General features: G+C 33.1%; 4 protein-coding genes and 2 pseudogenes across 7 annotated transcripts; 2 read left to right on the forward strand and 4 right to left on the reverse strand.

Annotated features, from left to right (window-relative positions):
• Nucleotides 1–2,174: 2,174 nt before the first annotated feature.
• On the reverse strand, nucleotides 2,175–3,011 carry LOC146952546 (agamous-like MADS-box protein AGL62 pseudogene; annotated as a pseudogene).
• A 9,375-nt stretch (nucleotides 3,012–12,386) lies between these two features.
• LOC146952547 (G-type lectin S-receptor-like serine/threonine-protein kinase SD2-5 pseudogene) lies at nucleotides 12,387–15,944 on the forward strand (annotated as a pseudogene). The gene has a single exon (XR_015006755.1). The product of XR_015006755.1 is annotated as a G-type lectin S-receptor-like serine/threonine-protein kinase SD2-5 pseudogene (transcript).
• Nucleotides 15,945–17,582: 1,638 nt separating this feature from the next.
• Nucleotides 17,583–24,987, reverse strand: LOC146952548 (Putative N-acetyl-gamma-glutamyl-phosphate reductase). Its single transcript, XM_085703052.1, has 13 exons — nucleotides 24,900–24,987; nucleotides 24,670–24,783; nucleotides 22,613–22,720; nucleotides 22,279–22,365; nucleotides 22,067–22,117; nucleotides 21,888–21,959; nucleotides 20,860–20,979; nucleotides 19,504–19,564; nucleotides 19,321–19,401; nucleotides 18,793–18,872; nucleotides 18,615–18,704; nucleotides 18,210–18,338; nucleotides 17,583–18,120 (listed from the first exon to the last, which is right to left on the reverse strand). The coding sequence occupies exons 1-13, from the start codon at nucleotides 24,954–24,956 to the stop codon at nucleotides 18,013–18,015; spliced, it is 1,158 nt and encodes a 385-aa protein (XP_085559178.1). The 5' UTR covers nucleotides 24,957–24,987; the 3' UTR covers nucleotides 17,583–18,012.
• Nucleotides 24,988–28,700: 3,713 nt separating this feature from the next.
• On the forward strand, nucleotides 28,701–34,492 carry LOC146952549 (protein WVD2-like 5). Of its 3 annotated transcripts, none has more exons than XM_085702864.1 (10): nucleotides 28,701–28,888; nucleotides 29,492–29,538; nucleotides 29,798–30,074; nucleotides 30,156–30,404; nucleotides 30,848–30,888; nucleotides 30,987–31,058; nucleotides 31,188–31,284; nucleotides 31,391–31,462; nucleotides 31,546–31,656; nucleotides 33,652–34,492. In XM_085702864.1, exons 3-10 carry the CDS (start codon nucleotides 29,808–29,810, stop codon nucleotides 34,132–34,134), a joined length of 1,392 nt encoding a protein of 463 aa, XP_085558990.1. In that variant the 5' UTR covers nucleotides 28,701–28,888; nucleotides 29,492–29,538; nucleotides 29,798–29,807; the 3' UTR covers nucleotides 34,135–34,492. The 3 variants fall into 3 exon arrangements, with proteins under 3 accessions (XP_085558990.1, XP_085558998.1, XP_085559006.1); XM_085702872.1 differs by having other exon boundaries at nucleotides 29,803–30,074; XM_085702880.1 differs by lacking the exon at nucleotides 29,492–29,538.
• Nucleotides 34,493–39,972: 5,480 nt separating this feature from the next.
• Nucleotides 39,973–40,799, reverse strand: LOC146952550 (uncharacterized). The gene is made up of 2 exons (XM_085739856.1): nucleotides 40,092–40,799; nucleotides 39,973–39,987 (listed from the first exon to the last, which is right to left on the reverse strand). The coding sequence occupies exons 1-2, from the start codon at nucleotides 40,797–40,799 to the stop codon at nucleotides 39,973–39,975; spliced, it is 723 nt and encodes a 240-aa protein (XP_085595982.1).
• Nucleotides 40,800–51,333: 10,534 nt separating this feature from the next.
• Nucleotides 51,334–54,810, reverse strand: EBF1 (EIN3-binding F box protein 1). The gene is made up of 2 exons (XM_085703076.1): nucleotides 54,544–54,810; nucleotides 51,334–53,952 (listed from the first exon to the last, which is right to left on the reverse strand). The coding sequence occupies exons 1-2, from the start codon at nucleotides 54,566–54,568 to the stop codon at nucleotides 52,046–52,048; spliced, it is 1,932 nt and encodes a 643-aa protein (XP_085559202.1). The 5' UTR covers nucleotides 54,569–54,810; the 3' UTR covers nucleotides 51,334–52,045.
• Between the last annotated feature and the right edge of the window lie 13,788 nt (nucleotides 54,811–68,598).

A 68,598-nucleotide genomic window follows, 5' to 3' on the forward strand; every position in this document is an offset into this window, starting at 1 on the left:
TATAATGTTTGATGGACAAAAGTCTATTTTGATATTCTAAACAACTACAAAAAGTTGTGTTGTAATTTAGAAAGAATAAGAAATTCAATTTTTGTCTTGTTTCTTGTCCCCTAGTTTGTCATATCGCTAGAATAGTTTTACAATCAAACATAATACTATTGAAGTTATCATGTCATATCCCTTATTTTTTTAATCGATCAAATGCATCCATAGATATTTTTTTGAAACATTACGTTTCGATCCTATTGGAATATATGTTTTGATAGGTTCCGTAATAAGAACATAATAGTTATTTCTCATATGTGTGACATTTCTCTTAAAACAAAAAATGATCTTTTTACAACCAAACCATATTCTTCCTTCGAGGAATGTTAGCAACACACAGTTTTCAACACATTTTTTTTTGATTGGTTAAAATTCACATGGTTCCCACCAAATCATGTGGGTCCCATATAAATTTGGTGGGTCACATGTGAATTTTAACCAATCAAAGATAGTGCGTTGAAAAATGTGTGTTAAAATATGTGTTGTTGACATTACTCTACTTCCTTCATCCATTGATTTTCATCAAACAAACATCAAAATTATCGCATTTCTTGTCACATTTATTCTCAAATCCAACAAATAAATGTCAATTTCTTCTCATTTTGTGTTTGTTAAAGTTTAGGACTGTTTAGCATTTGTTTAGAAAAATTAGGGCATTTAGATTTATTTAAGCATTGTGAATATGGATTGTTCGGAACAAACAAAAAATTTAATTGAAGAGGATAAAGATACTCACAATGGTGGTGGGCCGGTGAAGGAGGTGCTCCGATGATGGAACAGGCGGTGGTCGGAATCTAAGGAGGAGGAGAGGGTGTCTATTTAAGACACTCTGACGCTCAAGTTAGTGCATGAGCGATAATAAAAGATGAGGATGGAGGCATGCTTATATAGGCATCGAGAGGCCTTTGTGTAGTAATAGAGATCCATTACATAAGACGTCCATCAATATTGTAAGAGTAATGATATTTTGACATCCATTTGATGACAACTTTGTTGACAACCTTGTTTTTCTCACTTCTTATTGGCCAAAAACAATGGAGAGAGAAAAAGGAAGAGAGAGGATAACAACATCATGTGAGTATGAGAGAGAAAGTTGTCCAAAAGTTGTCAAAAAGTGGTTGTCAAAATATCATTTCTCATATTGTAACTGATAATTGTTATGAGTTTCTAGGAGTCGTAGAGGATCCGAGAAGAAAATTTTGATCATTTGGACCTATGTTGAAGTGGGGACCTAATTGGTGGTGGGTTGGACTCTTTACCAGGCTAGAACATGGATATTTAGTTGTTGTTTGAAAATTCTAAATATGGTATTTAATTTTTTTTTTTAAGAATGTGAATGTTATTTTTGTGCTCTAAGTGTTTGACCAAATGTTTGAATGAAAATTTTATTTAAATTTTTGTTGTTGGTTGTTTTATATATGGTTGAAGATGTTAGTAGATTATGACGTGGTATGAAGGTATTGCATATTTTCGTATGCATATAGCATGAGAAAAATGATCCTCGAAAACGGGGTCGGATTAGGAGAGGTTAAAACTATGGCGAGGCCTTTAATTCACAAGCATAAGAGGTTGATGATGAGATGTAAGCGCCGTCACCACGAGATGTTGAGCTAGTAGAAAGTGATTAGTTAATTTCATGTCATCCCTCTGATATGTTATTGTTGTCAACATTTAGTAAACATGTTGCAGCCTGTATACTGAGAAGTAAGATTAATTTCAAAAGATGTAAATTGTGGCAGGCTAAAAGATGTATCCACATTTATGTCTAACATACCTCGAATAGGATTATCTTCAATGGAAATAAATTGTGAAAAACCAAAAAATATGTAAATTATCTCATAACTTTTAATTGATTTTAACACAAATACTAATTGTTATCCTCTGATCCACTTTTTTTACACTTGATCATGATTTTGAAACGCCCAACTGATGATTGAAAAATGATGAGGGAATGAAACAAATTCATATTGGATTTAAAAAGATTAAATAAAATTTTGAAGCGATATGAAAATATAGATAAATAAGATGCCCTTTATTTAAATAATAAATAATACAACACAATTACAATTTCAACTTCCAACCAGATAACAAAGACAATGAAAGACCCAATAAGACTAAGACTCAGTCCTAACCAAGTCAAATACCTGAAACTAGGTTAAGCTTGTGTGCTTGAAATAATTTAAAACAACACGAAACATAAAAACACAAAAATAATTAACACGGGCATCTTAAGGTCGATCCAAGGGCTCAGATCAAAAGAATCCGGAGGGTCCATATCCACCTCCTCCCCCCATATTGTTGAAACCAAACAAATGAGGTTGCAACATAGGGTTCTGAAAAAATTGTGCTGGAAATATTTGAGTTTGCGGAGGATTTGGTTGATGATCGAGAGGCATGTTAGAGGATGAACCATTTCCAACAAAAAATGGAAAGGTTTGAGTAGGAGCTCCCTGGATTACAAGTCTATTAGCATGATGTGCAACAAGTTTCTTAATCTCCTCCAAAGCCTTTTTGAAAAATTCAAGTTGGGCCATATTCATCCCATCAACGGAACCAGCCCACCAAAATTGAGTCTCGGTTGCCTTGCGCAAGTGGCTCAGCTCTTCAGCGCGTTTCTTCTCATTGTCCAATAGTTGGTTGATCTGAGTCAACTGAATATTGAGCTCGCGCACGTTGGCACTACGGTGAGCCTCAATGAATTGCATGGTACCATTGTTTTGAGGTGGGACTCGAGAGAGATAACGATCTATGACCGTATCAACATTGGGTTGGCCAAATGAAAATACCTTCTCCCCAGGTGAGAAAACAACGAGAGCAACATCTGCACCACAGAGAGTGCAAAGCTCACTGGCTTTCTTGAAGAGCCCACTACGGCGCTTCGAGAAAGTCACTTGCAAGTTGCTCTCGTTGCTCATTTTTTTCATCTCAATCTTTTGGCGACCTCGGCTTTTCCTTCCACTTGACATGGTTGAAGCACAAAAGGAGAGAAAAGAAAAGGGTGGGTGAGCGTGATTGTAAATTTAGACTAAGAAATGGTACATTGGAATTGGGCGTGAATAAGTTATTTTATAGGCAAATTTTGTGAGTATATTTCCGCTCATATTTTGTGAATATATTTTCAAGACGCGATTTTTTTTCAAACGTTGTGACTTTTCATTACAATAAAATATTTACTGGATTGAGAGATTTTCAACAAATCTTTTTCAAGGCTTATATGGAAGATAATTCATTGTTAAAAAAAAATTATTCTTTTTCCAATTATATATATTTGCTTATTCAGCAATTGTTAGATAAATTGTACTGGATAATTCCAAGAATTTGAATTAATTATGTTCATATTATTTTATATATTTTAAAATTAAAAGTCCCCGTGAGATTAGCTCACTTGGTAAGGGATAATGCATATTATATGCAAGGGTCGGGATTCGAACCCCGGACACCCCACTTATTCACCTTAAAGGTGAATTTCTCTAGCCGCTAGGCCACTTGACAAAAAAAAAAAGTCTAGTAAAATTTTAACAATGATGATGTTCAACATAGTTGAAGTATCCATTGTAGTTTGTCGTTTTTTACTTGACGTAAAAATAAAAAAGGCAATATATTAAGTGATGTGATAAATATGATTTGTTGAAAAATTAAAATTATTATTTAAGTTTATAAAATAAAAATGTTTCGCGAGATGGAAAATATTATATAGTTATTATGAATTTTCTAAAATATGAATTCAAATCATTTCATTTTTAATATCAAATCATCGGCCAACTGTAACATACGAATCATGATTATTATTTTTTTGTTATATTTTTTAAAATGGAAAAATTATTATTGATATCATATGAGATTCGAATGACAAAAGGACAAAAAAAATAACCCAAAAAAATACCACTATTAGATTATTGAAGGTAATGCGCGGTAGAAGAGTAAATTTTTCTGAAAACAACAAGATTAAGAATATCACTAGGTAGATAATTAGTTTCAAAGGTTCCTCCAACAATATACTGAGATATGAACAAAATGGTAAGGGGACCTAGTCATATTCATGCTTGGTAGATATTGAACCTTAGTGCTATCATGAATGGATTTTTCAATCAGGTTTTGCATTCCATGATTATTTAATTACGCATATATTTCTTCCTTGGAATAGAATCAAAGCATAAAACAAGTTTAGTGAGTTTTGCACCAACTGTGTTCGTAATTGAAAAGTCGCCTTTTTCATTCTTTGTTCTATTTTCTTGTCGAACCATCTCTAAACTGAAATTAATTAATAGATAGAAGCACTAATTTAATTGAGTATTATACCAGCCTGCATAATTCTTAACTAAAGCCATTATAGTCATTGCTATTATTCCGCCAGTGTGTTTCCACAAAAACCATTACAATTGTTTCATATTAAAATCATTGGCTTTTATATGTGTTTAGTCCTTGCAAATAGCGGTCATTTAAAATTTGGCTCATGAATTCGTTAATCATAGCATTTTGCCACTGCAATTACTAATCACTTAAAATTTGGTCCCTCAGCCCATTTAATGACTGCCACGGCACTGATTTGGTAGGCGGCTTGCTGATTCATCAAAAGTTGGTGTGAAAGGACTAAAATACCCCTGGGCTTTACAGACAAACGCGAAAAGACCATTATACCCATGTGTTCAAAAGAATAGAAAATAGAGAAAAGAAAAGAAAAGACTACAATGGATGTTGTGCAACAATCAGATGCTACCGCCGACGATGATTGTGTTAATTAATTAATAATATCATTTGATTATCCTTTGATTTCCAGAAGGTGTTCCTTGGGTACGTTATCATGGGAAATTCAAAAGTCTCAATTTGAACTTGATTTGGCCTGGAAAAGATCCTTCTTATGGGGTTGATAGTGTTGGCACCATATCTTCTGCTCTTGTTACATATGCTGATTTTCAAGCTTTGAAACCTGATTTGATCATTAATGCTGGCATAGGGGTATCGGACGTGCTGTCTCCCGTATCCCTCGTGTTGCCGGAGGTGGTACCCACCGTGCCGATCAATGTGAATCAGAAATGTTACGCTGTTGTTTCCGCTATAGCTGCTTCTGCTATTCCTTCACTCGTTCTCACTCGTGGTCACCAGATCGAAACGGTTCCTGAGCTTCCTCTTGTTGTTGGTGATTCTGCTGAAGGTGTTGAGAAGACTAAGGAAGCGATTAAGCTTTTGAAATCAATTGGAGCTTACCCTGATGCTGGTGGCTGCTGTGGCGGTGAAAAGAGGGAGAGGGGAGGTGGAAGGAGGTAGAAGACAAGGGCAAAATAGTCCTTTCATCATGTTCTGAATTTATTAAGGGCATTTTTGTCCATTTCAAGTCAAAAATATGAGTCAGCAACCACTGATTCCAATTAACACCGGACACGTCAGCTAATCACTGCCACCTCAGCGAAATATGACTCGAGGGACCAAATTTAGGGCAAAATTCCAGGATTAAGGAATACATGGACCATTTTTTAAATGAGCCCTATTTGCAGGGACTAAACACATATAAAAGCCTAAAATCATTCCATAATTGGTTGCTGCAATTATTTTTTTTTTTTGACAAAAACAAATGATATTCATTTATTCAAATTGATAGAGTACATCGTATAGTGCAAATTCGCTAAAAACAAAAAGGATGAAACTGTGAACAGACTCACAGTATCCATGTTAATAACATAAAACGCGACAAAGTACAAATGCCTACATATATGACTATATTTAAATCTCTGAAATAACAATGTCTCTGAATCTGCAACGTGGATGACGCCAAAGTCATTGATTGAATTTGCACTGGATCAAAGCTGATCTAACAATCTGAACCGATCAAATACCTGAGAGAAACAAGAAAGACAAACAAGGTCACACAAAGACGACAAACAAACTAACGTCGCACGAAGACAACAAAATAAAAAACGAAATAGATGTGAAAATCACTTATTTCAATAAAAGGGAAAGAGGAAAACGAGTTAGAGGGGTGATTTTGGGTCAAAAATTGACCCTAAATCACCCCTTTTGATGGATGAAGGAGAAGAAAACTATGGTTTTGGTGACGGCTCACAAGAGAGAAAGGGAAACGTATTTTTGTGTAATTGAAAACTTGGTTGCTGCAATGTTCATTATAGTTATTTGTAGTTACTTTTCCTTTGTATTTTTCAGTAATTTGATAAACATTTGAAGTGCATTTACAATATGGGAAAAAAGTAATCGATGACGATGCAACTAAATGGTTAATTGAGTTCTTGGGAGTAGAGCCATAGGCTAGAGGCTCATATAACATTCTCTTGGCTTCAAGAAATTTACCATGATAATCTAATCAAGGCAAATCAGTATGAGATTGAGAAAAGGATTAGAGCATGTTTAAGATCGTCACATGAATAAGTATATAAGAGCATATCTGGAATACATGTTCGACTGCATTATATTCACTCATATGAGTTCATACTATGTAGATTTCATGTACCTATAATACTTTCAAGACATCTCTAAAGTGAACGAGTGGTTCTAGGGTGTTGCGGATTTTGCCTTCCTTTACAATTATTTGGTTGATGCGACAAAGTTCAAAATAAAGCAGATGGTTGGTTATTGTACCCTCCTTCAATTTCACCAAGATGAGACACGTGAGAATCACATTCTCTATATTTAATCAGTATAGTTTAAAGGGACTGATTGAGTTATATGTCGCCTTTTTGTTAATTTTTTTCTAAAGGATCTTAAACTTTTGCACCACATTTTTTCTAAAATTCTTAACTTACTCATTTCCGCTTAGAAATATTTTTATTCTCTTTCTTTTCCTTCGTAATTTCACTTTACTTCTCTAATTTAAATGAAATACTCCCTCCGTCTCACAATAATTGTCATTTTACAATTTTTTCTTTTTCTCAAAATAATTGTCACTTTAGAATACCAATGCAGTATTTATTATTTTTTTTTCCATTAATATACCCTTATTTATTGAATTTCATCCAACTTAACTACTCCACTAACTACAATTAATAAGGGTGTTTTAGTAAATGACACTAATTTTACTATCAAAATCAACCCAACTAATCATTTCTTTAATAACCGTGCACAAACCTTAAACGACTATAATTTATAGACGGAGGGAGTATATCCTAAGTAGATTAAGAATTCGATAGCAAAAAATAAGTTTCACAATTTGAGTTTTTCGGAAATTTCTAAACTAGAGATTGAGTTTTTCAGAATTCATTATGAATATCTCAAATTCTGGGGTTTTAAGAATATACTATTATCACCTCAAAAAGAAAAGGAATAACCATATATTATATTATCGTAAAAAAAAAAAAAACGCTATGACTAATATATTAACCATATATATATATATATATATATATATATATATATATATATATATATATATATATATATATAGTCTTTGTTTATTTGCATTATAGTGACTAAAATGAGAGGACTTTCTCTTATGGTGATTCCGTGTACTTCTGACAGTCATCCAACCTCTAAACATGACGTAAGTGTTGCTGCTCAACAATAAAGGCACCTGAGCAACACGTAGTTGAAGGTATTTTTTTGACAAATAGTTGAAGGTTTTAGAAATTCAGTTTTCCAACATTTCATCAACCAATTCAAACATACCTAGTGTGAACAACTTCTATTTCAAAATGTTGACCTGTTTGGTTAGAAACCTTTTTGATGAAGAAGTTTAGCAAGCTGCCACGGATTATGATGGTGTTAAGATCCCTACTGGTCCTAATGGGTTGATTTTGACTTAAAGGAATTATGGGTTGATATTAAACACTCCATATGTATCAAATTATATATAGGAATTTCACATAGTTAATTTTGTATATAAGGGAGTAATTATTAGTTATTTTTCATATTAAGTCAATTTACAATATCAATAAATAATTACTGTTTATTTTCATATTAATTATCTGTTTATTTTCATATTATTTATTAGTTAATTTTAGAGCAAACAAATTTTACTAAAATGACATATAATTTAAAACTTAGGGAGTAATATTTTTTCCACTTTTTTTAACGAGATTCATGCTATGATAGTAAGCTAGTGAAAGACTCAAATTCCACCTTCATAGTTCTGATTCAAGAAATTAATAGTCTTCAAAAAGAATTCCATACAATATCTTTGGTTGGCTGTATGTACGAACTTTTGCAAAGATTTTAGCGGATAGGCTGAAATTGATCAATGTTAAAATCATTTCAGAAACTCAAACTGTTTGTGTAAAGGGATGTCAAATTTTAGATGAAATTTTAATTGCAAACTATATTGTTGATGGATCTAAAATATTGAAGAGATAACTTATTCTCTTCAAAGTCAACTTTGAAAAAGCTTTGATTTGGTTGATTCGGCTTACTTGGAGGATGTTATGTTGACGATGAATTTTCTGGTAAGTGGAAGAAATGGATCATGAAATGCCTTGGTTTGACTTCTGCTTCGATATTAGTTAATGAAAGTAGGGTTAAATAAGTTTTTCATCCCTATAAATATAGCGAATTTTGATTTTATCCCTAAAAAATTAAATTGATTGTTTTCATCCTCACAAAAAAAATTATTTTGTTTTTCGTCCTTAATGACCACTTTATGTTCATATAAATGTCAAAATTATAACTCTTTTATGTTCAAATTGTATTCATGTTGTGTCCGTTTATTATATTCGACATTTATATATTAATATTAAGTTCAAAAAATGTCATAAACACGTCAAAATTATATTCATTAGGGACGAAAATCAAAATAATTTTTTTTGTAAGGATGAAAACATTAAGTTTAATTTTATAGGGACAAAAATCAAAATTCGCTATATTTATAGGGACGAAAAATTTATTTAACCCATGAAAGTATGACGACATAGTTCAATCTTAAAAGAGAGTTGAGACAAGAAGATCATATTTCATTTTAGGGTACAAGTTAAAAATCTAAAAATGGAATTAAATTAGTATAAATTATGTCTTGAAAATATAAGATTTTAAATTTCTAGAATATTGAATGCACAATTTTCAATGTTTTCTTAACTTGTGCTTGAGGGCACAAATTAACATTTCTCTTATTTTTTATAGGATGTCCTTGTCTCATTCTACAATCAAGGGTAAATTCTTTTAAGACTTCTCCATTCCATAGCATTTTTTTTTTTGGCAAATCACAACGGTATATCAAGTCGTCAATCCAAGCTCAAAAGCCAACATCTTTCAAAGTATGCTTGCTAAAATCAGTTTATGTTATCATAAATTTTATCCAAATCAATTTTGATTGTCATCACCCTATATATCAAATTTTTAATTTCTCATATATAAAATGAAAAGTCTCTCATGCACAACAAAATAAATCAAGCATGCTTCTATTTGGGTCTCAACTCTCAATCTTGGATTATAGAACATCTCCTTTACTAACGTACAAAAATCACCACCAACTACATGTCATCGACTCTAAGAAAATATATTTGAAGCCATTGGGTTAGGGAAAATGGATTTACTGGATTGTATTTTGCTCATTATGATCTAAATCTCAAACGTATAACACATTGATTGATTAGTGTGTTATCATTATATTTTGCTTATAAAGAAATCTCCTACGAATTCACGTTATCCCCACGACATCAATTATACATATATAGTATAGGAAAGTGATTAGATGGCCCTACACCCCGACTTCACTCATAATGATATGAGACCAAGTGTCCATCTTGCATTGCATAACAAAACGTTCCACAAATCGCAACACCTAACAAAACGATCTTCCAAATATTATAGTTGTGGATCTACAAAATATATAAATGAACCACCACGAACTTGCATATATTAATTTAAGTTAGCGAGTATGACACGTGTATGATCGATATATATGAGTGAAACGAATGATGTATAACTATAGCTATTAATTTCATGCATGTCATTATTTATTTATTATATAGATATAGATTATATAGATGGGATGACCTTATGAACCTCAATGAATTAAGAGATATGGTTTTTTTTTTTTTTTGAGGGACTTATTAAGAGATATGGTTGTTGTGAGGGTTTATCACCTCAAGAGATACTATAGTACTATTGACAAACATTATTGAAATGGTAGAATTTACTAAGTACTACTCGTATAATTAATATTAATTGTTGGGTGATGAATTTAAGGACATACCTATCCTTCGAAATTATTTGCTGTTGCTGGTCCCTTGTCACATGCATATGTACCAAAGCAAATACACGATGGGTGATCTTTCAATCTTACTAATTGAATGTGAATTTTGGTTGATTATATAATATTTTAGGATCCGTTTCTCACAAATTATGTATATAAAAAAAAAGTTTAATGGTGGTGAGTTGACAGTCCAAAATAATTTTGCACACACGATCAATCAAAACATTTTAAATTGCCACGTAAATTAAAAATATTAATTGATGTGGCGATTCAAAATATTTTGATTGATTGTGCGTGTAAAATTATTTTGAACCATCAACCTACCACCATTAAACTCTAAAAAAACCGATATCAAATCATTTAGAGACCGAAAGAAAAAAGCAATATGTTTGTCTGCCGTAATGAAAATTACCTTTTTATATAAAAAACAGTTATAAAAAAATATTTTTAAGAGAAACAGCTCGATCAAAACAACTTATCATTTTAAACAACTTTTAGATTTTTTTTCTTTGAATGGACATATTTTCCTTAAAATCTCAAACAAATGGATAAAAATCTGTAAATGTGGTTCTTTTGTTTGATCAAAATGTTTTTGATCGGGTGAAGACACATCTATACATTTTTTTATTTTATTTTTTAAATCGGGTATCTTTCGTGTGCAATTGGGAAGACTAATCCCTCGAGCATCGTGGGACTCAAATAGGAAGCAAGCTCTCTCTAAGAGTTTTAACGCTGCTGCATGCTCAAGGCTGAATTCGAATCCAAGACCTTGGTTGTAAAAGTGGTTCTTTTGTTTGATCCAAATGTTTTTGATCGGGTGAAGACACATCTATATGTTTTTTTTTAAATCGGGTATCTTCCGTGTGTAACTGCGAAGACTAATCCCTCGAGCATTGTGGGACCCAAATAGGCAGCAAACTCTCTCTAAGAGTTTTAATGCTGCTGCATGCTCAAGGCTGAATTCGAATCCAAGACATTGGTTAAGTTAGAAGAGACATGTGTTATCTCATATAAGCGATATTGGGTAGATACATCTATGTGTTGACCAAAATACTTTTTACTCTAATCATTAAATGCTTATCAAACCCGTGTTGACCAAAATACTTTTTACTCTAATCATTAAAAGCGATATTGGAGTATGTGTGTATACAAAATCTCTAAAAAACTCTAAAATATATTTTTATAGTTCGTTACGGTAGAAATAATCATATTTAAGACGTATCACAAATATGAATGCCTTATAGTGAAGATTCAAACATTGATTTGTAGTTGCGAAAGTCTATCTAGCCAAACCAAACACTCAAAATGAATTCAAATATATAAATAAATATCCCCTCAGTCCCAAGATATAAAGAAAAATGAATTAAAGAAAGTTGATGTAATTGATCCAATTTTTTTCTTTCTAAATACAACAACTTTCTTTGATCAATATTTGTTTATATTTTGAGACGGAAATAATACTAAAGTAACATGTTGAGATTAAAAAGAGTGTATTAAATTAGATTTGGCACTTAACACTCGTAATACAAATTTTATTTTAAAAGTCATGCATAAATTAAAATTTGTGTTGTTCCTTTTAAATTTCTTAACGTGTGTCATGTAGACCTTAAATACTCCCTCCATCCCTTAATGTAGGCACCCATTGTCTTTTTCACATTTCTTAAGAAATGTTGTCAGTGTAATTAATGTGTCTGTTTTATGTGTTAATATTACCAAATTGTCCTTTGTTTGTATGTGTATTAAATTTGGTTTTTCATATTTCAAGACAAGTTAGTAGTATTAATTAGGGGTATGTTTAGGAAAATAATAATAAATGCACCTAGTAATTTGAACGGGGGTTTACATTTAGGGACAAAAATAAAGTCAAATGGAGGCTTAGATATAAGGACAGATGGAGCAATTGGAAGAAGTCATCAAAGTAAGCCAAACATTCATTGCAAAAATAAAGCCCCAAAGCTCAATGTTTAGAGAAAAGTAAACACGCCAGTAGTGATTTACGTACAAGGTAAGCCAAACATTCATTGCAAGACTAATAAATTTTCAACCACCCATTTGCGGGTGCATTTATGTATGTTTCTTTAGTGCATCATAATCTTAATCAAAGTGGTCTCAATTTTTTGCAATTTTAATTTCAAATTTTAATGAAGAAAAACAAAGCAAAAAAATCTATTGGCTTGCAACTATATGAATCTCACCTCATATCATACTATACACAAACAAATATCCAAGTGCCAGCCTTTTTAAGCTGTACATTCATTCACATCATTCTTCTCTATTATCCTTCTTTTTTTGCAACACTTTGCTTCAAAATTGTTGTGAAAGATTCATACCAACAAAACAACAATATTCATGTGTTTCCTAACACTTCACGTGCACAAACAATCCATTGTTTCATAGTCAAAGAAAACAATAGTACATCTCTTCAAATGTTCTTACCATAATTTTTCTGTTCTTTCTTATATTAGTTTTCCCATATGCATCCACACTTCATCATGTGTGAAACCAAGACTCATTCATCATGTTGAGGTAAACCTTAGTTGGTCAATTCAAGTGTCAACAAAGTTTCTTTTCATTTTTGTGTGTGTTTTTATATTTTCCACTTTCTTTTCTGTCTTTTCTTTTTCTTTCTTCCATATTGCTTTTCCACTATGTAGCCAAGATAACATAATTCAACCCTCTTCTATCATATTCATGAATTCCATTTTTTTGTCTATGCCATATTGTTTTTCCACTATGTGGTCAAGGTAGAAAATCCACCTTAAAAAGTTGTTTTTGTTTTTTTATACAAACTCATGTTAAAACATGTTTATGTCCTATTTCAACCCTCTTCTCTCTTCATGAATTCCATAGTTTTTTGCTTTGCTTCTTTATGATATATAAATACCTCATATAAGAACCAAGTAATTTGACAAAGGGTGATTGATGAGTTTCTAGTCAAACAATTCTTCCTCACATAGAAGTACTAGAATTCGAACCTTGACTGAAACAATTCTCGGTCAGACTTTACTTATCTCCGAACTCTAAGACCGAAAAAAATCCTCAGATAAGAATTGGCTGTTGGAGTAGAACTACAAAACCATGAGAAATCATTGGCCTCTTTTCCATATTGTGAATACCCTATGGTTATGTTTGTGTATCATGCTTTTGTCTGAGGTAGTTTTGGTTTTCGCTGGTATTCAACGGATTGGAAAGATCTCACCAGGATTTGAAGGCTCTCAAATGAATTGGATTGATAGGAATGGAAAATTTCTTGTGTCAAACAAACAAGAATTTGGTTTTGGCTTTGTCACAACTTCAAATGACAACACATTGTTTCTACTTGCAATAGTCCACATGGATAGCACAAAAGTTGTTTGGACTGCAAATAGAGAATTTCCTGTTTCTAATTCTGATAAGTTTCTGTTTGATGAAAAGGGTAATGCTTTTTTACAAAAAGGAAGAAATTTGGTTTGGTCAACAAATACAAGTGGCATGAAAGTTTCTTCAATGGAATTACAAGACAATGGAAATTTAGTTTTGCTTGGAAATGATAGTAATGTGATTTGGCAAAGTTTTGATCATCCAACAGATACATTATTACCAATGCAAAACTTCACGAAAGGAATGAAACTTATCAGTGAACCCGATTCTAACAATTTCACCTATGTCCTTGAAATTGAATCACATTCTGGTAATGTTCTTCTTTCCACAGGTTTACAATCTCCACAGCCTTATTGGTCTATGCAAAAAGATATCCGAAAAATAGCTAATGAAAACGGCGACGATGTAGCTTTTGCAACACTTGATGCAAATTCATGGAAGTTCCATGACAAAAGGAAGTCATTGCTGTGGCAATTTATTTTTTCTGATGCTGCAAATGCAACTTGGATAGCAGTTTTAGGAAGTGATGGCTTCATAACTTTCACCAATCTTAATAATAAAGGCTCAAGTGGTTCATCAACAACAAGAATACCTCAAGATTCTTGTAGTACACCACAACCTTGTGGACCTTATAACATATGCATTGGTGACAAAAAATGCAGTTGCCCTTCTGTTCTTAGCTCCAGTCCTAGTTGTGAACCGGGTTTTGTTTCGCCTTGTAACTCGAAAAGTTCCGTTGAGCTCGTTAAAGGTGATGATGGACTCAATTACTTTGCACTTGGATTTCTTCCACCTTCTTCGAAAACTGATTTGATTGGTTGCAAAAATTCTTGCAGTGAAAACTGCTCATGTCTTGCTATGTTCTTTCAAAGCAGTTCAGGAAACTGTTACCTTTTAGATAGGATTGGGAGCTTTGTGAAAACTGATAATGATTCTGGTTTTGTCTCTTACATTAAAGTCTCAAGAGACGGAAGTGGTGACACAGAAACAGACGCAGCAGAAATGAGAAACAGGAATGTGCAGTCAATAGTTGTTGTGATCATTGTCGTAGGAACATTGTTTGTCATTTCTGGCATGATCTATGTGGGACTAAAATGCTCAAAGAAAAAGGAAAATTTGCCTGAATCTCTGGTCGAGAATTCAGACGGTGATGATGATTTCTTGAAGAGTTTAACTAGTATGCCGATCCGTTTCAGCTACAACGATTTAGAAACTGCGACGAATAACTTCTCGGTGAAGTTAGGTCAAGGTGGTTTCGGTTCGGTATATAAAGGAATTCTAAAAGATGAAACTCAAATAGCTGTGAAGAAATTGGAAGGAATTGGTCAAGGGAAGAAAGAATTTAAGGTTGAAGTTAGCACTATTGGAAGCATTCATCACCATCATTTGGTAAGGCTTAAAGGTTTTTGTGCAGAAGGATCTCATAAACTTCTTGTTTATGAATATATGGAAAATGGTTCTTTGGATAAATGGATATTCAAAAAAAATAAAGAATTATCTTTGGATTGGAACACAAGGTACAAAATTGCACTAGGAACAGCTAAAGGACTAGCTTATTTGCATGAAGATTGTGACTCAAAGATTGTTCATTGTGATATTAAACCAGAAAATGTGCTTTTAGATGATAATTTCGAAGCCAAAGTATCCGATTTCGGTCTTGCGAAGCTCATGAACCGCGAACAAAGCCATGTTTTTACAACAATGAGAGGAACAAGAGGTTATTTAGCACCAGAATGGATCACAAACTATGCTATATCAGAGAAAAGTGATGTTTATAGCTATGGAATGGTGTTGTTAGAGATTATTGGAGGAAGGAAAAACTATGATCCTAAAGAAAATTCGGAGAAATCACATTTTCCTTCTTTTGCGTATAAGATGATGGAACAAGGGAAGGTGGAAGATTTAATTGATCCTGAGGTGAAAATATGTGAAAATGATGTGAGAGTTGAGATTGCTTTGAATGTTGCATTTTTGTGTATACAAGAAGATATGTGTTTGAGGCCTTCTATGAATAAAGTTGTACAAATGCTTGAGGGTCTATGTGAAGTTCCTAAGGTACCAAATGGGTCTCCATTAGGTTCTAAATTTTATTTAAATTTGCTTAGACCAACAAGTGAGAGTGGCACTTCTTCAGAACCAACAGAGGGGAATAGTGATGCATATCTCTCTGCTGTTAGACTTTCAGGGCCAAGATAACGGCAAAACACACATATACTAAGTGTAGAGAAGTGAGAAATTGTAGGTTCGAATTAAATGTCCTTGTCTTTTACCGTCTAAGTTGTACTTACGGGATGCTGTAATTTATTTTCATTAGTAGTATTTTTTTTTTCTCTTCTTTTTGGTGTTGATGAGGAAATTGGTATCAAATTCATGAGTATAGATAGATTCTCTCATTATTTTGAGGGGGAAATGGAAGGCTCTAGTAGTATACTTTAATTGGCGTATAAAAGTGGACGGTGAAGAGAACATAAAGTATATTTTCTTATAGGGGCAATCTTACTTGTGAAATTATAGAGAAGTGTGTAATATACAATTTGTTTGAAACTTGTTAGCAGGAAGAGATGTCAAGAACTTTGAGGCGGCAGCAGCAACATAACAAATAAAGTGGAAGCGAAAGAGGTTGAGTGATGATTGACCGGATTTCTTGAATGTGGAATTGGAATGATCGAAGGCAGCGGCTGTGTAAGGTGATCTGCTGATCTTTCAAGAAGAGTTTCGGCCACAATTTCTAGTGTGAGAGATGAAACCTGAATCGGAGAAAACATCAAAGACAAGGAAGAGCTCCGGAGAAAGAAAGGAAGAAAATCAAACACGGGACAAGAAAGAGGAAAGCGACGCTTGAAATCCTGGCTGAAACTTTTCTAGAACGGTCACTTTCTTCACTTCAATTATGCATTCAAGAAAACTGCCAACCACCACTCGATCTCCCCCACTTCCACTTTGTGTGCAGTTACCGCCTCAAAATTCTTGACATCTTCCCACTAGCGCTAAGCTTTGAACGATGCTCACAGGTTAGTCTTTGACAATCACCACCTCGTCCTCCGATCACACAACCTATATCATCAATATCTAGTAAATCTCTAGTTTTATCCAGCAAAATGTTGTGGGATTGTAAAAAATGTGTCGTGCAGGTAATGTTGTTACAACCTTGTCTCACAAAGGTGATAATGTTTCTTGGAAAGGCATTTTTTCAGAAGCAAATCAAGGGTCGATAGTCTTTCCTTAGAGTTTTTCATTGTGTTTTCTTTATTTTAAACATGGTTTTTGTTGATGCAAATCAACCTTTTGTCTTTGAAAAAAAAGGTTATTTTACTTTAGGCTTTTGACCAGTTTTTATCACAGAAAAACATAGTTTGATCGACAATGAAAGTTAGGTTGGTACGTCAAAGCCTTCTCCTAGTTCAAGCAAGAAACACTGCAGAGTACAAAGTTCTCGAAAATCCAAGCAATGAAAGTCTAAGATTATCCACTAGTAACATCAAGCCTAAGGAGTAAGGATATCTGACCTCGCATTTCTAGACAAATAAGCAATGGACTTGATTCCACATTTTGAAAGCCAACTCTTGATCACAAAATACAACATAAACTCAACACTTAGCTCAAGCAAAACATTCGGTGTAGAACATCTTCACTTGTAAACAAACATGCTTAAACATGATATAAATGTTAGAGTAATGATATTTGTACGCCCGTCACACCCTCTAACACACGCTTTTGACACACCAATGATAATTAGCCATGTCATCAAGTCCAAGGACATCTAATCATCATCCAAGTCATTTAAATAGATTGCAGTTTTTTAAATTTATTGAGTAAATTACATGCTTATGTTTTTAGTTTATTCACTAACTAAATAAATTTTTTGTCTTATTTTCTTTCAATTGTTCAGCTGAACGGATTGATTGTTGGAAGCTACATATTACCCAAAAAAATTGATACCACATTTTGAAAACCAGATCTTTATCACAAAACACAACAAAAACTCAACACTTAGCTTAATACAAATATACACATTATTGGACAGAAACAAGAACATTACAAAAAGATGGAGCAGAAAAATGAAGGGAATTCCTCAACCAAATTTTAGAACCTAATCTCTTGGCTATTCCAGCAAAGTTATCAGCCTCATGGTTCAAAATGTCTCATTACAAAACTACCTTCAAAATCATCAAACTAGTGCATGAGTTCCCATAAGACCAGAATCCCAGGATATACGACAGCAACCTTGTTAATGAAAATCCATGATCCTAAACATTTCCACTAGAACATCCATTATTAAGAAAGGTTACAACGACATTGGAGCTCTAGCATAGACATTGATTTTGCAGCATCATTCGCCACATAAGCCAAATGCCAATAGAATCAACAGAGAAAAGAACTGTAATAAGTTTACACGCAAGAACGGATGCCGTCGAAAAATAGGTTAAAAAGAAACATCTCTGGCTCATTCTTGTTGAACAAGATGACTACATCTAACCCTACGGAAACAGAGGCAGGTATTGAAGGCCCAAATTTTCTGGAAATCCCATAATCAAATTAAGGTTTTGTAAGGCTTGACCTGAAGCTCCCTTCACTAAATTATCAATCTGCAACAATATATCAACATACTTAGAGCCTTTGCAATAATAATATCATAGTATAATTAAGTAATCCAAATATTTCACCTATAACATACCACAGATATAATGATTGCTCTTCCAGGAATTCGGTCAGGAAAAACATTGAATAAACAGTAATTTGATCCTTTAACACTATGAGTTCGAGGAATGGCTCCGTTTTCCAACAGTACAACAAATTCTTCATCCTAAAATCACCAAAACAAGTTCATTTAATAAAGTAATTAATGTTATGCATATTCCACAATCAAATGAAACCAGGCAGGACAAGGCCTTCAAACTCTGAGATCTTAATATGATTATAAAAGGTCAATATTAAATTGTTCGCCTTAATGATGAAGAATAACCATTAATTGTTTGAATGTTGTCTGCATATTTGCAAGCCATACTTTAAATTTTTGTAAACTAGTGCTAACGACATCTAAATGTGATGAGGTAAAAAGTAGTGAAATAAAAGGCTAAACCTCATATGATATTTGCAGTTGATGGCGCAAGTCATCAATTCTTACTCCTGGAGCCATTTCCACATAAATAGTTGATTGCATACCACGGCTCTGAAAAAGGGAAGAGAGAAACATTTGTCAGCTTGCCTGATCAGCAGTACAAGAATACCAAAGATATAACTCTTAGTGCCTCTCTTACCATTGGAATCAGGTGTGGAGTAAAACTAATGGTTACTTTTGAACCTGCAGCATCCGCAAGTCCCTGCTCGATTTCTGGAGCTGTGATCCCCAAAATAGGATAGGTTTACTTATTCGAACAGAGGCATATGTCCCCAGCAACTAAAATCACTAGAATATTAACAGATACAAAGCTTTGAACTATGGGGAAAACAGCTGAAAGATTCAAATTTTCCATGGCCAATGTTAAGTTTGGGCAAGAAGGTTCAACCATTGCGACAAAGGATAGCATAAAACACACACTTTTAAAACACAGAATCCACCTGCAACTGTGACAGCGATGGCGGTCTACCAGTGTCTACAAGATGAAAATTTAGTTGTTGACACCACAATAAATGTTTTTCAAAGAGTTCTATGGGAAAAAGATGTATCACAAAATCACTTAAAAAAAAAAAAAAAAAACTCTTAATCCACTTAGTGATTAGTTAGGCTGGAGTCTGTAAGACTTGAAAAGGCATAAATCCAATTACATCAAGCAAACTAAACTTACCATGGCGATGCCGAGTAACACCATAAGAATTCATACCCTCAGTTACTTCAGTGAACAGTAAATTTTCTTTCGCACTTCGCCCTGCAAGGAAGTAATAGAACAACATTGAAATTATATACTTGTTCTGAGAATGTTGTGATATACTTGCAAAAAAATACAAAAGATGTGCATCCATTTTCTAACCTGCTCCACTAACACCAGATTTAGCATCAACAATAATATTAGTAGTCTGAATAAGATTAGCCTGCAAGACCAAGAAAACTCATTTTCAAAGGGGATATAAAACACTTCAAGCATCATAAATCAATAACTGCATAAAAATCATTTTCGAAATAGGAATCATAAAGCTAAGCCTAGTCTCCTAGATAATGGTTCCACGTGTGAAGTCAACCATTGATTAAACATCTAAGTACTTCAGTCAAGGAAGACAGAATCCAACTTCTACCAATCCACTAGACAGCTGCATTAGTAAAGCAGCAACATCTCGCGATTCATGCCGGCCTTTTAATGCAAACTATTACTCAACTGTCCCCCTTCTGCCATGAACACTCAATTTGTTCATTTCACCAAATAAACGCAAATATGCATGGGCCACATTTGTCAGCAGTTTTTTCACAGTATCAAGGATCACGGCGTAACAATGAGCACAGCTGCGGCTACAACTGCAATTTAAGACATTTCTACATACGGCACACTGAATAATACATAAACTGATCCTTTGAAGTTTGAACCAGGAGAAACCTCATCGAAAATATCAAAAAGATTAGTCCAACGGAATTACACAGCTGGGCTAAATGAGGCAGTTTCAACTTCTGATGCGAATATGCATAGGTTTAGTAGCTGTTAAATGTTATCATTTAGAAAGAAAAAAAAATATTAGGTATTTTTCTGTCTCGTGTTGATTGCGCTTATTTTGTTCAGTTATTCTCTTTTTTTTCTTTCAACATATAGTGAGAAAATAAGAATTATCGTTATTACTGCTTCATTTGTATTTATTTAATCATCAGATTCTCCTTCCCTTAACCAACTGATGCATAAACCCCACACCCCTCCTAGGTAGGGTCTTTATTTTGATAAATAATTACCATGCAATCCACTAAATTGGTACAACATCAGCACAGAAAGACCAAGATACAAAGAGGTGTCAGCTTAAACAAAAACTCTAAAGTGAAGCCGCAATTTAATATCTGATTTCAAAGAATCTGTAGTCCATAATCCATACTCGCCCGAGTATGCTATGAAATGTACATATGCATATAGCTCTTCCTTTTTGCTTGCTACACCATTTTGAGCCATCAACAGGAAATCAGCTTAATGTGAAGGGTACACAAAGCTTAACGCCCTAGACCATAATTTTCAAGCCACAATGCAAATACAAGTAGATAGAACTCACAGACACATGATTATTTTTAGACATCATAATTGTATACTATTTTTTGTAACTAAATCAGCCGCCGAAAAGATTAAAAAGAAAAATATTTTCACTAACATTCACTTATTCTAAATGAGTAGTTTAGAAAGCAAGGCAAGTATGCTAACCTTTATTAGTGGAACAAGAGGAAGTTGAATGGAAGTTGGATAGCAACCAGGATTAGCAACTAGGCGCGCATTCTTTATTTCCTCCCTTAAAACCTCTGTTAATCCATATATAGCTTCTTTCTGTATAATAACTAGATTAATTCAGTATGAGGAATAAAATGGGAAAACGGGATGGCTTGTTTTAAGGAAATTCCATTTGAATTGACTTTTTCGTTAGAGAATTTACAAAAGAAAAAATCAACATTGAGTTTCACAATATTAACAGAAATCAAAGTGAACAAATCAAATTCACGAAGTGATAGCATCTTATTTCATCAAATATATACCATAGAACTTAAAGAGGTTCAGTGGTTTCCTAAGGGCAGGATTGGATTGACTTATTTGAGTTTATCTACTGGCATAAACACTTGTAAGACAAGTCCGTAATTTATTTTCAACTTTTTTCCGTAATTTCTCCGGAATAGTTTATGAAAACAGCATATATAAAATCAGTGTAACTTTATTTTATCTTTTGTTCTGTTAGAGTATATAGAGACTAAGGCATTTACTGTAACTAGTCTTAGATGGTTCAAGTATTGTAGCTTAGCCTCTTGGAGTGTGACATGTGTCACCACTCATATGCTTCCTAGAATGCATCTATAAATACATTGTATCTCTCACATTTATTAAATGAATAACACTTAACTGTTTTCCCTTTCTCTCTCTTAGATCTTTCTCTCTCTCCTATCTCTTTCTCTCTCTTCTAACAGAATTCAGTTTCAAGCTTCATCAATGGCGGTTGCTAATTCTAACCAATTCTAATATGTTCTGTAAATAGTTTATTCATAAGCACCTATATGATAGGTGCATATGCGATGCGATAAGCGTTTTAATTAAGTTGTTTATCCAAGTAGAGCCTAAGTTAGGCTTGATGAAATAAAAAACAAATTAAAATCCTTTAAGTTGACGATGTGTCCTGCTGATGAAGAACACAAAAAGTTGACCTAGATAAATGAGATCCTTTTGTAGTTCAAGAGGACAAGTCCCACCTGCAAATCTGGTGCCCTGTGTGGCTGACCATACCACTCTTCATACTCAGAAACATCTCTTAGACGAAAATCCTACAAAATGCAAATTTACCATTCTGATATGAAGCAAGATTTTGTTTAATCTATAATGAAAACAATCTTTAATAAAAACAAAGAAACAACAGTTATTCAAAACATACTGCTGAAAGATCAACAATCTTCAAGTGCTTCGGAAGGCCTTTAATTATTTCCTGCATGAAAGAGCATAAACTAAGAAATATTTCTATTTAAGCATTAAAGTTAAACTCTCTCTTGCTGCATATCTTATCTTCAGAGAAAGATAAACTAATTCATGTTCTCTGTTGGTCAAAAGATGGAATTAATACGAAACTCAAAAGACATAAGAATGAACCTGCGTAGTTCCATGTGGTAAACAACAGAATACGGCATCCACATCAGAAAAATTTGCATCCTTAATTGCAATCAAATCTGGCAAGTCCTGCAAAGAAGTCCAAATTTGTAATCAATGCAACAAATCATCAACACACCATAATCACGACATGACTATTTCACAAGAAAATTATGATTGAAAATTTGAAACTATCACCAACCTCCATGAACACTATGTAAAAGGTATACAAATTTCAGTCAGAAGAAATTGAACAGATAGAATACCATACGGCCAATAAATAATCCTAGAAATTAAAAAAATATATGTATGTGATCATATATTAAACCAACCATACTTGTGTGCCCAAATGAGGGAATACAGATGAGATTGACTGTCCAGCTTTCCTATCAGCGGTCATCAATGCAACCCCAAATTGTGGATGATTTGCCAAAAGCCGAAGAATCTAAGAAAAATGAATAAAAATCTCTTAACAAAGTTACACCAGATTTAAACTGATATTAAAACAAAAAACAATGAGTTGACACTTGAGTACAAATTACAATACACGGAAAGTGGCATTGCAAAAAGATTAGAATTTAAGGCACATTACAGTTTAGCTTGAGTTGGATAACAAAAGTGTGATTGATAAATATATATTATAATCCCAAAATCACTATGAGCCACAATGTCATCAGAAAATCATTTTTACTTCTTGCATTATTTTCCAGTATTTCAACATACTAATCCAATTACATCTTAAGGTAGCATTTGGCATATGAGTTAGAATGGAAAGACGCAGCATGTGAATCTTGTCCTATAACCAACTACTTTTGCAACTAGGTGGGATTCCATTACATAAATAACATAACAGATAACACCATTGGATAACAAAAGTGTGATTGATAAATATATATTATAATCCCAAAATCACTATGAGCCACAATGTCATCAGAAAATCATTTTTACTTCTTGCATTATTTTCCAGTATTTCAACATACTAATCCAATTACATCTTAAGGTAGCATTTGACATATGAGTTAGAATGGAAAGACGCAGCATGTGAATCTTGTCCTATAACCAACTACTTTTGCAACTAGGTGGGATTCCATTACATAAATAACATAACAGATAACACCATAATAACATATGAGTCTGCACTATGTTTCATGTATTTTGAACACAAAAGACCTAAGATTGGTACATTTTTGTTCTATTGTAAAGGATAAACCAAGGCAAAGACAACGTTCTACTGTGTTCTAACTTCTATGTACCACGAGCAAGTTCATATACTGTCAACATTCATACAAAAATACATCAATGCATAAGCTAAAAAATGACATCATTATCATTAGACAAAAATTTGAAATTACAGAAACTATATCATTCTATGTCCAAAAAATTGAAGACAACTTAACATCAAGGAATTATAGTCGGTCTATATGTTTCTTCATATTTTGATGCTATTGTAGTTTTTTATTTTTTATTTTCAAGTTCAACACTATAAAAAAAGTCTCTCTCAAGTATGTGACAATGATATCAATAGCAGATTGTGGAAAATAGCAAAAAGCCAAAAATACGCTATGTGAAATAGCAAACAGTGTTCCATGGAAATAGCGGTTATAATAAGTCAATTATACACGGAAAAAGCACTGCGTACAAATAAAGAAGGGAATGGAGGCTGAACATTGCCTATATATAGAAAAATTTATGAGTTAGGGTGAATATAGAACTAATCCTCAATGACACTTCAATTTTTTTATTATAAAAATAACTCATGTTTGGCACACATGCAGAAACTTCAGCTTTATTATTTTTAAAAACTCTAAAATTCTCTTTTTTCTACTATTGCCACTATATCAACTAGTAAAAACAAAAATAGTGACCACTATTTCGCCAAATAGAAAAACTAGAATAGCGTCGCAGTTTCCTTAACGGATTCATTAAAATCCACAATCGTTGCTATTTGACAACACTATGTGACCAAACAAACATTAAAAAAAATCATCTCCTATACGGTTGCACATTTGATTCTTCACAAAAATCATGAAGGCTGTGTAGGCCTGACACTTCATGTTAAAGGTGAGTCCAGTCTCCAACAATTGCATGCGACGACACATGCAGTTATATTCAATCACTAGTTTTTTCTTAAATTATTTGTGGTGTATACAACTCTACATGTCAAGATCAATGTCGCGTTTTTTTTTTTTTTTGAATGAAAAATGTTATTAATCAGTTGTTGTGTTAGTTTTTTTTCCTACTTCATCCGGGTTCAAACCCACGACCTCCAACATCTTTTCCCATAGCTCAAACCATTTGAGCCACCCCATCCACCCCAAATTGAACCATGTTCACGAAATTATTACTAGTGTTGATGTGTCAGTGTCGTATTCAGCGACAGTGAAGTGAAATTACCTCAGAACCAGTATAGCCACTAGCTCCAAGAACACCAACACGAACATTGTTTTGTGAGCTTTTGATCGAACAGTTAATAGGCGACAGCTTCCCATTTTGTTGCTTTATCACATCCTGGATACCAACAGCACAAATTTTGGGATTTTAGTAAGGAAGTAAAGATAAGAAGTTTAATAGAACGAAATTAAAATTGTATAAATCCCCAAATCAACAAAACATGAAAAAAAAACCTTGTTGGAAGAGTGAGGTCTGTTAAAGAAAATGGAACGGAATGCTGTGGCGCTCATCTTGATTGATTTTCAGAGTCGACTCTAGAGTGAGAGAAAGACAGACTCCACTGATGTTTAACTGGTCGCTCTTGGATCACTGTATCTATCTCTACTTTACTCGTCTTACATTTTTCAACGAGGCGCTTTCTTTCCTTCTTTTTTTTTTTTTTTTTTTTTTTTTTAACTATTATCATTAATCAATCAATGTTCAATACAAGAAGGATAAGAATAAAAAATACGGTGACTAGCCCAAGAACAGGCCGCCCTAGCTAAAGTATGAGCAACCATGTTCGCTCGTCTCCTAACAAACTTCACCTCGAAGTTGGAATGTAAAGATAACTGATAAATAATACTAGAAACAATAGCATAGAATTCCGAATCACCATAGCCCGGAGACGTAGAGCTTGCACTAGAGTAGATGAATCAGACTCGAAGACAACCCGGTCCCATCTGTTTGCATCCGCAAAAATGAAGGGCCTCGAGTAAGGCTGCTGTCTCCCCCTCCAAAACTGTCATATTTGCACGCTGCCATTTCGTTTGAGCCCGAATAAATTGCCCACGAGAGTCTCTAACACAACAAACAAAAGTTGTAATATGGTTATTTTCATGGAACACGGCATCCACATTGCACTTCAACCACGTCTCGCTCGTTTTCTCCCAAACTGAGTTGTTACCAAGCACATTGTTCTGTCTGTGTTGCACAACCAATGGTGAGGACTGTTTATGAACATCTTGCCATTGTTGCCATGCATCTAGTGATGTCCTCCCAATGCTTGTTGAAGTATAAGGAGTGTCATTCCAAATGACATCATTACGTGCAGCCCAAATTTGCCAAAGAAGTAAAGCCACCCGACCAGCAATGTCTCGGCTTTCTGAACGACATATATAAAAAACAAAATCTGCCAAACTGCTCACAGTACCAACTCGCGATTGCCGCACCATCGAAAGCCCTGCCCAATACCAACTCTCACGCGCCACCGTACAACCCACAAAAGCATGCCAATCATCCTCAACAGCTGTATCACACCAGGGACAGATCACCTCACATTGTACATGTCGTGATTGTAATCGGAGACGCGTCGGAATACACCCCTACAAATCCTCCATAACAAATTACGAGCTTTATGAGGGGAATTCACCTTCCATATTCTATGCCAACCTCCTTCAACATGAAACCGATCAGTATGTAGCAACTCCATCATAGCCAGTTTATAACCAGTCTTAACGGTATACCTCCCATTACGATCCATCATCCACGTTATTCTATCATTCTGAACTTCCGAAAACAGTGGTGTGTCGAGAATAGTTTGCACCATATCATTTGGAAACAAAGATTTAATCTTATCAATGTCCCAAACTCGATCATCGTCAGTTATGAAATCAGACACACTCAAGCTATGCACACTATGACTTTGTGGGGATTGAATCCAGCTGCCTTGAACACCTCGAACCCATGGATCATTCATCACGCTAACCTGCTGACCATTTCCTATTGTCCACCTACAGCCATGTAAAAGTATCTGACGCGAATTCCAAATACTCCGCCAAGCAAAACTCGGGTTATAACCGAGTTTAACACCAAAAAAACGAAGAATGGGGAAAATACCTCGATTTAAAAACTCTAGCAACCAGAGATTCAGGTTTAGACAGAAAACTCCTAAACCCCATTCCACCAAACTCTTTGGAGCATGCCACACGTTCTCATGCCATCCATTTAATCCTTCGATTGTTACTCCTTCCTCCCCACCAAAACGCATTGATCATTTTCTCAATATCATCTATAACTGAATTTGGCATAAGATAAATACTCATTATGTATGAAGGAATAGATTGTAACACAGATTTGATCATAACCTCCTTACCCGCCTTCGATAATGTTCGTCCCCTCTACGCATTTATCCGTTTCCAGATACGATCCTTGATAAAAGAAAAAAATGGACCTCTTATCTCTATCAATCATCGAAGGTAATCCCAAATACTTCCCAGTACCCATCACATGCCGGACACCAATAATGCGTGACAAATCCTCTTGTGCCGCCCCACTCATATTGCGACTAAAGAACACCTCAGACTTTGATAAGTTAATTTCTTGTCCAGATGCTGCCTCATAAGTTTGAAGAATAGCGATTAAACGCCGTGCTTCCACCACATTGGCCCTACAAAATAAGAAACAATCGTCTGCAAACAACAGATGCGGCACAATTGGTGCGCCGCGACAAACTTGTACCCCAAGAATATCACCTCTAATAACTGCCTTATGTATTAGGGTCGAGAGGCTCTCAGCCACCAATATGAATAAATATGGTGATAATGGGTCACCCTGGCGCAACCCTCGTCCGGGTACAATAGGCCCCACCCTATCAAAGTTCATAAGCACCGAATAAGTAACAGAATTAACACAAGAATGTAAAATAGTTTTACATTATCAACCAAAAAATACTAATTTTACATTATCAACCAAAAATTATTAATGCGTTCAATCTGCTAAAAAAAATAAAGGTAGAATATGACAGTTATACATGTACAGTGTTTGATTTGTAAAACTATCTTTAGGATAGGACAAACTAAAGGTAAGAGATATGATAAAAATTGAAATTTTTGTCTTTACTTAATCACAGTATAACTTTTTGTCTCACATACAAATTATTTAAAATACAAAAATAGATTTTTGTCCATAAAAGATCCTATAAGAACAAAAAAAAAAAATCAATATTATGAAAGTTTGTTATGTGACGTTCTCTCTTAAGCAATGCAACTTGTGTTGTTATGACTTGTGATGATCTTTTTAATACATATTGCTTAACAAATCAAACTCACTCTAACATGTTATTTAACTAATTTCAATTTGTAAAAAATAAATTTAATTTCAAAATAAATTTATGATTTTTTTTTAAGTTTAGTCGATATGTTATGTCATTGTAAATTAATTTTACACTATCATCCAATGAAAACCAACAATGTCTCCACATTAGGATAAGATTGTGTACAATACACCAAAAATGTTGGGACCCCTTTCCAAACCCTGCATATTTAGGAGCTTTAGTGCACACAGTTGCCCTTTATTCAATGAAAACCAACAATGTATCCACATCATACCATTAAAGTGGGGTGTGTAATGGATCAATTTGGTGGAATACAGGATTGCTATTGGACGATAGTGTAAAAATACTTTACACTTTCATTGTATCTCCTTTTTTCTCTTTTCTTTATAGTAGAAAATTAAAATTTGATTAGTATAAAAACATAAAAAGTAAATATTAAAAATACATAAATTTTAATAAATTAATTGATATAGTAACACATCATTAAATATACGTATAAAATAATTGTATATTGACAAAATATACAAACCAAACTAAAAATATACTTTCTTCGTTTTAAAATGAGTGTCGTTTTAGGAGTTTACACACATATTAAGAAATGCAATGATTAAAAGAAAGAGAATGGTTATTTTACCAAATATCCTTATCAACTATTGGTTAGTTTTAAAAGTAATACTTTGAAAGTAGTGTGCAGAGTATTAATTGGAGGGTACAATTGAAAAGAAAAAGTTATTATTGCATTGGAAACTGAAAGTGACATTCATATTGAAACAATTTTTTTTGGCTAAAGCGACGCTCATTTTGAAACGGAAGGAGTATATATGTGATTTAGAAAAACACGTGGTTTAAACAAATTTTACACTGTCGTTTCATATTCTATTTTCTCAAAAATAAAAAATTATTATATAGTATTAAAAGATTAAAAAGATAAATGTTTAGCAAGTTCTACAGTTTTCAACCATACGGATCTTGCTGCTGGAGCGTCAGTACTGTTGGATCCTCAGATCGTGATCTTCTTCTTCTTCTATACCCCCCATTTTCCTTCATCGTTCTTCACGCAGATCTCTTTCTTCTCTTCACCATCAATGGTGTTCAATTTCCACCTTTCCATGCCATTTTGACTATTGGGTAAGCACAATTTCACTCACTGTTTGACTAAAAAAAATTCAATAAAAATCTCATTTTTATTTATCTGGGTTTCTTCTCAAATGCTTAGATTCCTTTATTTTCTTGATTTGGTTCTTTTCTGTTAATTTTATGTTGCAAAAATTGAACTTGGGTTCTTATTGGATCAAAGTTTGATGGAAAATGTGTGATTTATGAATCTGAGTATTCTTAATTATCATATATAATCAATAGTAACTCAATGCTGTTAGTGTTTTTTTCTACTTGGTTGGTTGCTATTGCTAATGAAATGCTGAAGAAGTGATTCAATTTTTCTGAATAATAATCATGAGTGTGTTGTTTTGTGCTGTGTACTTTCATTGGTAGAATTTTCAATTTTTCTTTATGCACTAGGAAACCAAGTCCAAGATGTGATTAGTATTAGATTATAAAACAAAATTAGTCTACATCGTCATTATTGGTTTTGTTGATTATTATTTATTAATGTTAAATACTTCGAAAACAAGCCGTTTACTTTGAAAACTTCTGAATTATGATGATAGTGCAATGTTGCTTACAAGCTTATGAATATTTGACTGGTAAATAACTTATCACACAACTTTACAGGTCTATTACTTTGTCATCAATATCCTATCTTTCTTCTTCACAAGAGGGTAAGCTACAATTCCACCAACTTCTGCGTGATGATTTTTTTCTTCTTCTTAAAAGTTGTAATCTTTTGGTAATAAATAAATTGTTCCGAGAATTTGTCGACATACTTTTCAAAGTGGTTGGTTTGAGGGATAAGATGACAAAAGCAACTTAAGTTTTCATCTAAACACCATAGGAATGATCAAACTTGTTCATTTTGTATCTTCGGTTTTCTTGTGTTAAATCATCTCTAACTTTAATTCCGCGTGACTATGTAACTAGGTTAGTGTGAATGATGGATCCAATTAATCCCTTGCCTGCTGATGGACTTGATGATGTCCACCAAAACGGTGTTCACGACGAACCTTCTAATTCTGGAGAGGATGGTGTTTCAAATGATTTAGACCCCCATGTTACTGTAAATACAGAAACTGTTGTTCCAGATGGAAATTCTGAAAATATCAATCAGTTGGAAAGCACTGGAACTGGAAACTCGTCTATGAAGGAAATCGAAGGATCGAATGACAACGTGGATGACAATAATTTGATCGTTTCAAAGGTTTGATGATTTTCCTTTTCTTGAGTTGGTTTCTCTAAATCAGTTATATGATTTGGATCTAATATATTTGCTTTGTTCTAGGACAAGGAAGTGAAAATAAAAGTTCCAACGGAACAGTCAAGAGCACAAAAGGGTCCTGTCAAGAATAAGAATGCAAAGGTTGGTGGTAGTTCCAGCGGTGTTAATGCAAGTTTGGTGAAAAACAGCAAAGTTGGAAAAGACAAACAGGCATCATCCGCTGTCTCAAATGGCACTTCTGCTTTAGACTCTCGCCCTAGACAGCCTATTAAAAACCGCTCATTCAATGATCGGCAGGCTCAACTGTCCAAGGTAAACTCTGTTGTTACATTTGTTTTTCTTCCCAAATGTTTACTTAGGAACTCATTCTTAGATGCTTTTTTTCCTTTTGTGTCTTCTTCTATTTTTCCTTTTCTTTCTGTTTTAGATAATAAAATCCTGAGAAAACCTTCAACTTGGTTCTTAAACTATCACTCTCACTTATTTGGGCCCTGAACTATAAAAATATAATAAATAGTCCCTAAACTATTCTCAACCCATCAAGTTAGTCCCTCAGTTACTTTTAAAATAGTAGAACAAGTTTATAGTTCAGGGACTAACTTGATAGTTTATGAATAATCTAAGGACTTTTTAAACTATTTCTATAGTTAAGGGACCAAATAAGAGAGAGTGATAGTTAAGAGACTAAATTGAATGTTTACTCTTAAGATTATAGTTTGGCATTCTCTGATACCTTTTCACTTTGTTCTCCTCAGCAACCTTCAAAGCCTGAAGCAGCGTCTTCTGATGTTGCAGTGTATGTACTTTTTGCGTTTATTTGACAATGTTTCATAGTAAAAATGATACTTATAAGGGATAGTTGCTGTTAACAAACATGTGATCTATTGATTACAGGGAGAAGAAAAAAACAAAATCATTGAAAAAGGGACCCCTTGATAAAGTTCAAGGAGAAGCAGAATCTTCTCTGTATCCTTTCTCTTATGAGTTTATTTATTCCTCCTATTGCAAATGTAGAACTATGCAGTTTTCTTTATCACATAATGTATTATTGAGTATGAGGATGTGTATTTTTGTGGTCCTTAATCCTCTTAAAAGTACCAACACTGAAGATGCCAAACCTCGCAGAGTGGGGACACTTCCAAATTATGGATTCAGTTTCAGGTGCGGTGAACGAGCCGAGAAAAGGAGAGAGGTAAACAGTTTGTACACTTTGTTTCCACCTTTGGTATCATTATACAGGTTTCATTTGAATAAGCTTCTAGTTATAAAAAAAAGTGAATTGATCTTTTTGTGAGCAGTTCCTCACTAAGGTTGAGGAAAAGATTCAGGCAAAGGAGGAGGAGAAGAGTAGCTTGCAAGCAAAATCCAAGGTGAGAATAGTTGATATCATGACTGAATTGTAAATTGCAAAGTTTGCCTTTTAATCATGTCAGTAATTCTCACACTTTTATAGGAGAGTCAAGAGGCCGAGATTAGAAAGCTTAGGAAGAGCCTAACTTTTAAAGCAACTCCATTGCCAACTTTCTATCAGGAGCCTGCTCCTCCTAAGGTGGAGCTGAAGAAGGTAAATCTCTCTCCCTCTGTGTGTGTTTGCTTGCACACGTATATCTGCGCGCGAGCGCCTCTGACTGCGTGTGTATACTTGCACAATTGTACACTTGTATGTGACTTCTTGATTGCATGCAGGCCTTGTTGTGTGCTCTTATCTTAACCCTTGAGTCTGCACTGATTATTTCCAGAAATTTTTTTATTTGCTTTGAAGCATTATGTAATGTATGTGTTTATGAGAGGGACAAATCATACAAATATCTTCTGAAAATAGCTGTTAAAGAACATTCTTTGCTGATAAAAGTTTTTGCTCAATTTCCCACGTGCTCCTATAATTGCCTGTTTAGCATGTTAAGTTTCATGCCTTTTCTTAAACAAGAAAATCTGGTTTCCATGAAAAAAAAATCAGCATCAATAATCTGTGCTGAAATCTGCAAAACACGTATTTGCCTTGTTTTCCACTTCCCCTTCTTCCAACTGATTTTGCATGTGCTGATTTTGTCACGTCTTTATTTGTGTAATATTTGGGTAGCATGACTACCCATAAATACCCTGTCATTACCAAACCTTTGATTGCTGCGCGTTATATGCATTTGCTTGCTCAAGTGTGGTCTTTATTGTCTAATGCATAATCTGCAGATGCTCCTGAGATATAAATTGCAGAAGAAATCAATCATTTTGAAAGCAATATTGTTAGCTCATTATAGTGATTTGGTATATAGTTTTTGCTTTGCTAAGAAATATCATATCTGTGGAGGTTGTAAGACCATTATTTATACGGATATATGAAATAAAAGGTTAAATTGTTATAATATTTTTTAAGAATACCACATTAGATAATCTGAAAATATGGTTATAAGTGGTGGTAGTCCTCACCTTACAAGCCGATTTTGTTAGGGTTGAGTTAGACTCAACTCAAAGTCTTTGATTGTATCAGAGTCTATCCAATATCCATTGGGTCTCCCGCTATCGGGCCACTCGGGTCATGCTCTAGATATCCAGTCCTTGGCACAAGGGAGGTGCATTAAGAGTCCCACATTAGATGAGACAAATCCAGAAAATATGTTTACAAGTGGTGATAGTCCTCACCTTACAAGCTGGTTTGCAAGGGTTGAGTAGGCCCAACCTGAATTCTAAAAATTATTATATACTATAAGTTCAAGATATAACTACGTATATGGATGTTATCAATTGTGATTTCAATTTCAGTTGGTAAATCTGAGAGTTTTTTTTTACAAAAGTTCAAGACTATCGATTACAATATTTCATAATCTTACATAGTTATCTGCTTCTGCCAAAATCTCCTTTGAAACCTTATTTTTTTTAATTATGATTTGGTTATTGTGGCTTTTAAAATTATGGTGTTTTTTTTTCATTTTTCCAAACTGAGCCATTCAGATTTGAAAATTATCTCATTTAGTTCTAAATATTTTGTTACACTTTATTTGTTATGTAGATGCTTTGTTCACATATATATCCACGGGTGATAATTATTAACTGTTTGTGTGCATTTAAAACTAACCCTCTAATCAGTAGATGGTTTAGGGGGGCTTTTTCGACCACAAAGTTCTTGATGTGGTGTGCAAGTTCTTTTCATATCTGATTTTATCAATGATTATCTGAAATCTGAATGTTGCATAATTATATGAAAAGCTTGTCTAATGCCATTTTTATTTATACTAGAAAAGGTTGGCAAAACTGTGTTTTTATGTCACTGTAAATCAAAGTTTTGTTTGTTGCACTGCTTAATAAACACATCATTGGGAAAGGGATAATTTTAACCCTCTTGATTGTTTTTTTCCTGTTATCTGGGCATTGATCCTTTACATAATCTTATTTAATTGAGTTTTCAAATAGTTTCCTCCGCTCCCCTCATTTATACCAAATGCTGTGTGAAAGTTCTTGGTGGATTTCTTAAGCTTCCAGAAGTTTTTAAATGGGTTACTGTAAAAGTTTGGTCTTATCATTTGGAAAATTTAACTTCTGTATCCTCTGGACAATACTAATGTAGATACCAACTACAAGAGCAAAATCCCCCAAGCTTGGTCGGAAGAAGACTTCAACAAATTCAGAGTCTGATGGAAATGGTAGCTGCAGTTCTCGACAAGGTCGTTTAAGTCTGAACGAGAAAGTGTCACAAGGAAACTCCACTAAAGGAGATGCCATTGTCCATCAAAAGAAGCCACTACGAAAGTCCCTTCCTACCCGACTTGCTTCTGAAAGGACCAATTCTTCCAATTCAGCAGCTGCACCTACATCCAGGCCAACAAAGAAAGATACTAGCTTATCCAAAGCTACAGGGGAAGAGAAAACTGAGATTGTCGCCGCCAATGAAGAAAACAGTACCTTGTCAAGTGATACAAATGTTGCTCTGCCTCATAATGCGGCTCCTTCAGATAAGCCAAGTGAAGAATGTCTTGTGAATGGTGACATAGTGGTTGAAGAGAATCCTCAGCTCGTGTTGTCACAAGAACCGATCATGACTGTGCATTGAGCAAACTGCAGGTTATTGGAGAATTTGTTTTGTCTGTGAATGAATGTTATAGAAGCTTATGACTCGGATTAATTTGACAATGAAGGCTTGCAAATTTGCATTATGGTTTCTGTTGTCCTCTTGTCTTTGTCCAAGCGTCATTGTTTCTTTATCTGTTTACTCTCAAGCTTGTTAATTCAGTCCTCATTATGCTCTCTTTTTTTTTTTTTTTTTTTTTTTTTGTTGCTTGCAGCAATGTATGTAACTATTTGCAAGGTCATTGTAGATGATGGTTATTTTGAGTATGCAACATTTGTCTGTTTAGTGGGATATATATTTTGAGTAAAATTTTGAGAAAGTTCTTGCTTTGTTAAACAAATTATATTGTTGGCTTGTACAGGATGTTTGTTTCCTTGTGAACACACTTTTAGCTGATATATTGTTTCCCTTGAGTGGATAATAAACTACGATTAAAAACGAATTGTTCAGGAGAAATTGAATTAGAATTCTGACAGAAACAATCATTCTGACGGCAAAGATGACTAGAACCTCTCAAAGGCACGAGATTAGATGACACTACTAATGTAAGAATCTTGTTAGTAGATAATTACAAGTATATTTCTCTAATATTTTGTTCAGGGCTTTGCATGGCTTAGGAGGTAGAAAATATAGGGAAAAGAAAAAAATTAAAAAATCTTTCACGTTTTTTGAAAAAGTATTTTTTGAAGTATGATAAATTAAATTTTTTTTTGTTGAAAGAAAAAGAATGGTAAATTAATGGTTATGTTTAATAAATTTTATATTTTAAGAATATTATAATAATATAGATTGAAATTGAATAATTCAGATAAACACTACTCAACTTTTCAAAAAACTCTTCCAATACAATTTTTTTTTTTGGTTACAATGCTAAAGAGAAAAAAAAAAAAAAAAGAGAAAAAAGAGGCTAAGACAGAAACTTAAGCTCTAGGAAAGAGAGTTCCTATAGCATCAAATCTAATTAAATCAAGAAGCTCATGAGGAGGGGAGGCATGATCTAGGCACTCTTCATTCGACGAAGCTCCCAATTTGGCCAAGAAGTCCGCGCATTGGTTGCCTTCTCGGAGACAATGATGAACTGAAAAGTTGTGAGCTGAAAGGAGGTCCTTTATATCCTGAATTAAGACAGCGTAGGCATGGTAGCTTGGAACTCGTCCTGTAATGAGATTTATGGAAAGAAGCGAGTCCGAGTAGCAAGCCAATTCATCAATTCCCATTGCAGCTGCCATGAGTAAACCGCGGTGAAGGCCAGTGAGCTCAGCTAAAAGAATGTATGTCGATTCCGGAATGAAACCAGAGAAACCAGAGATGTAGGCACCAGCATAGTTTCGAAAGATACCTCCGAATCCTACACGGGTTGGAGTTCCGTGGCAACTCCCGTCCACATTAAGGATGTGACTAAGATGATTATTTTGGTTCCACCTCACCATGCGACCGGGAAGTCCGACAGTAGTCTTTGCAAAACATGACGCAATGACATTCACCGAATCCTGAATATGGAAATTGATCCTAGATAGAGGCCAAGTTTCGTTGCTTATACACATCAAGTTACGATTTCTCCAGGACCACCAAAGACCGGCGAGAAAGTTGATAGAGCGAGGGCCTGAAGAGAAAGTCTTTAACCAGGCGTGCACGCAGGTCTTAGAGAAGAAAGCAGTGTCAACAAAACCAATTTTATGCCAGATGGCTGTGGAGTAATTGCAGTCTCAGACACAGTGCAGGAACGTTTCGTCACTTTCCCCACAACGCGAACAAGTAGCAGCAACCGCCATATTTCTGTGGTGGAGCAGGGATAAGGTAGGAGTTGCTTCGTGACAGGCGAGCCAAATAAAGAGCTTGTATTTTTCAGGGACTTGCAGCCGCCAAATCCAAGACCAAGAAGTATCATTACTTGACGTGTCTGAAAGGGAGAGAAGCCAAGAGAACCCGCTTTTAGTAGTATATACACCATTCTTGTTGTGCTTCCAAATGAATGCATCTTCAATATTTGCATTAAATCTCATGTGGGAATTGTTGATTGTATCAGCTATGTCATGGGGCAGATTGGTGTAAAGGACATCGGTATGCTTGCCGGCGAAAGTGAAGACATCTTTAACAGTGAGGTGGATGTCGTGGATGTCAATGATAGGGATCAAAGAACCAAGGTAGCCATGAGAGCTCCAATTACTGAACCAAAAGGAGGAGTTGCCTGTGCCTGCACGCCAAGTATATCCGATTTTGAGAATTTCTTTGGCTCGAATTATAGAAAGCCAAGATGGTGAGCTGCTGCTGCTGATGGTGGCGTCAAGAATGCGAGAACCAGCTATGTACTTGTTGGCAAGGAGATTAACCCATAATTTGTTTGTGGATTGGACCATGTCCCAGACAAGTTTCCCAAGCAGACAAATATTGGCATCGCGAGCTGAGCGAACACCCAATCCACCCATATTCTTCGGTCTAGTAACTGTTTTCCAATTGACAAGATGGATCCCTTTGTTGTTTGAACCCTTCCAGATGAAATTGCGAGTTGTTTGGTCAATACTATCACAAATATTCTGAGGAAGCCAATTAATCTGCATGTAGTATGTAGGAATGGAGGATAAAACAGAAGTGGCAAGAGTCAATCTACCTGTTCTATTTAGGAGTCTGTTCTTCCAAGATGCAAGTCTGGTTTGCATTTTTTCAATAATGAAATTAAAATCACTTCTTTTAGGACGACCGTGAAGCATTGGGAAACCCAGATATTTGCCAAGGGAAGTTGTGCTTTGGATACCAGAAATAGCAGTGAGGTTATTTATTTTGCCATTCGGGGTGCCAGAAGAATAGTAAGCTCTAGACTTGGAAATATTAATTTTCAAACCTGAAACTCGACTGAACCTGTCAAATAAATTGGTGATGAGATGAAGCTGGGAGCTTTTAGCCTTTGTAAATAGAAGAACATCATCAGCAAAAAGGAGGTGAGATATCTGAGGCCCGTTATTTGTGATGTGGATCGGTTCCCAACGTCCTTGAAGAACAACATCATGAATAGCAACTGAAAGTTTCTCCATGCACAGAATGAAGAGGTAGGGAGAGAGCGGATCACCTTGCCGGAGGCCGTGAGTGGGCTTGAAAGGAGGCATTTGTTTCCGTTCCATAAGAGAGAGTAATTGGCTGAGGAGACGCAGTGCATGATAAGCTTGATTGTGATATCCGGAAAACCAAAGTCGTGGAGACAAGAGTTGAGGAATTCCCAATTAACATTATCAAAGGCTTTTTCCAGGTCAAGCTTGAAAGCTACATAGCCCTTCTTCCTTTTGGATCTTCTCATAAAATGGACAATTTCCTGCAAAACAATTGAGTTATCAGCAGTGCCCCTACCAGGTAGAAAACTACTTTGATAGGGGCCAATAATATTATTAAGAAGGGGCCTAAGGCGATGCACTAAAACCTTAGTGATGATTTTGTAAACTATATTGCAAAGACTGATGAGTCTGAAATCTTTGTAAGTGTTTGGGGAGTCAATTTTTGGGATTAGTGCAATGAGAGTGTTTGAGATCTCCGGATCAAAATGACCTGTTAGGAAGGCGGAGCGAACTAAATGGAAAATGTCATCACCAACAATGTGCCAGTATTGTTTGAAGAAAATGCAGTGAAAACCATCAGGACCAGGGGCTTTGTAAGGTTTCATAGAGTTGAGGGCAGCAAAGACTTCATTTTTGGTAATAGGAGAGGTAAGAGAGTTTTTTACCCGTGTCATCAAGAACGGGGTGGCTTCCCTCATTAAAGGTTCGGTTGTGGGGGGGCTGGTTACCGCAAAAGAAGTTTTTGAAATATTTTTGGGCCTCTTCTTGGAGAATATTACTGTCAGAGGTTGTGATACCGTTTGGGAGCTGCAACCTGTGAATTCTATTTCGCTTTCTTCTTATGATTGTTTGAGCATGGAAGAAAGAAGTGTTTTTGTCGCCAAACTTGACCCATTTTTCTCTTGACTTTTGATACCACAACATTTCTTCTTGGAAGAGAATATGGTTGTATTCAGTTTGCAATTCTTTTTCCAGAAGTGTATGTCGGCTAGAATCAACTCTCTCTAAATATGATTGGACGCCCTTGAGTCTTTTTTCCACGTGTTTTTTCCTTTGGAAGATGTTTCCAAAGACATCATGGTTGAAAGTGATTGAGTTTTCCATAACCTTCACTAGAGAAGCGGGCGGGTTTTGATTGTAAGTGGTCCAAGAATTTTTTACCACATCGATATAATCACGGTGGTCAATCCAGGCTGCTTCAAAAAGAAAGGGTCTAGGCCCTCTAGCAAGAGGGAGACCGCCAAAACGGAGGAGAAGAGGATTATGGTCAGAATGCAATCTACAAAGGACTTCAACAAAAGCTTCGGGGAAAGAGAGACGCCAGTCAACGTTAGCCAAACTTCTATCAAGTTTTTTTGAGAGAATACGGATGCCACTGTTGTTCTTGTGCCAAGTAAAGCGACCACCTGATGTTGTAAGGTCAAGGAGGTTACAATTGTTCATGAAATTTGAGAAATTGGCAGCTCTATTTTGATGGAAGGTTCCGCCTCTTTGCTCACTAGGAAGATGAGTTTCATTAAAATCACCTATGAGCATCCATGGACCATTAATGGTGTTATTGATGTTCACGAGGTAATTCCAAAAGTTGGGGCGCATGGAGTAGTTCGGGCTAGCATAGATGCATGTGCAAGTAGTGATGGCAGTACCACGGCTGATGGAGAAGGATATGGAGTACTGGTTAGAATCGAGAACAGTTGAGGTAATGTTCGTTGTAGAATGCTTGAGGAGCCAAATGCCTCCCGAGTGACCATTAGCTTCAATGATGTGGACTGAAGTGTAGCCAATATTAATCCAGAAGGATGAGAGTCGAGCAAAAGGTATGTGGGTTTCATAGATAGCCATGAAAGTTGGTTGATACTTTCTAATCATATCTTTCAATTGTCTTCTAGCATTGTTATTGTTTGCCCCTCTGATGTTCCAAGAGAGGATTGAAATATCTAACAGAGCATCCATAAAAAAAACTAGAAAACAAATAGAGTCCACAAAAGTAGATAATTACGTGACCATGTCTTCATCACCAACTTCATGATCATCCTTATTTTTCATATTAGTCATGCCATTGTTTGCTAACTCCTCATTGGTACTGTGGTTGTGATTATCGGTTGAGTTAATGTGAGGGTTAGGGGTGGTTAGGGAGTTCATGGTGCTGCTTCCTGTAGCTTGCATGGAAGCAACGTGCTGGTCATGTTTGTGTGGGGACATGATAGGTGGAACAATGTTGTTGTTTGTCCTTGGTTTATTCTTTACCACATAGGTAGGTATTGCATGGTTTTTTGAAAGATCATTTACTAGTTTGGGATGGGAATTGATGTTGGGGGAAGCAAAGGAATGTTCCATGAGGTGGTCAAAAGTGTTTTCATCTTGCCAACGTCGTTTGGGGTCATTGGTAGGTTTGGTTGCACGTGTTAAGTCAATAGGGTTGGGGCGTGGGGGAAATTTCTGGCTTAGTGGGGCAGGCTTAGTTTTTTGGTTCACAGTTGACAAAGTAGTGAACCTATTGGCTTTGGTGGTAACAGTCTTTGTGGAAATTGAGGTGGGGTTATTTGTTGACTTCTTTTTTCTTGTAACTAGAAGCCAATCACCATGAAGATATTTATTCCCTTCATCAATGCTAATTATATTGCCTTTAATTACTGATAAATCATTAGGAACAGAATTAAAGTCGTTACTGTTACTGGAATCTGACATTAATTGTGACTGGCCGGTGATGGGGTTGGCTTGTTGCGATGGTTGGCTGGCCTCTTGGTGGTTGATGGCGGTCTCAGGTTGTGGTGTCTCAGGAGGTGCGATACTGGCAGGCTTGGGGCAATTTCGACACAGGTGGCCATAGCAGCCACAGTTGGTGCATATCAGATGGAGGCCCTCGTACTTAATTTTGTACCAATGTCCATTCACCCAAATTTTTCCGACAACTGGCAGTGTGAGATCAATTTCGACGCAGACTCTTGCAAACTTTCCTCTATCAACCTTCAGGGTATTAGTGTCCACTTTGACTGGTCGTCCAATTGCTGAAGCCATGGCTAGGAGAAAACTCTCGTCATAATAGACTAGGTTTAGGCCTGGAAAACGAACCCAGACAACCGTGCGTTCCACTTTGGCATTAGGAGAGGCAAAATCAGGGGACCAATGTGTGACTGCAAGACAGTGGTCGTAAATTAACCAAGGACCTCCCGTAACAACTTTCTCTTTGTCTGCTGCTTGATCAAACTTCACCATATAGAAACCGTTGTCGTTGTCCATGATTTCAAACCCCCCTTGGAGTTTCCAAATTTTGTGCAGCCGATCTCTCATGGTATTGTATCCTAGGGTTTTTCCCAACAACTTGACTACGAGGGCGTCTTTCCATGGCGTGCAGAGTTCCTGGAATACCGTTGGCTCCAGGTAAACCTTTGGGAGAAGTCTGTTTCCATTCTCCAGTTCAATTCGTACCAGGTTTTTTTCGAGCATGTTTTCCTTTTCACGGGTTGTGGCGGTGACTTGAGAGGATCCCAGAAGTTTATCGCGGAATGAAGGCTTCGGTGGTGTGAGCTTAAGGTCGGGCGGCTTTTTGGTGTGGTGCAGGGTTGGATCATCTTGAGCGGAGAAGACAAACTCAGAGCTCATTGCACTAGGGTTTTTCAATTCTTCCAATACAATTTGAGTCCTCCAAATTCCGAAGATTTCGTATTATGAAGAAAATAAACCTCCTAAAACCATTTCCTCAAAGTTCTCTAAATCCCCACTTGCTCCTTCCTTTATTTTCAAAACCCTCACATTTCTTTCTCTTCAAATTCGCAAACAAATCCAAAATGTTTTGAGTCCTGAAACTTAAGGGGACGTTTGTTTCGGTGACATAAAAATTATTCCTATAAATAACTTACCCGAGAACGTAAATATGAAAACTTGATTCATCTGTATTTTTTTTAAATGTTTGGCACATAACTTGACATTAATTCCTAGGAATATGGAAAGTTGCGGTTTTTTAAAAAAAAAATCCACATGGAATTCTATGAGAATGCACATTCCCACCTTAGTTTTCTTTATTTGTGGGGTCTTATATATTCGATTTTCATTTTAATGTGTCTCACAACCCGAAGGAATTCGGGGGAGGAGTCATTTCGTTTTTTAATCTAGAATGAAAAGTTTCAAGAGAATTAAGAATACCCACTAGAAATACTAATCCAATCCATAATGATGTACCGGAAAATAAACATCCTCGTGCATTTAGACCAAAGAAGAAGAAAAATATTATAAAAATAGCAAATATGACATGTTGGTAGGTTTAGTAAACATTGCAATCTACATCTCAACTACAGGGCAAAGTTATGAACTTTGCTCTTTTGTGTGATTTCCACGTAATCACCCCTCCGAATTGACATTCCTTCATTTTTAGTTAAATAAATGATTTCCACATATTTTCAGTCTTATTTTGTTTGTTTTTGCGATTTCGTCATCTTTTTCATGACTCGGTTTGTTTTGATTTTCCGTTTTAGTGCAATGTTTATTTGTTTCAGGTTAAAAGATTAACTTTTAGCCAGTGTATCCAATCAATGACTTTGACGGCGTTAACGTTGCAGATTCAGAGACTTGAGTATTCTGGAGACTTGAATATAGTCATATTCGTAGGCATAAGTACTTTGTCATTTTTTGCTATTAATATGGATATTTTGAGTTTGTCGGCAGATTCATCATTTTTGTTTTTAAGGACTTTGAATTTATATTGTATCGATGTACTCTATTATTTTATTTTTATTTTTTTAGAAAAGGGCAGTGTAGTTGTTGAGTGTTAAAAATCCGCATATTCATTTGCAAATTATTAGAAATTTTTAGTATAGAAGAATACAAAAAATAATGAAACTTTTGTTAGAAGTTTTTTCTTTTAAGGAGATCCTTTTTTTTTTTTTTTGGTGAAGGTCATAAGAAAAAAACAAAAAAAAGCTAACTAGAAATCGAAAGCATCAAAGTTGAGCAACGAGAGCAGCCCATCAGGAGGTGTCACCCAAGTTGTTACTCCAAGAGTAGAGTTCCTTCCCAACCTAGCCAAAAAATCTGCACATACATTGCCTTCACGGAGCACATGTTTGAACACCAAACCTGGGAGATGATCCAACAAATTTGTGATTTTAGCTAGTAAAGAAGCATAAGCATGGAAGGAGTGAGATTGTCTGTCCATAAGTAGGTTTATGATCTCAGTGGAGTCTGTCTCACACTCAACATGCAACACCGAATTGTTTATCAAAAGGACCAAACCGTTATAGATTCCAAACAACTCAGCAATAAGCGCATCGCCGCAACCATCATTAGATGAGAATCCAGCCACCCAATTTCCTGCAGCGTCTCGAATCAATCCTCCTGAACCGATGACACCACTTTGGTCACAACTTCCGTCCACATTGAGTTTAAATTTACCCAATGGGGGAGCTTTCCATTTGATCTTGATTCTATTATTAACTGCACATGAATCAGTTGTAGACAACAAAGCCATATCCTCAACCATGAGGTTAATTTGTCGGATCATATCACTGGCTTTCCAAGTTTTATCACCCAAAACAATGTTGTTCCTCCAACGCCATATCCACCATATAGCAGCATTAAACTTTAAACTTGCTGGTCCAGTAGCCATGTGTTTTAGCCAAGTATTAGGAGTTTGATAACTTAAGAACCCATGAGATTCAAGTAACTGCAAGTTTGCCCAAACATAACGAGAGTCTGGACAGTCCCTCAAACAATGCATAACATCTTCTTCTTTTTCTGAACATCTTTGACAAGTGGCTGCATTAGCCATGTTGCAATGGTGTCGTAACCAATTGGTTGGGATGGCTTTATGCATACAAGACCAGATGAAATGTTGAATTTTTCTAGGAATTTTTAGCTTCCATATCCAATCCCAATTTTCATTTGTATCCGAACTCCTATGTTGTTCCAAAAGCCAATCATAAGCCGACGAACAAGAATAAATTCCCTGTTTGGAAACTCCCCAGATCCATTTGTCAGGAACCAAACTATTGAAGAATGGAGGCGGTGTGTGTTGGTCTACCAACCTTTGGACATTATTTGGGACAATAGTCATCATCCTGTTCCAATCCCATGAACCATAGCTACTAGCATCCTTAATACATAGAACGGTATCTGAAATGTTGACGAAATCAACCAAGTGACATAGAGCCCCCAATCCCGTCCAATCATGATACCAGAATGAGGAGGAACCGTCACCAATACGGAATTGGAAACCATTTTTCAAAGCTTCCAATGCCTTTAAAATACTCTTCCAAACTAAGGAAATGTTTCTGCCCGCTTCAGTGTTCCAAATTGAACCTTGTTTAATATATTTGTGTGAAAGCACCTTAACCCAAAGTTTATGCTTGTCATGGAGAATGCTCCAAATAAGTTTTCCAAGAAGTGCAATATTTGATAAACGAGCTTCACGGATAGCCAGTCCGCCATACTTCTTGGGTGATGTTATGGTTGCCCATTTGACCAAGTTCCACTTTCTCTCCACTTTTTTTAAGGAGATCCTTTGCTAGAAGTTGTTGTACCTAATTTTGTCCGACCAATTAAATAACTTTCAAAAAAATATTAGACAATTTTTTTTTTAATTTTACAATATTTGTCATCATTTTTAATTTCCATCAATAATTTCTATAAAAAAAATAAAATCCATTCAGAAAGCTCATTCCTTTGCCCCATCACTAGCTTCTTTCCATTTGCATTCATACTAGTAATAAAAAAAATTAAAAAAATGGTAAAACAATCTGCAAATTATTTTCTAGACAAACGAAGCGTTAAATGAAGCACAGTTATGAACATTATTAAAGGACAAATTATTTATAAAGTATTTGTGTTTGATTTCCAAAATAATTATTGAAAAGATTTCACTGATCTTTCGATCGAATTTTGAAATATCATCACCTTTTTTTCTCTATAAATAAACGAAAAGATTAAGATAAAAAGAAATTGACCGTAACCCTAAAATTTAGACAATTTTTTTTAGAGTAGTGATATATATATATATATATATATATATATATATATATATATATATATATATATATATATATATATATATATATATACACATCTATTTGGAGACAACTTTGATGACAACCTTGTTTTTCTCTCTTCTTATTGGTCAAAAACAATGGAGAGAGAAAAAGGATGAGAGAGGAAAAGAACATAATGTGAGTATGAGAGAGAAAATTGTATAAAAGTTGTCACAAAATGGTTGTACAAATATCATTTCTCTTTTTTTTACTATGAGACTAAAAAGTAACCGTTCTTGTCTTATTATTTGACCCTCATCTTTGACTCCCGGATGTGCAACTGTCTCTGCACCATCCATGTGATCCAGCACCCATATTATGTATGTATTTTTTTTCTTTCCATCTAACAAGGAACATTAACCTAGTTTGTAGTACTATAAATATATGAACAAAAAGAAGCAAAGAGGGGCAGTGAGTTTTTTAGGCTTTCCTATTCCTTGGTTTTCCTCTTTTTTATTTCTTGTGTTAGAGCATATATTCAACAAAACATCTCAAAAAAACAGGACAAATATGTGTTCTTCATCATCATGAACTTTTTGTCATTTTTTCTCTACTCCTCTTTCTCCTTGTTTTTTCTTCTCATAGCTCTCCCCCTCCCTCCTTTGTAGATGCTCTATTATGTTTCTTTATGTTCTGGTTAAATATAAATCACGGATACAATTATACAAACAAAGCTCAAAGGGATTAGGCTAAGGTCCACATCAAGGAGAGCCATTGGAAACTACTGTTTCCGTCTCTAATTACAAGATAATTTTAAAAAAATAATAATTATTATTACCTTAAATATAAGACTGTCTAAAAAAAATTAGATAGATAAATGATTGTTTTTCGAAATACATTTTTTTTACAAATTTTAAATACATTTTTATTAATACTATCAATGTTTTCTTCAAAAAAAAATCAATACTATCAATGTATCTTAAAATATGAAAAATTAATATTAAATATATCTATATATAAAAGACAATTAGATAATATTAACTTACATTTATAACATTGTTCTCAAAAAAAAAAAAAAAACTTACATTTATAACAAATTTATAGTAGTAATAAACTAAAGAAATTATCCTTTATGTAAATGTATAACACATTTATAACAAATTTCTCGTTTATTACTCCTACTATATATCTTTGCTATATTATTTTTTTAATCAATGTATCTTTACTCAAACAACTTTTGTTAGTACTCGTAATTTTTATAAGATGGCCTATAAAAAGGGACGGAGGAGCATAAAAATTTAATTAACCTTCCGCTACATTGCAATTATAGCAAAGATACATGGTCCCTTCACACACAAAAAAAAAATACAGCAAAGATATATAGTAATAATAAACTAGAGAAATTGATTAAAAAATAAACAAAAAGCCACCGTATGTATATACATAACTAAGTACATACCATCAATCGATTGAACCATATAAAATAACCAGATATTAGTAGGAGTTGGAGAGAATATCATTTAAATCTGACAAATTATTGTTTTGCATATGATTGATTTGGATGTTGTTCGCACCAACTTCCTTTTATCTTGTTTATTTTGTACTCTTAAATAGGTTGATAGGTTTTATTTGGTTGCTTTGCACACCCAGACTTTTAGTTTTTATCAATTACTCTAGTCTTTTTTTTATATTTTTTTTAAGAAATACTTTAATTTATTTCCATCTTGGTTATTATTACAATGTGGCAGGTGATTAGTTTAACTTTAGGTTAAATATGTTTTCGATACCTATAAATTGAGACTTTATAAGTTTAGTCCTTACTGTCTTTTTTGTTTAAGAAATACTTTAATTTATTTCCATATTGGCTATTATTACAATGTGGCAGGTGATTAGTTTAACTTTAGGTTAAATATGTTTTCGATACCTATAAAATTGAGACTTTATAAGTTTAGTCCTTACTGTCTTTTTTGTTTAAGAAATACTTTAATTTATTTCCATCTTGGCTATTATTACAATGTGGTAGGTGATTAGTTTAACATTAGGTTAAATATGTTTTCGATACCTATAGAATTGAGACTTTATAAGTTTAGTTCTTACTAAATTTTAATAGTTTTTTTAGTTCCTACAATTTTTTTTTTGAAGAAGTCCTTATTAAAAATTTATGCACCCAATTTTAGTTCCTACTAAATTGAAATTCGTTTAATTATGCTTAAACCCTTAAGTTTTTGAACAATTTTTTTGCAGATGTGTTAAAAACATTACTAAAAGTTCCTCCGCAAAAAATTCTCTCAACTTGATTTCGAAGTCCAATTTTTTGTTGCTTTTATCATGAACTTTTTTCGTTTGAAAAAAATACATATTTAATTTATTTCATGTTAAAAAATTCTAAATTTTAGTAGATGAACCTTTTGTAATGTTTTAAACTTGTCTCAGAAAAATCGTTCAAAAATTTACGAGTTTAAGAATAATTAAACAAACATTGTTTTAGCAGAGACTAAAATTACATGTAAATATTTTTTGTAGCTAGTAAAAAATTTATTATAATTTTGTAAGAACTAAACTTAAAAGTTCCAATTTTATAGGGACCAAAAATATATTTAATCCTTTAACATATTACAAAGACTAAATTCAATTATCCACCTACAAGACAGAAGGTAGGGTTAATACAATATGAAAATGTGTTGTGACCTGTTACATAGTGAGTAGATAATTGAATTTTTTTATAGAGAAAACTTACAGTGAAAGGATGATGTCTCAATTCAGGCAGTAAATATCTTATTGTTTAAAGATCAAACATTAGAGTATAATTGAGTCTCTCTAAAATTCATCATACTCATAAACAGTTTAATATGACCCCTTGAATGATATTAATATAGGAATTAAAAATCTTATTTTCGGCAAGGACATATGGAATCACATGAAAAGATCAATCAAACGAATACTCGTACATCTTTTGCTAGCAATTATTAAATTAATTGGATTAGCACTTTTTTTTAGAGGTAATTGGATTACCACTTAAAAAACAGTTCCGAAGTTTATATATGCCTTTAATAAGGTCAGATAATTCTAGCCTTTAATTAATCTTAACGAGGCATATCAAATAATCCAGAATTATTCGTTTGTTTATAAACATTGATTTTGATTGAATTGTGCCATATGCTTTCTTGTATACTCTTCTAGTCATTTTCAGTCGGCTGCTTACATCATATCAGAGTTTTTAAAAACTATGAATTCACTGTCCAAACTCATCAATACAATGAATTTATCTAACTTTCCATTCTTATGCTCGGATGCTAGTTGTGGTGGCTTTTATTTTGTTATGACTAAAAAAATATGGTAATCATTTATTCAAGTCGATATATTATAAAATACAACATCAACTTCATGTCGTTAAAAAAGAAAAGTATAAATTTGTGAATAAAGTCGCATCATTCAAGTTGATATTACAAAACATCGAAATATTTAAAAAGTGATAAAATTAAAGTGGTTGGAACATACATTATTCGAGATGTGCAACGTTGACCACCAAACTATCATTGGTTGCGGAGATGGTCCAATAAATTTATAGTAGTCGAAGCAATACATATACATCATTAAATATAATATCATTTTATTTTTAAAAGTATAAATATATATCATAATTTCTCTTTGAGATTTTTTGTATTCTAAAAATATTAAATGATTTTATTATTTTCAATGGCAACAAAAATGACACTCTCTAAATTTCAAAAAAAAAAATGACACTCTCTTCCTTAAAAAAAAATGACACTCTCTATTGCACCAAAAAAATGACACACCCTATTAACTAACTAAACAAACGTTTAACCATTTATCTTTCATAAGTATTGAAAAAAATGTGTAGTATTGAAAAATATCCTTAGCATAGTGAGAGCCAATGCCTACACATTCCCTGATTATGAGTTTTTTTTTTGGTGTATATGTTTATATAAAAAAAATATATATGGTGTATATGTTAGTATTATTATATCTTGTGTGTGGAATAAAAAAAAATCAAAATCTCCTTATTTCACTTCTAATCTTTCACCAGAATCACAACGTCGACCTTATATCCCTTATTTTTATCTGAGGTTTCTATAGAAAACCGTACATTGAACTCATATGATCTGAAAATTTTAATAAATATTATATACGATACTACAATTTTGAAGCACACTATATGAAATGACATAAAAATTAATGGGTTAATTAAGTTTTTAGCTCATATAAATATTCACAGTTTTGTTTTCAGTCCCTACAAAATAAAATCACACTTTTTAGTCCATGTGACATTTTCCTTAAGCATTTTAGGGACCAAAAATGTTGATGGAAAATTTTTGATAGGGACTAAAAATGCTGATGGAAAATTTTATAAGGACTAAAAAGTATGATTTTATTTTATAGGGACTAAAAACAAAATTTTGAATATTTATAGAGACCATTTACTTAATTAACCCAAAATTAATTAATAGTCAATTTTTTAAATTAAGATAAGAGGAGTAAAATTGAGAGAGAGAAAATGATAAACTATTGTAAGCTAGTAAAAAATACACTACGGGAAGCTAGCTCCTCATAGTATTCAAATTGGATGAGCAATCACCAATCTCTTGGCCATAATAATAAGTTTTTCGTTTCACCCTCAAGAACGCCAACACCACTTCCTTAGGTATTGTTTGGTTTGGGTCGTTAAGTGAACTGTTATAGTATTATCCATTGTAAAAGGCAACTCGTTGGGTTGAAGACCGTGCATGTCATACATAAATTACTCTTAACATCAATTTTCAAACAAAACGAATGTAAAACTTTAAGGAACGGCAATAATTTTGGCATAGCAATAATTTTGCTTATTAGATCATTGAAATATATATGCTCTAATCATTTTTTTTAAGGAATATGCTCTTATCAATCTTTATCATATAACAATCATATTTGGCTTCCTCCAAACCTCTTCAAACAAAAAAAAATTAAGAAAATTTCGGCTTCCTTCAAAAAATATTTCATATTTGGCGTAGCAACTATCCTGCTGATTAGCTAGTTTGATTAACCTAAATAATTAAATTAATTCCAAATTACTTATTTACTTAATGAGATTAATTCTCGCTAAAAAAAGAAAAAAAAGAGATTAATTCTCTACACATGTCTTAGTAAAGAGTTTGTCATTGTAATGTTAAACAATCAAATTTGCTTCAAGAGAGTTGTAGAAACTGTCGTTAGTCCTACTAATTTAATAAACAATCATCTTTTCCACCATAAAAAATAAATATTGAGATTGATTTAGTAGAAGAATATCAGGAATATTCTTTAGTAAAAAATCATTAATTTGTAACATGTTAGGTTTCAAGTTTTGATTGACGATCTCACGTTTCAGTGTAATTGAAGCTAGAAAGTGGAGAGTTTAAAGTTAGGATATCTTCATTTATTTTCTCTATTACAAATTTTTTATAATGTTTTGAGATGTATAAAAAAACTTACTCGTTTAATTTTACACTTTTGTATTTTATATTTTCAAAACTATAATAATGGAGAAAATAAAGATAATAAAAAATGAAGATCATCTTCCTTCAAAAAAAAAAAAAAAATGAAGATCATCTTACCCAAGAGTTCATTTGACAAAATAAAGGGTGTCACAATTTATTTTCCAACACCAATATATTATTACGAAAAATGATATTTGAATAACCATTTTTGACAACTTTTGTAACAACTTTCTTTCTCATACTCACATTATCTTTTTACTTCCTCTCTCAATTGCTTTAGTTTTTGTGTCAATATCTCATTTTCTTTGTAAAATTTTGGTTGTCACAAAAGTCAGTCACATATATAGATGTTCAAATAACACAACTTTATTATTACTGCGTCGTTATAAGAGGACCAGTTCACAATAGAAGATTCCCTATTCTTATTTATCAATCGGTCTCAATGTCTCCCATAAGAGGATATCCATCAATTTCAAAGAAGAAAAATAAAATCTTTTGAAATTAATTAATTATAGTGACCCAAGTGGGGCTTGTGTGTTGTGTCCCAGACTTAACTTGCTGTTCCTGTCTCTATTAAACGTATATGGAAGCTTCGGTGTGGGTCATGTAGTGGGTGACTTTACAAGTGGTGCATGAATGATTGGATAATGCATGTGACATTGCATGTGTCATTTTTATGTCTCTGACAAAGAACCATTGAACCTAAACCTTTGTTGTGAAATGTTATAAGGAACACATATTCAAATTCAAAAATCTTCTTAAAGTCTTAAATTTGTGCAACATGAACCTCCACGATTCACAATATAGACCATGGATGAGTCAAGTACACATGCATAATTCAATTATTCTCTTGGTTTCTTCTATCTAGTATTATCTATTATAATTTTTTTTAATTATGAATAAGTGTCTTGCTAACAAATTACACTTGTTAAGAATTCAAAAAATAGAAATAATTGGTAAATTTTATATATAAAAAATTACTTTTTGAAGTTTCAACGTATTAAATACATCATTCTCAAGACAAAAAGACACTTGTTAACATTTCCCTTTAAATTTTAAAAATTGAACCTTTTACATATAAATAGATTGTTTTTGCTATTTTGAAAGGAAATTATTATTATCTTCTTTCTTTGTGGTTAAACTAGATTAACTTTTTTATGTCTTTGTGAGCTTAACTCAGTTGGTATAGACAATGCATAATATATGCAAGGTCCGGGGTTCGAACGTGACCACCTCAAAAAAAAAAAATATCTTTTTTATACAGAAAATTACTTTCATATGTTCTGTTCTATTATTACATTTCAACTTGTTTACTAAGCAATACTTCTCAACCTGTACAAAGCATTGTTAACTTAAACCACTTGCACCCGTAGAGAAAACCCTTGTAATAATAAATTAGAGTCAAGTTGTAATGTTATGACTCACAATTGACAATATGAAGTTATATTAGATGTACCACAGCTTCTTTTGTATGCTGAAGATGACTTAATAAGAATGGAACCACTTCCAATTATGTTATATACTCAACATTTACTATCAAGTCTTCTCCACCAATGATAATAGGGTACCCATGATAATAAGGTAATGTTGTTACACAATTTCATTAACGGGATAATTTTGATTATGGCTTAATGATAATGGGATAATTTAGTTAAAAAACTTGTGAAATACAATCAAAGTATGCATGAATATCAAAACAAATGCTTTTGGAAAGAAACTGCAAATTTTATTTCATCATTGTGGTAATATACCATACAAACACAAAGGGCAGATATCAGCATCAGTACACAATGTAGAAGTTACAGTGACAAGTTCATAAAAAAAATGAAGCCTTAAAAAAAACTAGGGCCTGGTATAAAAAAACAACCTTTCCCGATGGAAAAAGATTGTCATGGCAGACATGTATAACTTGCCGCCACGGCCAAGGCCCTCGAAAATAAGGCTTCATAACTCTGAACCAGACAACTGCAACAACCCTAACAAGAGCACTAATACCGATACCTCCGTTTGAGTCAAAACACCTATGGACACCGTGGTACAGATAACTGTAAAAACATAGACAGAGGGAACTAAGAAATTGTGGCAAAACCGATACAAAGCCGAGCTAAAAACATCAGGTGCCAACCCAAAGTAACAAAGATTCCTAACTCCAGAACCCGGTAGATGTGTTCTCAGAGATATGCAGCCATTTAAAAGGCAGCAACCAAATACATGGTGCCAAAAACAGAATTCCAATCAAAGGAATCTGCAAAAAAATATGGTTAAATGACTGCATACTCCGGAAAAAGGGACCCGAGTCGCTGGATGATGATCAAGACCCAAAGTTAATGGACCAAAAAACTACTATGCCGTGTAACTAGACTTCTGCATGTTCTGTATCGAGCCTAAATTGCCGTGTGAGATTAAATCTTGCAGTTCAGGAAAGGATGTCACACCTCCAAAGATGTTCAACAAGCATCTCAACAGCGCTGCTGCTGATTGAATTGCAATGCTGGATATTTAGTCCCAAAAGGGTGTGGCCCAATTTTCTCAAAGCGGGTAAGCTCCTGTCCGTAACCAAAGTGCAGCCTGACAGAGAAAGAATCTGTAGATTTATCTGTTTTGCGTGTGCCAGGGCTGCTATCCCGGAATCGGAGATCGCACACAAGGAAACATCAAGATCACAAAGCAATTGGCAATGCTCAGCAATTGCTATCAAGCTAGCATTGCTGATATTTTTACAACCTTCAAGGTTCAGAATTTCGAGAGTCCAACCATGCAGATTGACCAGGGATGAAACTACTTTGTCGGTAAGATTGATGCAACCACTGAGATTAACTTTAACAAGACCAGCCTCGGAGCTCTCAAGCAATGGAAGCAACCCAGCATCTGTGACTCCCTTAAGTCCAGTTAATTCAACTTGTTGAAGCTGAGGGCACAACTTTCCGAGTACAGAAAGGGTAGCGTTGCCAAATCCAGGGCAGTTACAGATCGATAATGAACGAAGTGATTCACAAGGAGATACAGGTGACAATTCCAAGTCCAGATCCTTGATCCCAAAGCAGCTCACCATAGAAAAAGCCTTCAATTTTGCACCACAGTTAAAAAGGACGCCGAAAAACCCAAATTGGGTAATTCTGTGGCACTCTTCCAATTGTAGGCTTTCAAGTGATATAGCAGCCTTGGTGAATGAAATCAATCCGTTGTCTGAGAGAAATGCACACTTATGAAGATGTACGCTTTTCAAATTAGGACAGCCCTTTCCAACAGCTTCAATCCCAACATCGGTTACTCCTCTGCAGGATGCAATTGTGAGTGACTTCAGTTTATGCAATCCATTAGCATTTCCCATAACCCAGAAGCCTCTCTCACTAACATTTGGGAGGAAATTAAGGACAAGATCGGTAACTGTTTTGCCATAGTGTCCAATAACAGCTAGAGAGAGATCAGAAACGGCCAGTGCTTGAAGCTTCACCTTTGTCAGAACCAAAGAAGTCGAAGAAAACAGGCCAGCGATTCCTTGATCCCCAACACCGGCACAGTCCTTGATAGATATAACCTTAAGATTTGGGCAGAACTTTCCAATGGCTTGTAGACCTTCATTGTGAATGCTAGGACAAGACTCTAATGATAACTCGGTCAGATTCGGACACTTCTTTGCAACTGCGGTTAAAGCCTTGTCGGAAATTGCAGGGCATTTGCAAAGGTCAAGCTTCTCTAGCTTTTGACATCCATTAGCGATCTCAATAAGGCCTTCATCACCAACAGAAGAAACATTCCATAAAGAGAAAGACTTTAGAGAAGGACATCCACTAGCAACTGCTTTGAGACCTAGAGTTGTCACGCCGCGTTCTGAGTTGCTTCCACGGATTGCAAGCTTCCCTAATCCTCCTCGTGATGCAGTTCCAACTGCAATAGCAGCAAGTCTAACATCGGTTGCCTTCTTTCCTTCCAAGCTTCGGGAAAGGTATCCCTCACCTCCAAACTCTTCACAGTCACTTTCCATTTTATTCTCGTCATTTGAGGAGGTACTTTTGTGGCTACAGATTTCATTCTTGCAAATATTGCTCAGAAGCATAAGCCAGCGTTTGGAAACACAAGCAGATGCACTCCTTTCTTCACCAACAGGCAACCTTCTAAAGATCTCAAAGAGGCACTCATCTGGCAAAGATTCAATAGATGTTTTCTGCTTCTGCTCAAACCATTCTCCATCGAAAACAAATGGAACACTGACACGTGATCTCTTCTGAGGTGGATAGTAGACATCAACTTGAGGGCCAAGAGACAGGAAGAAATTTGCTTCCTTGGGGTTTGTGTATAACCCACCATGGCAAAAGTTATCACCTGAGAACATAAACGATTGTGCAAAATCATCAGGAATGAACAAATTGAGCATATAAACATAATGATCTATGTCTATTATATAAGTTACAACCATCAAATTCAACAAAACTGCTTAAATCAAACCTATGCAAAACAAACTTCTCAAAGCAGAATCCTATGATATCAGAAAAGTAAAATTCTTAAAACAATTTATGCTAAAGTATCTCACTATATCATCAAAACTAAAATCTCTTTATATCTCTAATCAGATCCGCTAATCAATCAAAACTATGTCATACAAAACCTCCCAAATACTAATCTTATAGATCTATAACACAACTAATATTACCCAGTTGAAATTTCACCACTTAACCACATGATTATCCATACCACATAACAAATTAAGAGAATTAAGATCAAACCCATAATTATTTCATAAAAAATAGATCAAAATCATCATCAAAAAATAAACTTTCCTATGAACATCAAAATCATCATCTAATCAATTATATAGAACCGCATGCTACTATTTTTGGTTGCAAAATTTAAAACACACCCACAACCTAAAAATCTATGAATCAAATAAAAAACGCAAAGAATCAATGAAATTACCAGAAAAGCCGAAGACTTGAGACATGGGTGCAGCTGAAACAACCCTCCAAAGAGTGCAAAAAAAGCAGCAAAGAAGAAGAAGAAGACGGTGAATTTGATTTGTGAGTATTGAAGGCAATTATGCATAAGAGATTGAGAGAGAGAAAAAGAGGAATTTGTGTTATGAAATCGTGGAAATTGGAAACCCTAATTGAAATAGGGCAAAAAAAGAAAGAGAAAATTAGGGGGTGTTGAAAGAAGAAGAAGAAGAAGAAAAAGAAGATGAATGAAAAATGAAGGGAAAAGGGAAGGTTTTTATTGTAAGAGACAAGTGGGAAACGGATTCCCATACAATGAATGGTTCATTAACACATGCAATGTATCTTGCATCTATTTCTATCTATTATCTATATAAGAAAACAAATGCCTACCAAAATTTCACAACTGTCCCTGTTTCTAAAAAAATTACATAACTATTTTAAAGGGTAATATTGGATATTCAAGTCTCAAGATGCAATGTCAAGTTTTTTACCAACTTCGGACTTACACTACCCCTGACCCAATACCTTTCCAACTTCTATACTAAAGGGCATATTCATAAATTTGGATATGTTAAAAGCTTTTTCTACTTTTCTCTTTCTTAACAACTTTTGAAAATTTGAATTTGAATTTCAAATTCAAATCTCATTCACTCAATTTCCCTCTTATCTTTTTCATTATAATCATCATATTCCTATCTATTTTTCATTTTCTTACTTTTCATCTTTCCTCTTTCTCATCTATTCCTAACAATTTTTCTCATCTATTCCTAACAACTTTTCTTTTTTTGCATTTTTTTTTTTGTTGTTGTAGGTTTAACAGGTTACAAAATAAATACAATCATGATGATTTCCTTTCTTTAAACAATGGTAATATTGTTAACATTCTTTCTTTCTTCATTTACCAATTAATACATTTCATCTAATTTTCATGTGTTGCATATGTTGTTTATCATTGGTAGCAATTACAAATACAATGGCAAACTTATGAAATATCTCTGGAAAAAATGTAATGTAAAAGCTCATCAAAGGATGTACTTTCTTTTTCTTTGCATAAATCTAATTTTATCAAAAGTATTTTCTAATATGTTATTTTGGTTTGTTTTCTCTATGTTGAATATTCTACCTGAAAGAAGAAAAGTTATGCAGAGGAAGAAAATTTAGCTTAACAGGTTTGTTCAACTTTATCATTCTAAGTTCAACTATGTTCAAACAAAGAAAGAAATATTTTTGCTTCAAACTCATTCCAGAAACATCACAACTTATGGTACAAATGCACAGCATAACAAACTTTTACTTATGATTTTTTAAACACAACATAATTTCATTTTTGTTAAATGGCTAAAAATAAATCTTTTTTCATTGATCAACAAAAATATCTTATTCTAAAATTTTGCTTTATGGAAAAAAAATCACATTATAAATAACATAGATAATTCTAAGATGAAGAGTTTCCTTATGTTCTTTTATCAACAATAATAAATTCAAAAAACCAACAGAAAAAAATACGCATGGAGTCTATATAATCTTCATACAAAATGTTTCCTTATTTCTACTGCAAAAAATACTACTGGCTTTTTAATTAAAATTTTATATTAGGATAAACTTTATATTATTATTGTTGAATCATAAATTTCGCTAATTTTTTTTTTATGTTAGTAAATAACACAATCTCTTTGCATTTGTCAAAAGAATAACAAATATAATTATTTTTTAATGTTTGTAATAATGTAAATCACACTCTAAATCATGTAAGAGAGCAATGGAATATTTTAATTCAAGTGTGTCAAAAAGTAAACATTTCTGCATAAAAAAAATACAAACAAATAAAAACAAAATATTTGCAGATCCAAAGAAAAAAATATTTCTTCCTACAAAACAATAAAAATAAAAATAGATCTGCAACAGATCTAACAAATTAAGAGACAAAAACATAAATACCGTAGTTTCTAAATCCAAACTTTGATTTAACTGCATGTTTTACAGAGATTGAGATGACGAAATCTCTCAACTACGAACACTCACACCACATATGAATTTCCAGCATGATGGTGTCCACCAAAGTTGTTCTGATTATAGTTATTTTTGTTTGTTATTATTCAGGATGTGAAAAGGAAGAAGATTATCGATATATTTAGTTAAAATGAGGTCCATATGGATGAGAAAATAAAAGGGAGAAGATGAAGACCCAAAATTTTATCTACTCTAATCTCAAAATAAATTTATGGGTTTTGTAGACGAAAATGAGAGAAAATGAATGGTAATTTCGTTTTTGGTGTCTCATGGTCAGAAATAGTTGAATGCTAGAGAGAAGGTGATGGTTGATTAGAAGTGTTTTGAAGAAGAAAGCAAGAAACGGCGGAACAAAAGAATGTAGAGGGAGTTTGCTGGCTGATAGGTTTATTGGGGGTAGGTTTATTGGGCGGGTAGGGTTTCATGTGGGTTGGGCCTTCTGATTTAGGCATTGGTTTATTTATTTATTTATTTTTACTTCTATCATTGTATAAAGTTTTTTTTTAATTATATTTTTTTTTAAGTAATTATAAGAAAAGGAAGTGTTACTTTTAGAGTTTTATCTATGGGTTGGGTTATTTGTGTACATATATGTTTTCATTATTTATTATGATATTGTTTAAAAATAATTATTTATTATGATATATTGTCTGTTTTATTTTTTTCATTTCTTTATTTTAAGTAAAAAAAATTTATATACTCATAACAAAGAATTTTAGAATAAATTTTCCAACAAAAATTTATATTTTTCAATTAAATTATAACACTATTTTTTAGGGAATAAAATTAGTGTTCTTATGTGATATAATTCAGTTTTACTAATAAGTTTTTTTTGAAAGAAACTAACAATTGTTGTTATAGCATAATATGATTTTCTATTTTACAATAACACTATTTTTTTTTCAAAAAAAAAATAACACTATTTTTTTTTAAAGGAACGATAACACTAATATATAATACGTTAATTATGTTTTTTCACGGGACGTATATTAATATTTTTCACACTCAAACAAATTACTTCATCCGTTCCTTTTTAACTGTCACATTTGGAGTAATATGTCAGTTATACTCTTAACCTCCACTCTTCATTTTTACCGAGGCCACTCTTCATTGTTCCAATACATAGTGTTCTTCATTCTTCATATGGAGTAATATGTTCTTCATTCTTCATATGGAGTAATATGTCAGTTATACCCTTAACCTCCACTACTAATTTTTTAAGGAAAAAAAAAAGGCATATATTACTATATTCTTATTTCTGAAATCTAATGAGAACTATATATTGATAAATATTTATTTTTTGATAAATATATGTGAGTGTATGGATTATATATTCATAAAAATATATCTCATTATATGTTTTTATATGGGAATATGTTAGTACATGTTTATTTGTGAAATGTATTTTCATTTTTTTTAATATCGTCAATACTAAAACAAACAAAAAAATTATAATATACTATGATTAATCATACTTCAACTTTTTCCGTTTTTTTAAATGTATCAATAAAAAAACCATTGGAGTGTACATTTGTAACATGGGACCCAAATTAGTAACTATAACGAGTGATCAGTTATAATTAGTATTTTTAATCTTTCAAAAAAAAATAGTATTTTTTTAATATCATTATTTAAACTCCGCGACTGCCTAATTTTTTTTTTTTAAAGAACTGCCTAAGTTTTACTAAAAATAAAGTATATGTTGGTGTATGTACTATATATTAATAAAAATATATGAGTATATGTTTGTATGGACTATATATTAACAAAAATATATCTCACTGTATATAATACATTAATTATGATTTTTTATGGGATGCTTATTAGTATTTTTCACGCTAAAACATATTAGTGAATAAAAACTATGATTATTTTTATTTATTAGCTTTTTTAATATCGTCAATACTAAAATTTATTATATATTTGTTCATATTAACATTTAATTATTTTACAATTTTTCATTACTACCAATCAATATATACATTATTATGCTTTAAATACTTTACATATTTTCACTATGGACAAAAAAATACTACGTCAAGCACAACCGAGACAAGACACGCGGCGGAGCCGCGGCCATACAGCGCGGCGAAGCCGCGCTACCCGTGCTCAGCACGGGTATCTTGACTAGTTCAATATGGAAAGTGGGGTTTTCCTTTTCTATTTTATTCTTTTCTTTTTTCCCACTACGATGGTTTTTTTATATTTTCTCTTTTGTTTTTTTATTTGTTTTTTTAACTTATCTTTTAGTATAAGAATTGATAAGAATGGTAATCAATGAGTTTTAATAATGTAATCAATGACTAATGACTTGCTTGTAGTTTAAGAAAGTTGAATGTTAGCTAAGAGAGACTAAGTTAGAAATGGTTTCAAAAATGAATATGCTGAATTTTTTGGACAATGGACATAATTTTCCCATAAGTTTCCTAATTAGTGTGGAAAATTTTTCTACTAGCATTTATACATTCATATGGTAAAGTAAATTTACCAAGACAATATATTCATATGGTAAATTTACCGAGACAAGTTTTTTACTGTAGCAAACAATTGCATTTCTATAAGATAAACGATAATCTTTGTAAACATAGCTTAGTTGGTAGGAATAATGCATTTCAATATATATAATCTAAGGTTTAAATCTTATATTTCTCGTTTATTCACCTTCTGAGACACATTAAAAGAATTATTGATTAAGCAAGCTTGGTGGAATATTAGTTCATGGTTGTATCCTCATATAACTGTTAAGTAGTCTTGCGGTCATACTATCATTGATGACTTGATAAACAACAAATCCTAGATTGGTGGTTTGTAGAGTCATGCCATATATTCATATAGATGAACGATACTCTCGTTAAGCATAACTCAGTTGGTAGTAACAATACGTTGCAACATTCAAAGGCTAAGGTATAAATTTCAGATTTTTCACTTATTCACTTTTAGAGATACATTAAAAGAATGATTGATTAACCGAGCTTGGTGGAATATTAGTTCATGATTGTGTCCCCATATAACCGTCAAGTAGCCTTACTCTTATACTATCATTGAGAGCCTGATAAACAACAAATCCTTGATTGGTGGTTTGTTGAGTCATGCCATAATCGTAGTATTTGGCTTGAAAAAAATGACATTCAAACATGTCTTTGATGCATTGTTAATCATATAATTCATACTTTTTTCCCCAAGTGTAACTAGTAGCAAACATAATCAATTGAATCATTGATAAAGCTTCTTCTTGAAAAACGTCTCACTAAACATATAATAAAAGTTCTACCTAAACACTGTGCAACTGAACTTGTGATCAAGGTTTTGTCTAAACGTGCATTTACTCTTGTTTGTGCCTCAAACATGAATGATATGTCCACCTTCATGGTCTTACTATGCATGCCAAGTGTTGTCATCATGCAAAATTTGGTGCTTACCTTACTAACCTTGTTCTCAGTTGACTAGTTGTTTGCTTGTTCTATTCATTGTATATTTCGTTGATAAAATGGTATTATAACTTAATTTCATCTATCCACATTTTTGCCTATCAATTTAATTATTTACAATAAAATGATGCAAAATAGATTGACGATTGAAAGTTGAACTGGCAGACCGTTGAATTCTCTATCTATAATCACCTCTTACTCGATCCTCAATATCTTTAGGTTTTTTAGTGATACGAAAGTGCAATTCAAGTTTATGGGGAAAACTTATCGGATAACCGTAAGACCAACGATGTTGTATGAAATAGAATGTTGAGATGTGAATAACCAACACGAGAATAAAACAAGCATGGTAAACATGAAGATGTTGCACAGGATATGATATGATTAAAAATGAAAATATTAAGGAGATTTTGGGTAGCACCTATAGCAGAAAAGATGATGGAAAATATGCGCCTTAGGTGGTTTGGTCATGTAGAGAGAAGACTTGTAGATTACATAGTAAAGAGAGTAGATCAGATAGAGGATGATCAAATCACTACAGAGAGAGGAATACCTAGAAAAAACTATAACCGAAACAATTAAAAAAAATTAGAGATTAATGAGTTGGAATAGAATAAAGTTTATTCTAGAACATTATAGCGTAATTTCATCAAAGTAGTCAACTCACTTGGTGGGCTAAGATCTGGTTGTTGTTGTATCCATCCACAATATCTAAAAAAGTAATTATATGGTTTTTTGATTTGACGAACTCTACATTAGAGTCTATTTGACTCTTATTCAACATTACCATGAATCCAACAAAAGCAAATGACATCCTTCAAGCTCATCAAATTGGTAGTCACATTCAGCAGACGGTCGATTCAACCATCAATCGTCAGTCTATTTTGGATCAGCTTATTGTCAACTAATGTTTATTTAACTCATAGGTACATACTTCCACCGTAGTCGAGTGGTCAATACATGATCCAATCAACTATTTTTTGGTGTAAACAATTCTTAAATATATTGAAATAATTACGAGGACTAAAATATATTTAACCATACTTTTTTTTTCTCCATATAATGGTAGAAACAACCTGCTAATGATATACTAACACTTGGTGAAAATTGATACTCCCTTTAATCCTATATATAAGAAAATATTATTTTTTAGAAACAATGAATAACTATGGATTTGCAACACTTGGTCTAGAGGAGATACATTATTTATTTAATTAATCTAAAATGAATATTGTTTTTTAACACTCATGTAACTTACAATTTTTCTTTCACTGGATTGTAACTTTAAAAGACTATGATGTTATAATAGATAGAGATTTCATGAAAATTACGTTTATTCAATTCAGACCACTATGAAAAGCAAAGAAAAAACGTTTGATTCATGAATCTTCAATGATGCGTAGTATTATCTATCACCCAAAGTTAATAGTAGCCTCTTTCATTTAGAACCACATTATTTGATACCCAACTAGGGACGCAGCTAACTCCTTTTACGCGTTACCATGAGACAAAGCGACAAACCCAACCTACCAAAATCTATATACAATGTAAGTAACACACAAGAGGGTATTAATTGACCTAAGTTCATGCCACTAACCATTGCTTAATTCATTTTAATTGCTGGCCCACCGTCCAAATATAGAAGCGTTTTTTGGGGTCAAAAGCAGAGTCTTTAGTCTTAACCCCACAAAATTAAAGTTTCAACTTTTAACAAACTTGCTTAAGGAAGGACAACATATGTGCATGAATCATGATAAAGATAATTAGTGGCTTTTAGCTTAGTTACATATGAAGATAATATCCTTGATAAAAAATCAATTATGGTTTTTTTTTAGTTACATAAAAATTTAAGGTGATAGGATGGGGTCCCAATTTAAGTAGCATTTACAAGTGCAATCACGTTTATCTTTCTTTGAGGAGAATAGTGAGGCTCAACTTTGAAACTTCTTAATAAAAAACTTGTCTTTTTACTAGATGTGTTTGTTTCAAGGTTATCACAAATATTGGAGGAAAAGTGAGGTTAAGAATATAACATTTCAATGTTTGATAAAATTTTATAAAATTTTGTTTCAAGATATTATTTATTCCAAAAAAATTTACATACAACTTCTCTATTTTTTATCTATGAGCGGAAGAGGCGGCCGCACATGACACCATTTTTTTAGGGACACCCAAAATCACTATTTTTACTTAGAAGTTAGTATTATATAGACATTTTTCTTTTAAACCCGCTTTGATTAATTATTGAAAATATATTTTTGAAAAACTTTCATTGTAAATGAATCTTTTATAAAAAATAAAAAATACGAGCAGAAAGACATTCGAATAATATTCATAACTTTTATAAAAGGGCACAATTTATTGATTTGTCCATTAAAAAAAAATCTTAGGACCGACATTGTTTCAAGTTCAACCGATCACATTTAAAGTGTTCTCATTTTCATTTTTTGTTATCACTCTAGTATTTGGTTGGCTATGTACCATTTTTCCAATCATCTAATGTCATGTCAAGTTTGGATCATTGATTTATTTTAAAATAAATTTAAATATCAAAATAATTATACCTACGATTTATTTTTTTTATTTTTTTTGAAGGAATTATGCCTACGAATTGTAAACTCCAAAATACCAAAGATTTTAGCTTCTTTTTTCCTTCTTTATTAATTGTAAACTAATTGTAAACTTTTTCTTAATCCACGCAAAGGGATTGTTATCATGCTATGCCAAAAAAATTCCCACATTTAGGATTTTGAATTTGAGACGTGGCATAAAGCCATAGCCAGATCAATTGAACTGGAGTTTTGTCAAAATCATCCACTTGCTCATTTCTGAACATGGTTCAGTTTTTCATAATAATTCATCAATACATGCATCTAAGAATATTATAAAACAAAATAGAAATTATCACAATCATGTATATTTAGTCTGTATATACATTTATGTATAAAGATAAATTCCTCTGGACATGAATAAGAAAAATAAGTATGTTGTATATGATTTATTTTCAATGAGCTGGTATAAAATGATTTTTTCAAACAAAACCAAATCCGTAAAATCATGATAGCAATTTGGAAACATTATTCAGTTTATTTGAAATATCAATATTTTTTTCCGTGTATTTTTTTTCCTGTACACAAAATAAAGATCAAATTGGTCTGATCTGATCTGAATGGTAGCTACATCTGATTTATTAAGCACGCGGTATTGAATTTGTTCTTTGGCATAAAGTAAAAATGGATTTGACATTATGCTGATATAGGATTTTCTTACTAAACATTGAGAAATATAGTGTGCAATCCTTAAAATACTAGAATATATTATTATATTGGATTAAGAACAATCACACGTGTGGGTTTGATTATCACATCTTTATCATTATATACCATGTCATTTATATGTTGTTCAAACCTACTTTTCCATCCAATGGGACGGTGAAAGAAAGAAACAATTGATCGGTCGTTTGACTATAATACACTTTATTTTTTGTCACATTTCTAACTCACACTCAACATATCATCATTTGATCTCCTTCAAAAGTGAGACTCTCATATCTTTGAACCAATTTAATGATAGTATAATTTGGAACGGAGGGAGTAACCAATAAGATTATGAAAGAAGATGTTGCTATCTCGTAAAATATTATTTCAAGAAATATTAGTTCATTTTACTTATTATTCATTTTAAAGGAAATACTACTCTTAAAAGAAATTTTCATAAGAGAACCACACCACTCCCTCCGTTTTAAAATACATATCGCATTTTTGTAATGTGCGCTGTTCATATGACTTACTTTGACCACACTTTTTAACTAATATATAAATATAAATGTTAGCATGTAAGATGTTGTTCGATTTGTTTCGATAAATATTTACAAAATATTAAAGTTTTATAATTTTTTAATTTAAATAATTAAAGATATTAACGGTCAAATTTGTGCATTGACATGTGTGAAATGGTTGAATGTGACATGCATTTTGAAACGGAATAAGTATTAATATGTACAATTGAGTGCAGTGGATGTTGCTCTCGAAAATATTACCCCCTTGCCCTATAATAAGTTACACATTTAGGTTCTGCTTGGATTGATGAAACATAACGGAGCGGAACAGAATGAAATATAATGGAATGAATTCCATTCCATTGTTTGATTATTTTATGATGGTAAAATTGGAAATGAATAAAGCCAATGTAAATTGATGTATTTTCATTATATATAGTATAAATAAATTTTACATGTCACACTTTGAAACCAAGGGAGTATAATGACAAAGTTTGCTCCTTCATCAAGCGTATTCATGTACGAGGAAATTATGTTGGAATTTTGTTGGTCGAAGGGGATGTAACTAATGCAAGGATTGTTTTTTTGTTTCCTTAGATTCGCATAGCATGCATGTATTGTTTTTAATTGCATCCAGGTTCATTGTTGAAGCTAAACAACATAGTCACCACCGCCTTCATCTTTAATTAATAGAAATCCTTTTTTCCATCAAGTTTAGTACTTTTGACCAAGACAACACACATGCTTCTCATACTTAACTTTTCTCACTTTTATTCATCTCTCGCTAATAAAAACATTGCATTTGGTTCGATGATATATACAAACGAGAAGACCATTTTTTCTACTGTGGTACTCTGACCACTCAAATATGGTGTTATCATTTTACTAACTTCTCCAACTATAATACCAAAACCACTCAAATATGATGTTGCCACCATTCTAACATTTAACTTTTTCAATGGCAGAAAATATCGAAAGAGATTACACTTTTAAGATTATTTTTAATTCTGAAGAGACATTATTCCTCAAAAGGGACTATGGCCTGAAAGTTACTCTTAATTATGAAAGAACAAAAAAGAAAGGGTAGAAGTGGCTTGAAAATGCATCAAGTATAAAGAGGGAGAATAGAGAAAGATTTCTCTATAACTAAATAGAACTCTTTAGTATGTCTCTTAAACTGAGTGGAGTTCTCTATTTATATAGAGATTTCAAAATTGAATTTAGGTAAAATTGCGGCAACAATTTGATTAGTTAAAAGACTCTTGTGGATAACATAAAAAAAACATAAAAGTGGACGAAACAAACTAACATATTGTGAATGGAGGAAAGATAGGAAACTCCGTTGAATTCTCAATCTTACCCCAATCAAGCAAAAATTATGGGAAGAGATACAAACAAGTTTTAAAAAATAATTACTATTATTTTTTTTATCATTATTTGTTATTAAAAAATTGAAAACTACAATATAGACACCATTAATGTGGTGTTTCATTCTATGTGAGACATCCACACTCAATTTTTTCAATTCACGCAGTATTAACTTTAAGTTTCATGACTTATGTTTAATCTTCTAACACTCAAATTTTCTTGAAACTTCATGCCAATGTTTCAACCGTTATACTATTCAAATATTTATATGAATGACTCAATTGTTTGATCTATAGCATTTAAAATAATGAATTGTAGAAAATTTCCCATTAGATACAATACTTGTTGTTTGCATTAATTCATGAGTCTTTATCATAATGTTTTCCTACATTTTTTTTTACAAATTACACCAACCTCCCTTTAGGTCTATTAAAAAGACACTGACACCCCCTTTACTTTTAAAACTTACACTAACCTCCCTTAAGTTTTCACAAAATAGACTAATACTTCCCTTCTCTCTTAATAGTGTTAATGCTCCGTTAATTTTTCTTTTCTTTTCTGACAATTCCATGTTCACAACTTCTGATAGAAAACAAAAGGGATCATTGTTAGTTTTCACCATCAGTTTCATATGGACTCAATGTCTAATCACAACCATTAGCTCATCATGAAGTTTTTTGTGATGCATCTCCATATCATCATCCAATTATTCCCCCATTGCAATATTCTTTTGTTAATTTCAATTTCATCGTTCACCAAAAAAAAATTTCAATTCCATCTATAGAAAAACTCTTCCTATTTCCTTTATCTTTACCTCTGTATTAATAATTCCCCCAAATTGCAATTTCTTTATTAATTTCAATTCAATTTCCCATGGCATGATTACAAATACTTTAATAACTGTATATATTGCATTTGGTGTACGAATCACTTATGAAGAACAACGAGAGGTTTCAATAAGAGGAACAATACAATATTGATGCTCGTGCCTCTAAAGGATCAATTCAGGAAAATCAATTGAAGAAGAAGTTCCTCCCAAGAACAATGATTCTAATAGAAAACTGCACTCTCATGATCCCAATTTCAGCGTGAAACTAATGATGATCCCTTTTGAATTCTGTTTGAATTATGATCCCCTAACTTAATTATTTATTTTAAAATGGTCCCATAACTATAAAATATCTCAATGTGGTCTATTATGTATTTTGTTGTTAAATATTTTGGTCCTTTATATTAGTTTTTAACCATAAATGTCTACAACGAACTAACATTGTAGATGATATACCATAGACCTTATTAAATTTTCAATTTTAACCCTTTGAATTTTTATAATAGAGGTCTGTTGGATCATGCAGATCTATTTTATCTTATAGTGATTCACCAACAACTATTTTTTTCTTTCTTTGTTCATCATCTTTATTCCTCTTAATCATCATCTTCAACATAATCTTCATAAAAAAAAATCCAGAACAAAATTAAAAACTTATATTTTTTCTTCATCAAATCAAACTCAAAATCATCTTGACTATGCCTCAATTTATTTTAATTTTTCAAGCAAAACAAGCAAAAACTTTTATGAAATTTATAATAATTATATTCAAAGAGCCAAACTGATCATATATTCATAAAAAGTTCCATAACATATCTATAAGAAATTCAGAATAATTATGTGCAAAGTTTCCTTTAAATCTAAGATTCATGTACAAGCATGAATGAAAGACTGTTGATTTAAAGATCCAGAGGTCACAAGAAAATAAAACTATTGATTTAAAGCTTGAACTTTATATGCAATTGGACCAAAAGGGTAAAAATGAAATTAGAAAAAGACAAATGACCAAATCTTTGCTTGAAATTAAGTTAAAAGACCACAAGTGTAATTTTGCCAAAAATTAATCGATTGACAAATGTTTGTATAATGAGAGTTTTAGGGATTGATGATTCAACACACCGAGCACAAAGAGGTTAGAAAGAGTTAAAAATATTAAGATATTTTAAAGAGACAAGGAGACTATATGATTGGAATTTACTTCGAATATTAATTTTCGTTATTTCATTTGATATTTTTGATTTTTTGTTACTGTATTTTTAAAAACACATTAAAAGTTTGATATTTTTTTAAAAAATTTCTTTAAATATTATGGTGATTATTTTAAATTTTGAAAGTTGGATGGAAATTTAAATTTTTATATCAGTGGGAAAATAAATGCAGAAGCAAAAGAAAAATTACAAGCGAAGAAATTGAGTTCCTATAGCATCAGCTCAACACAAGTAGGGATGATTATGAGCGCATGAGAAAGCGAAGCATCTAATTTCATGAGCCAGATAACACAAGAGTTTCTTTCACGTAAAGTATGAGCAAACATAATATTTCAATCTCTCCATATAAATGAACAAATGTTATCAATAAAGAGGAGCATAAAGATGAGTAGGTAGGACCATGTACTTGATCAAAGTAAAAAATAAAATCAAAAAAATTGAGAATGTAAATCACAAATGATATGGAAAACACTTACGTACCATAGTAGTTGGGTACCATTGTACCATTGGCCAGTAAAATTTTGACACATGTCAAAAATCTTTTAAAATCAGTTCTTATAAAAACCGGCTTAAAAGGTCCAAGGCAAAATAAAATAATATAGTCTATGGAAGGTCTTATAAATCCATTTGGAAAAATAATACCTCAACCATTTATATTAGTACCTAATTATAATAATATAATTAGAATGAGAAACCAAATTAATTGGTTAAGGGAAACAGCATATTGGTTTCTAATAATTGAAAATAATTATTCCACATACTGGGAATATGAAAATTTTGCAAATCTTTTAAGCCTTAGAGTACAAAAATTTATACATGGCTAGTAAAGGTGTGAGTGAAAATATACAAGATATTTTTGAAAACCTAACAGTACTTCAGGAACAGTTGGATAAAATAGTAGAATTTCTACTAAAAGAATTTGAAGAAAAACTCAATGAAAAATTATCTAACTTAGAAGAAAACCAAAAATTGTTAGATGAAAAACTTTGTATTAAAATAGATGATCTAATCGATCTATTAAAACTCTTACCAATAAGAGATAAATGTCTAACCCTAGAAGAATTACAAACTTTTGTCAAAAAAGAAGGGGGAGATATGGTAGAAATTTCAGAAAAAATAGAAAAATCAGAAAAAGAAATTAACTTCTTCGCGCCATTACCCTAAAAATGGACGAAACAGAAGAAGAAATAGCTAATCAGCTAAATGAATTACAAACATTAATGGCTTCTCTAGACATTAATAGAAAAAATCAAATAACAGAAGAATCTGATGATGGAAACAAATTTGTCTACGACTTCGGATCAGAAAGTTCTTTCAGTATGGAAGAAGAACCACAAGTAGGACTTGTGAAAACTAATGAGCAACCAGAATCATCAGAACAAGGACGTAAAAGAGGACGTCGAGAGGGTAAAGA

This window comes from Medicago sativa, chromosome 1, assembly GCF_051527215.1.
Source record: "Medicago sativa cultivar Bolivia chromosome 1, Bolivia_mono, whole genome shotgun sequence".
Lineage (NCBI taxonomy): Eukaryota > Viridiplantae > Streptophyta > Magnoliopsida > Fabales > Fabaceae > Medicago > Medicago sativa.

Coding starts and splice junctions, on each gene's coding strand:
- EBF1 (XM_085703076.1), bottom strand. CDS start 54,568: ATGTCTCAAGTCTTCGGCTTTTCTG. Junction 53,953..54,543: donor TCAAGTCTTCGGCTTTTCTG/GTAATTTCATTG, acceptor TTATGTTCTCAG/GTGATAACTTTTGCCATGGT.
- LOC146952550 (XM_085739856.1), bottom strand. CDS start 40,799: ATGAGCTCTGAGTTTGTCTTCTCCGCTCAAGATGATCCAACCCTGCAC.
- LOC146952549 (XM_085702864.1), top strand. CDS start 29,808: ATGATGGATCCAATTAATCCCTTGCCTGCTGATGGACTTGATGATGTC. Junction 30,405..30,847: donor GGCAGGCTCAACTGTCCAAG/GTAAACTCTGTT, acceptor TGTTCTCCTCAG/CAACCTTCAAAGCCTGAAGC. Junction 30,889..30,986: donor GCGTCTTCTGATGTTGCAGT/GTATGTACTTTT, acceptor TATTGATTACAG/GGAGAAGAAAAAAACAAAAT.
- LOC146952548 (XM_085703052.1), bottom strand. CDS start 24,956: ATGAGCGCCACAGCATTCCGTTCCATTTTCTTTAACAGACCTCACTCT. Junction 21,960..22,066: donor AGATTGTTGATCTTTCAGCA/GTATGTTTTGAA, acceptor TGCATTTTGTAG/GATTTTCGTCTAAGAGATGT. Junction 19,565..20,859: donor CTCTTGTTCCACTAATAAAG/GTTAGCATACTT, acceptor TTGGTCTTGCAG/GCTAATCTTATTCAGACTAC.